At 39.5% G+C, this 72,089-nt stretch overlaps 2 protein-coding genes across 2 annotated transcripts; both read right to left on the reverse strand.

Moving 5' to 3' along the window:
- Positions 1–21,918: 21,918 nt before the first annotated feature.
- Positions 21,919–22,947, reverse strand: LOC308697729 (trace amine-associated receptor 13c-like; the record flags this gene model as incomplete). Its single annotated transcript, XM_081377216.1, has 1 exon — positions 21,919–22,947. The coding sequence occupies exon 1, from the start codon at positions 22,906–22,908 to the stop codon at positions 21,919–21,921; it is 990 nt and encodes a 329-aa protein (XP_081233342.1). The 5' UTR covers positions 22,909–22,947.
- Positions 22,948–45,464: 22,517 nt separating this feature from the next.
- Positions 45,465–47,751, reverse strand: LOC308696734 (E3 SUMO-protein ligase ZBED1; the record flags this gene model as incomplete). Its single annotated transcript, XM_081375624.1, has 2 exons — positions 45,465–46,355; positions 47,335–47,751. The coding sequence occupies 2 exons, from the start codon at positions 47,749–47,751 to the stop codon at positions 45,465–45,467; spliced, it is 1,308 nt and encodes a 435-aa protein (XP_081231750.1).
- Positions 47,752–72,089: the final 24,338 nt, after the last annotated feature.

Genomic DNA, 72,089 nt, shown 5'->3' on the forward strand with positions numbered 1-72,089 from the left:
AACAATCAAAAAGCCATTCTTTTATAAAATCCTCATTCTTTGTGCAAGGTTGCTCAGAATGACAGGGCCTGATCACTCCTAATAGGGCCGTTAGGGGTGGGGCTTTGTCTTTCTCAGGTGTGAAACACTAAATATTCATGGTGGTTTATGCCTACCTAGCATACAGCTTTCTTACACAAAACATGTCTTACAAATTTTAAATCAATATATTGTCTTATCTGAATGAGCAGTCAGGATGATTTTCACATAGTTTTGAAGCAAATATTCTAGGCTACGTGATACAACTTTCAAAAGTCTTGTGAAGAAATAATCAGTTTGGGTTTCATGACCTTATTTCAGTGACATTTCAGTGTTTTTTTCACAAACCACGCATAAATGCCATTATCTCAATGTTTGTGTTGTGCTGAATACAGTTTGTGCTGAATACAGTGTAATCAGACTTTAGCCATGAAAATGTCACAAGTAACAGAAATAAGCACAAATGTTAGAGCATGTCAGAACACCTCCAGGGCCCAGAAAACACCTCAGACCCCAGAGGGTTAATATATTTTTTCCATGAATGTGTATTAAATTATTCCCAATAGTACATTCTCAATACATACCCAATAGTACATTACCAATAGTAATTCCTTAGCTTTTCTCTTGGTTGCGCTGCTTCCAGTAGTGTATATTTATGTTTTTTTATCCAATCATATTTCAGCCATCATGTCAAAGAAATCTGCCTTGAGGCCTTCAGAATCAATAGTGCGGGCACCTGTTGCTTAAAATGAATGGCAATGAAACTGTTGCTTTAACCAATCAGATAATCAGTCAGATTTAAACAGCCAATCAGATTTCGATTTGACTGCATTGGGGCCATCTAGCAGGCGTACTATAGCGTCTGCATTTTCACGTCCTTTGATTGTATGGTCAGAGCACATACTATTCCTGTAGATTCCTTCCTGCTCAGCTACTGTTCGGACGCTCTTGCTTACTGCTCCGCGCTTTGCTCTATCGCTTTTACATTTTATCTCCTATATTTTTATATTTTATTTATTTTATATTTTAACTTCAGCAAATCAGAACAGTGCTCAGACGTCAAAGTTTGGATTACTACAAAAACGCAGAATTCTTTTACCCAACCAGCTTACATTCCGGGGAAAGGAAAACACAACTGCCTACACTCATAAGGATAAGAGAGAAAATGCCTCTTCTGGTTCAAGAATCTACTTGCTGCACTAACTGCCACAGACTTTTACAAAGGATTGCAGTTCTTGAAACAAAGTTACTTACGGGACCACCAAACCAGACGGAGCACACAACAGAGCTTCGTCATGGATACCCTCAGCATACCGGTGAGTCCCATGAAACCAGTGCTCCTCGACAGGTAGAGAAACAAGCCGATCGACTTACAAATCGATGGCACAAACAGGGAGCGAGACCCAAAGGCACTCGAGACATCAGATTGTCACGAGCATCACATATTACCGCAGTAGCATCCTCTACCCCAGATATAGCTCTGACAAGGATTGCAAACACTGGTCTCCTACCACCGCCTATTCATCTTGAGAACAGATTTGAAGTACTAATGAATGTAAATGAGGAATCCCCAAATGTGATGAATGTGATCGAACACAGACTGAATGGGCCAGTAGCTAACACTGATGCTAACTGGCGCTCAAGGTCGAGCAGACAGCGGCACTCAGCTCAGAGTGCAGCCAAGCCCAGGACTCTGATAGTGGGGGACTCCATAATCAGAAACATTAGCGGCAGGGATACAACTACGTGCTGCCTTCCACAAGCAACAACTTCTGATATAAACAGGGAACTTCAGAACATTCTGATGAAACATAAGACTGCAAATCGACTCATCATTCATGTGGGGAAGAATGATATTCATAAAGAGCAGTCAGAACTCCTTAAGAAGGATTTCCATGAACTTTTTGAAACACTTAAAAGACTGAAAGTTCAAACATTCATCAGTGGACCACTCCCAGCAAGAGGAACAAACAGGTTTTCACAGTTGCTTGGGCTAAATACATGGCTGCAAAAAACCTGCAATATAAAAGGAGTAAACTTCGTTGTCAATTTCAATCTTTTCTGGAGTCAGAGACAACTTTTTCATCGGGATGGCCATCACCCAAACAAACTTGGTTCAAGAGTGTTAAAGGACAATTTCTACTTCTCCCTCAATCATCCTTCTGCAGTGTGTGTCAATCTGAACGACACACACACACCTGGAAACAGTATGAATGACCACGGGACTTCACTTCAGCAGCAAAATGGACATGCGGTTGACATATCACACAAGGACAATGATAACACCACTCCGCCACAACAACCTCTGCTCACGGACCCAATCTCAGCTGAGCCCTGCCCACAGAGCTCACCACAGACAGACATATTAGAACTGCTCCAAGATGCAGCACCCAAGGACGACTTCCTGGAAAACAGCCAGGGAAGCCAGGACAGCATATCACAGCCTCCGATAACACCAGAGCAACAGGACCTTTCAACCAGACACGTTATCCCTCTCTCCAGCATCCCCACTTCTGTGTTTCTCACAGAAAATGGAAGAACTGGTGCATGCTGGAACCAAACTATCCCACTCTTTTGCTGCAAGCCCCCAGATACCAACCAAAAAACGGCATGCACCGCTACCACCAAAGCCTGCGGGCCCAGCTCGCCCTCCCCCTCCTGTGAGAGCTCTTCGGCCTCTGCCACAACGCCAGGGGCCACACCCTCCTCCATCTGCTCGAGGTGAACCAAAAACAACTGATACCAGCTCTCGGTGATATGTGTCGGGTCCCCGCTATGATAACAGTAACTTTCTCAAATGTTTACAGAACAAGCGGGAACCCAGTGTGCCTGTATCTTCCTCTATTGCTGTTCTATTACAAGATAGAAAGTCTAAGTCTACAGCAAACCCAACTAATCTGGTGCCTATTACATGTCAAACTAATATTGCTGTGGGGAAAAGTAAGACTGTTAAGTTAGCACTTTTAAACATTCGCTCATTTAAAAATAAATCACTTCTAGTCAACGACTTAATAACCACAAACAACCTGGATTTTATGCTTCTAAATGAAACCTGGCTAGAAGACAGCTGCAGTGCAACAATCCTCAATGAAGCAGCCCCTCCTAACTTTACTTTTATGAGTGTCTGCAGAGCTGTTAAGAGAGGTGGGGGTCTAGCTGCTCTTTTTAAAGATATCTATCAATGTAAGCAAATATCATTTGGGAATTACCCGTCTTTCGAATATCTGGGTACTGTGTTAAAAGGTGCTCCACGCATTTTACTTATCATTATTTACAGGCCTCCAAAATACTCTCCAGCCTTTGCTGAGGACTTTACAGAACTGTTATCAACAATTACCTCAGAGTTTGACTGTTTTGCCATTGCTGGAGATTTTAACATCCACATAGATAGTGCAGAAAACAATATGGCAAAAGAAATCAAAACTGTTTTAAAAACTTTTGATCTGACTCAGCATGTACATGGACCCACACACAATCGTGGACACACTCTAGATTTACTCATCAGTAAGGGTCTAAACATTTCATCGATTGTTATTAACCCTCTGAGGTCGACAAACGCGCCGGCGCGTTTTGCCGGATTTTCTCCACATTGTAGAACTATAAACTTAAATTACTCCGTCATTTATGGTCATACAGAAAAAAGAAATATAAAAAAAGAATGTGATATTTCTACTCTTGTATGTGTCCACTTACAATCAAATCAAAACATTGTACTTTTGTAAAATAAAGAAAATAAACAGGGTGTGCGTTCTGCCTCTCCGTCGCGGTGAACTTTTTTTTCTTGAGCACGTCTATAAACTGAAACAAAACTCAGCGAATACTTGTCACACATTTATGAGCCATATACCTTTATAAACATTTAAGTGTGTACTTTTAAATAATCGGATTCAAAACGAAAACAAATATTCTCTGTTTAAGTAATTTGTATAAAACCAACAAGATGTCCAGCTTCTCAAACGCTTGCTCATTACAGTTAATTAGGCCACGCCTACTCGCGCAAAAGATATTCACATGCAAATCTCCACATGGAACGCGAATGCGCTCATTACCTCAACAACAAAACACTTCACTTTTCGTCGAGTTTGAAAGACGTGCCTGAGCTTACATTGGATTTACATCAGAAGAAGAAGAACGCGATTTGAAGACAAGAAAGATGTAAGGTAAGAAATTCTTACATATTAGTTTGCTATTGTTGCATAAATTTCACATTGCAGTTGAACTGTTGCTAGATATATGGGGAATATTATAATATTTAGACCCGTGTTTACTGTGTTTGTGGATATCTGCTCAAACATAGATATGTTTATGGTAACCATAATGTTTTATATTTGAGCGCGATCGCGTTTGAATGTATCATATTTTGCAAGCGATCGCGTTTGAATGTATCATATTTTGGATGAAAGCAAAACGCACCAAACGGCTTCATGTTTTTAGTATTATCTCATTTCATATCATCATAATGGATGGAAACATTTGAAGTAACATGATAATCAATATATTTTTCTCTAGCTTAGTTGTTACTGAAATCTTTTGGAAGATTTATAGGCTGCTATTTGTTATTATTATTTTATCCGCACTGTGCATATACCTTATGCCTACAAGGCACAACAAACCTGGTGTTCATTATATTATATATCGTTGGAAACGTGTGTGTGTGTGTGTGTATTCTGTGAATTTTAAAAAGGAATTTTAAAAAGCAATTTTAACCAGAAAAATCTAATATTTATTTCCAAAATCGTGCAGGCCTTTCTCTTGATATCAGTATGTTCACTTTTTTTTTCAGGGCCCAGATGCCACTGAGGACTTCAACATTCACATGAGTCTCAGTACGTGAACATGGTAAAGTGAAAATCTTGGAAATGAAAGGTATGTACAATGTTTTTAGGAATGGCACAAAGGTCTCTGTCTTTGAAGTGCTTTTTTGGCATTTGTTGTGTATCTTTGGATTATGTTGTGTTGTAAATAAATCCAAACAATTTAAAAGCCATTCTTTTTTAAATCTCCTCATTTACAGTATTGTGCAAGGTTGCTCAGAATGATAGGGGCCTGATAGCTCCTAATAGGGCCGTTAGGGGAGGGTCTTTGTCTTTCTCAGGTGAGAAAAGCTTACATATTAATGAGCTCCCGCATAAAGCTTTTTCACACAAAACACGTCGTAAAATTTTTAAATCAATATATTGTCTTATCTGAATGAGCAGTCAGGGTGATTTTCACATAGTTTTGCAGCAAATATTCTAGGCTACGTCATACAATTTTCAAAAGTCTTGTGAAGAAATAATCAGTATGGGTTTCATGGCCTTATTTCAGTGAGAATTTTTTTTTGTATTTTCAAAAACCATGCATAAATGTCATTATCTCAAAACTACAAACTTTTACATACATGCTGCTGATATATTATTGTAGCAGAGTTTGTGCTGAATACAGTGTAATTAGACTTTAGCCATGAAAATGTCACAAGTAACAGAAATAACCAGAAATGTCAGAGCATGTCAGAACACCTCCAGGGCCCAGAAAACAGCTCAGACCTCAGAGGGTTAAGGATGTAGCACTGTCTGATCATTTCTGTATTTTCTTTGATATATTGATCTCTCCTGCCACTGAAGCTAGATCTGTGTCTGTCAAGAAGAGATGCTTAAATGAGAACACTAGTGTACTATTTATGAAGGCTATATCCTTAACACCAAGCATATCTGCAGACTTGATTTTCTCCTTGATTCTTTTAACTCAAAAGTTAAAAGTGTAATTGATGATATTGCTCCTGTGAAAGTCAGGAAGAAGAGTGGCAGACAAAAAGTACCTTGGAGAAACTCAACAGCAGTGCAAAATATGAAAAGACAAGGCAGAAAAGTAGAGCGCATGTGGCGGAAGACAAAACTTGTAGTCCATTATAACATCTACAAAGACATCCTTCATGCTTTCAATATGGAACTAGGCAAAGCTAGACAGACTTTCTTCTCAAATATTATAAACAGCAATTTAAACAACACACGCACTCTTTTTGCTATTGTAGAGAGACTGACAAACCCCCCAAGCCAGATTCCCAGTGAAATGCTCTCAGACAACAAGTGCAGTGAGTTTGCTTTCTTCTTCTCTGAGAAAATCAATAATATCAGAAAGGTGATCAGCACATCCTTGAGTTGCACTGAGGTCAGACAGATCAGACCACCTGAGAAAGTAGTTACTATGTCTGATTTTAAAATTGATGGCAAAATTTTGGAAGAAACCGTACAGTAGAGGGCTGCATTGGGATTGAGTCCCGCCGGGTCCCGCGGGACCCAACGCAAATCTCGCGGGAGCGGGCGGTTTGAACTTTGCTGCGGGCGGGAATGGGCGGCTAAAAAAAACACTGCGGGATCGGGATGTAGCCTAGCGACATGATGGAGATGTCAATAATGGCACTTTTCCACTACACAGTAGGCTACCAGCTAGGCTCGGATCGACTCGACTCGACTCGCCTCCCCTTTGTTTGGTTTTCCACTGTGTAAAAGTTGTAACTGTACCTGCTTCCAGGTACTTTTTTTCGTACCACCTCCGGCGAGGTTCTGAGCGAGCTGAGGCGATACTAAAATGTGACGTGAAAACACGGCAGACTGCTGATCAGAGAGAATCATCACTATTCACTGCGGCATCATTGTACGCGCCAGACGGAGTATCCTGAATAAAAAACAGCAAAAACAAAAACAAAACCATCCAAAAACAGCATACACTCGATTTCCTCCATTGTCCTGTGTGTAAGTGTCCAGAATAGCCTACATGCCGGCCAGGGAAACGAAACAAACAACCCCATGAATCTCTTTAATAATAGCAATACAAATAGGCCTACATGTTTTTTCCTGCGGGACAGGAGAAGACACAAAATCAATGCATCTCTATTATTGTGCGGGAATAAATTCTCAGAGTTTTGCGGGTGCGGGCGGGAGTGGACATACATATTGCGGGAGCGGGCGGGAGTGTAACACATACGTTGCGGGAGCGGGCGGTAATGGTCAGAAATTCGGCGGGCGCGGGCGGGATGAAGAAAACAGTCCCACGCAGGGCTCTACCGTACAGCACTTTAAAACATCAACCTGCGCCCTTGACACACTTCCCACATCTTTTTTCAAAAGTGTGTTAAACAGTTTAGAAGTTTTCAAAACTCCCTGAAAACTGCAGTTGTCAAGCCCCTCCTGAAAAAGAGCAATCTGGATAAGACCATATAAAGCAACTATAGACCGATCTCAAATCTTCCTTTCATAGGCAAGATCATTGAAAAAGTTGTCTTCAATCAGCTGAACAAATTCTTATGCTCGAATGGATACTTTGACAATTTTCAATCTGGTTTCCGACCACACCACAGCACAGAGACAGCGCTCATAAAGATAATAAACAATATTCGCTTAAATACTGATTCAGGCAAATTATCAGTGCTGGTACTACTCGACCTCAGTGCTGCATTTGACACTGTCGATCACAACATACTTCTTGACAGGCTGGAAAACTGGGTGGGGCTTTCTGGGATAGTCCTAAAATGGTTCAGGTCATACTTAGATGGAAGAGGTTATTATGTGAGTATAGGAGACCATAAGTCTGAGTGGAGTCCCTCAAGGCTCAATTCTTGCGCCACTCCTGTTCAACCTGTATATGCTCCCAATGAGCCAAATAATGAGAAAAAACCAAATTGCTTACCACAGCTATGCAGACGACACACAGCTCTACTTAGCCCTATCGCCTAATGATTACAGCCCCATTGACTCCCTGTGCCAATGCATCGATGAAGTCAACAGTTGGACGTGCCAAAACTTTCTTCAGTTAAACAAAGACAAAACTGAAGTCATTGCGTTTGGAAACAAAGGTGAAGTTCTCAAAGTGAACGCATACCTTCACTCTAGGGGTCAAACAACTAAACATCAAAACAGGAATCTTGGTGTGACACTAGAGTCAGACCTTAGTTTCAGTAGTCATGTCAAAGCAATAACTAAATCAGCATACTATCATCTGAAAAATATTGCAAGAATTAGATGCTTTGTTTCCAGACAAGACTTAGAGAAACTTGTGCATGCTTTCATCACCAGCAGGGTGGATTATTGTAATGGACTCCTCACTGGCCTTCCCAAAAAGACCATAAGACAGTTGCAGCTCATACAGAACGCTGAGCAGAACCAGAACATATGAACATATCACACCAGTCCTCAGGTCTTTACACTGGCTCCCAGTTAGATTTAGGATTGATTTTAAAGTATTATTACTGGTATATAAATCATTCAATGGCCTAGGACCTCAATATATTGCAGATATGCTCACTGAATATAAACCCAACAGATCACTCAGATCACTAGGATCATATCAGCTAGAAATACCAAGGGTTCACTCTAAGCATGGCGAGTCCGCTTTTAGCTATTATGCTGGAACCAGCTTCCAGAGGAGATCAGATGTGCTCCTACAGTAGTCACATTCAAATCTAGACTCAAAACACTTCTGTTTAGCTGTGCATTTACTGAATGAGCACTGTGCCAATGTTCGTCCGACTGTTTGTACTGTACTGTATTGTATCTTATTTTTCTAAACTTAAATTATTCTTATTTCTTTTTATTATTTTAATTTCTTCTATGTAAAGCACTTTGAATTGCCATTGTGTATGAAATGTGCTATATAAATAAACTTGCCTTGCCTTGCCTAATAGTTTTTCAACCCACAAATTAATGTTTCTTTCCCTCCTCGACCCCCAGCAGTTTCAAACGTACCGGAAACATCTGTTATTTAGCCTTATCCATCTTAACGCAGAGTCACAGAGCTCTATTTAATCTGTCCCAGTAGGGTTGCCAACCATTCTGTATAATACGGAATCGTCCCGTATTTAAGGCATCAATGAAGTGTCTCGAATGAAAGTCATACGGAATGCAGTTTCTCCCGTATTCTCAGGCATAAGCTCTAGATTAAGAATAATCATTCCTTTGAGACATAACCGCAGACATAACCATTCGCAGAAGGCTTTAAGACCCAGCAGATTCCTCTGCCGACTGGTCACTCCCGCTTCACAGCCAGCCGACTGATGCTAACGGCAAAGTCATTCTTTCACTCACTATCTGCGATTTGATTCCGGCTAATCAGTTTGGGCGACTGCACATGCAGTCTAACTGAGGGAAGACGTGATCAAAAAGGGAAGTCGTCTTTCACTGGTGTAAGTTAATGTTAAATAGAGAAAAACATTTTTTATTTAAAATAACTTGTAGCGTATTCTTGGACGCGTTATTGAAACACAAAATAACCAATAAAGTCTCAAGCACCAAAAACAGCCCATAGTACGAATCCTCTTAAGTTCTCTTTATCTGAAAAATAAGCATTTTCATTTATTCATAGCCTACATCGTTGCAACAACATCTAGGACTAGTTCAAGTGCCATTGTTTAAATGTTTTTTTGGCTGAAATTTCAAAGACGTTTATTGTGCTTTTAAATATTAAGCTATGCCATCTATGCATCTTTTTTTTAATTTTTTTTTTTTAGTTTAGTTTATAGTTTTGAATAGAGGTTGATGATATTTACAGTAATATCCGTTGGTGTAGCTATATTTTGAAAATGGGATTTAACCATATAGGGCTTTTAAAATGAAGATTACAAAAGAAAAGTTTATTAAGAATGAGAATATTGAAGGATATTGAGATATCTTTAATACTTTTGCAGTTACAGGCTCACAAACTTTGGAAAAATACTATTTATGGCACTCAGGAATGTTCAATTGTGTTGATAGAAAAAAAAACGAGATTTTTTTTAGTTTCAACATTATTTGTTCTTCAGAAAATGTGCAATCATTGAAAATGTGTACCAATTTACTCATGGAGCCACGTTAACATCCCTATATCTCTGAAAAATCAACCATATTGGGCCTTAAAAATTAAGAAAAGAAAAGAAAAGTTTGTTAAAGCTACACTGTGTAGGATTTACTCCCATCTAGCAGTAAAATTGTATATGACTACCAACTGAATATTACTTTCTAGCCCCTCCCATTCCGAGGGCGTTTTAACTCGGTGGCCGTATTATTTCAAATCTGCCGGCAGTCGCGAGTAATCTCCCCCTCACATTCGTCACGGTGCCAACTGAGTGTAAAAACGCGAAAGGCGAAGCTGGAATTTCCCGGTATGTCCCTCTTTGTCTAATGTATTTTCAAGATGGATGCGCAACATGGCTTCCGCCATTTGAGCGACTCGCTAATATGTATTATAAATGGCAGATTCTACGCTTATGAGAATACTTGATTAGTTGGTAGAAGTAATTACACATTAATGAACACATAATTTTGAAAGAACAAAGTGTTTTTTGCTAAGAATCAACTTAAATTACACAGTGTAGCTTTAAGAATTAGAATCTAAAAGGATATTAAGATATCTTTAAAGGAGTGGTTAGTCTAATTAGTCACTCTAATTAGTCATTACACCTCCTGTTAAAGGGTTAGTTCACCCAAAAATGTAAATTCTGTCATTAATTACTCGCCCTCATATCGTTCCAAACCTGTAAGATTTTCGTTCATCTTCGGAACATAAATAAAGATCTTTTTGATGAGTCTGAGAGATTTTTGTCCCTCCATTGACAGCTACGCAACTATCACTTTTAAGCCCCAGAAAGGTAAAAGACATCATTAAAGTAATCCATGTGACTCCAGTGGTTCAACCTCAATGTTATTTAGTATTGAGCTACATGAGTATATTCTATCCCTTAACCCCCTGGGGTCGGCTATCGCGCCGGCGCGATAGGCTTGTTTTTTTCCTTATGAGTGCAAAAAAAAAATATATATATATATATATTAATTTTTATCTTATATGCTTGTGTTATACATCAATCGATCCTGTTTAGTGTGTATTTTTTTTGTGTATGCTCATAATAAAAACAAAGTGTTGTGCTTTTCGCCAAATAAAGAAAAATAAACATGATGCGAGTTCTGCCTACTCTCCGTCAGTGAAGTCCATTCTGAAACGCGTCCGAAAATGAACTGTAACTCAGCGAATACTCAGTCAAACAGACATACAGACACACAGGCATGAAGCTTGAATTCTCTTCTTTTAAATGAAGTCATTTTTATAAAAATATTCACAGTTTATATAATATGTATGTAAAGAGAGAGATGTCAGTCGTAATCATCTCAGCTAATTAAGTTGTAATGTGACTCCGCCTACGGAGACCGCGCTATACAAACGCAAATGTGAGGCGATGCATACAAACCTGTGAAACGCCCACATCAGCTGGATAAGGCCGGTGACACACTGGATGTGTGGCGTAAGCGTCTCAGCTGCGTGGCGTGTCCGTTTTTATTTCGGCTCCCATGTTAACAGTTTAGAGTTTGCACACTGCCTGTGTGAGACGCGCGTCTCAGGCGTGGCACGAGCCGCGTGGGAAACGCGTGCATAACGCGTGCATGCTAGAAATAGAACCGATGCCTATTTTTCACGCGACACGCAAGCGTCTTGGAAGCGTTTCCATGCAAAATTGAATAGGAAAATCTGTTTATATGTCATTTTGACACGAATACATATTAATAAATGTCCTTTTGATGTTTAAAAGTGTCTAGGTTTTGACATAAATGCAAATATAAATGTAATTTTACAAAATATGATCGATTTTCAAATACTGCTGTATTGAATGAACAGCTTTTAGTAAACTCTATTGCTATACTGAGATGAGGAATATATACTGTATGTGTTTTGTCAAAAATAAAGTCATCAACTAGATAATGAATCCTTTACTTTGAAATACGTATGATAAAATGTATACTTTGAAATGTATAGTTTTGAAAGACGTTGACTAGTTTTGAATAGATTATAAAGTATGTATGTGTATGCATATATATATATATGTATATATATATATATATATATATATATGTGTGTGTGTGTGTGTGTGTGTGTGTGTGTGTGTGTGTGTATATATGAAGAGTTCAGATGCAAAAGCCTCTAAATGCCATCTGAAATTTTCTCCTAGAATGATCATTTTTATGAAGCTTGTATATTTAAGTTAGCTATAGGTGACACACCTGAGTGAATGGCTCATTAAGTATGCAGGGACATTGTCTCATCAGGTGTGAACTACTAAATATGCATGATGCTGTTGGAGCGTTTACGCCCCATCCGCATATTGGCTTTACAAACTAAAAGTGTTTCACAAAACTTAAATCAATGTATCGTTTTATGTGAATGATTAGGCAGGATGATTTTCACATCATTTTGAAGAAAAAACTCTAGGCGACGACATCCATTATTCAGAAGTCTTATTGACACATATTTAGTATGTGTTTTGTGGCCTTATTTCAGAAACTTTCATTTTTAGTTTTTTCGATAACCATGCATAAACATTATTCTCTCAAAAATGAAAACATGTACATACATGTGGCTCACATATTATGGTAGTCCTGTTTGTGCTATATAGAGTGAATTTACACCTTTGCCATTTAATATGTTTATAAGCAACTGAAAAAAGCACAAATGTCAGGGCATGTCAGAACATCTCAAGGACCCCAAAAACACCCCAGACCCCAGAGGGTTAACCATAATATACCACCTTATTTACAAAATATTAAACTCAAACGCACGTTCACGAGAGCACCTATATGCATACGTGTTGTGTTAATGTGAGAGCAGACGACAAGAGCGTGAACGCAACAATTATGATTTTTTGCACAAAGCACTCACGTCGGTTCATAAAATGATTAGTTAATTTTGTGTTGACTGCGCATACGCAACATCCTATAAGTTCTGTACTGGAAACAGAAATGATTAGTTCATCTCTTGAGTCTTCAGGTTCGGGTCCGAGTCTTTCGTTCTTCCCGTCAGTCCCATAGAGGCTATGCTGTCAGTACCGAAAGAGAAATGATTAGTTCACCTCTCGAGTCTTCGGGTCTGATTCTTTTGACGTGATGTGACGGTGCTGGACACATAAATAAGTTAATAATTCCCAAACTTTCTTATAAACAAGGACTTAATCAGTTTTTTAACAGTAACGTGCTGCGTCTTTGGTCTCAAATTATAGCTTTTTAATTTCTTTCAATTTATAATTTTATAATTTATGTTATGATGGTTCTTTTCCAAATGAATGTGGTACTAAATGCTGGGAACTGAAACGAAATAGAAAGTAAAGGTGATATAACAGATGTTATCATTGTATTTGTGGTAGGACACTTAAAACTGCTGAAGTAGATACAAGGGGGAAAAACAGTGATATTAGTTTGTTGTTTTGTTACTAGGGCGCAGCCATTTTGAACTTCAATGGTCCGTGACGTCACTGGCATGGTAGACTACCTTGACAGCTCCAGCAAAATGGCATCTCAAGAGCATGTTCAAAAATTGTGATCTGTCCAACAAGCGAATATAACACCTTCGATGCCATCAAGGACCGAATAACCTGTTTGCCAAATTACTGTGGCATAAATGTGACCACGGCGGGTCCTGTAAACAAGTTCCACTCATTTACATTTACATTTATTCATTTAGCAGACGCTTTTATCCAAAGCGACTTACAAATGAGAACAATAGAAGCAATTAAACTAACAGTAGGACAACAATATGTAAGTGCTATGACCCTTCGCAGTTCAATCTAACGCAGTACTTATATATATATATATATATATATATAATTATTTATTTTTTATTTTTTATAGATAGAATAGAGGAGAAAGTGTTAGTATTACTGGATCAGGTGCAGCCGAAAAAGATACGTCTTCAGCAGTTTCTTAAAAATGGCTATGGACTATGAGTTAGGCAGATCATTCCACCACAGGGAACAGTCACTCAGCCCTTAGTTGTTATCTTGATGTTCACCTTCACCGTAGATCACCTTGCTAAATTAATCCGACATCGAGGATGCTGTCCAATATAAGCAATATCCATCGACGACACCCGCAAGATACTTGTTAGTGTGATTTCAGCCGCTTTCAAACTGTGTATGAGAGACTCGGCGGCGCTCCTTGCCAGTTTAAATTTGACGAGCGCAAACGCCTAAACGCAATGCACAGACAGCCAGCTGTCACACCGCGTGCACTAAACTAAATTCTCTTTATCGTTTTATTGCATTTAAAGTGTCAAAAACACAAGGTTCAAATAAACAGTTGGTTTTGTCTTAATGTAAACATCTGTAAGAAATTGTGTATGTGTATCAGTATATTCTATCCCTGCATTACTGTAGTTCTTAAAGTGACAGCAGTCTATATAAGAATCAGTATACGTTTCATTCATACAGTGAAGAATATGCAGTTTTATTATTTCATTTGATGATTCAATTTCTTACTCAAATGCTGTTTTTAGTGTTAACTTGTACAGTTCCCTGTCCATACTGTTAAAATTAGTCAGTTGAGTCAGAGTAGCCTGACATAACGTTAGTAGCCCACAGTGGTACCATGCCAATGACGTCATCGAACACGGCTGCGCTCTGATAACAACAAATGTAAATTTCAGTATTAGGGAAAAACTTCATATAGACTATGTTTTGTTTTTAATATTATTTTTGAATTAATTTGTTTACAATTTTAATAACCAACGTTATCGAATTATATTTTGTTCATTTCAGTTCCCCTTTAAACTTTATCTATGATGGGAAAAATCACTTTGATAAAGATATATATTATATATATATAAAGTCTAATAACAAAACACAGTTACATGACATACTAACAGACTGCATAGCCTGAAGACCCAGATAAATGAATTAATCGTTTCTTTCTCATAATTTGGCCTCTTACTAGCATTTCAATTTTTTTCTTATTCTAAATGTGATCAACATTTGATGTGTTTGGTGAATTTGGCTATTGACATGTAACATTTTAAATACATTCTGCTGAAATGAACGAAATGACTTGAAAAAAAGATTCGTTCATTTTAATGAACGAGATTCAAATATCCGAGTCAGTAAAATTATCCGAACTTCCCACTACTACTGTAGAGTAGCTTTCGGCAGTCTGTAAAAATATACCTCAGATTTCTTGTCAAATCTAGTTGTACAAATAAATCGAAAAGCTCTTTCCCATTTTTGATGTGTTTTGGGTGTTTTTCACGGCAGTCATTCTGCCACTCAGTGGGCGTAACCGCAGTCACTCGACAGTGACGTCACGCGCATACCCTCTATACTGAACATCATTAAACTCACCATTCCAAGAAAACTGTGAAGTCTGGGATGTTCTCGAATGATTTCTTTAATAGTTTTTGTTCCTGAGGACCAATTCCACGCGCTGCAGTTTGTTGAGGTGGTGTGTGTCTCATGAACTCCTCAACTTGGCTGTGAGGACTTCTTGCTTTCTTTTGCCACTCAATCATTGTCAGTCATCAGACAACTCAGACTCTACTGAAATTAAAACATACTGTATTAAAATAAGGGAAGACAGCTAAAAAAACAAACAAACATAAGTAATTAACTGTACCTGGATCTGTAGTAGTCCCAGCACTGCACATTTGGTCTCTCTAATCATTATACAACTTACCAGCCTGTTAGTAGAGGGACTCCAAGACCGGTGCCAGATAAGGAAGACATCCAAAATGTGTACTATTTGTCACGGTTCGCGGGTTTGCTTGTTCATTCTGTGTGTACTGCTCTGATCTGATTGCCTATCAGCGTCAGCTGTGCTGACGAGCGATCAGATCAGTCGCAGGTGTGTCTCGTTTATGAGTCCTATATGTAGTGCTGTGTTTGTCAGGTTCAGTGTCAGATCGTTGTTTGCTGGTACTCTGTCTCCTTCATGTTCTGTGCAGTTCCTTGTCCAGTTTCTCACGGATATCCTGCGTCTCTCTGTCAGCCATTGTTCTGCCTGTTGAGGATTCGTTCTTCGCTTCAGTCACCCTCGTCTGTCCAGGAATTGAGGTTCAGCCCACTGCAGTCCTGCGCTGCCAAGGACCTACTGCCGACCAGAGTTTTCACCAGCTGTCCTTTTTATTCATATTGCTGTTTACAATAAACCCCATTTATTATTTGCAACTGGATCCTGTGATTTTGTGACCTGACACTATTGTACACTGTCCAGGACCAGAGCTGAGAACCATTGTCATTCAGTAGCGTAAAACTTTCATTTACTCCTTCCTGTGTTAGAATGAAGCAGAAAAAAAATATATTTTCAGAAAAGTAAATTAGCCCTAAAACCCTTTTATATATCACTTATTTCAATAGTTTACTCACCTTGAAAGGTTTCAATTAAATGGTAGAAGAGAAACTGTTGTAGTCTGCTTCACATATTAACCCATTTGTCTAAAACAAAAGTATAACACATTTAGTACCCATTTAGAACATTTAGTTCTTTATCACATTCCAAGATGGCGCCGGTGTTGGCTGGCCGTCTGTTGTCCTCTTCAACTTTTCCGTTGGCATGTGTTATTCTTCTACTTATTTCCTTTATCATCACAAATTGTAACTCCATCCTGTTGTATGACCGCCAAACACTGCTTAACATTCGTAGTGTGGTTATGGACTCTGCTAAAGGTGATGTTAATGGATATAGAGCGTTCCCATCGCCATTTGCGACCAACCTCCCTGTACACCTGTATGGTGTCCTACGGACTTACCTAAAAGAAAGCGCCGGAGGAGGCACGGCAAACGGGGAGGCTTCGCTGTTCGCCAGAAAGCTGTGTTGGCTCGGGAGAACGACGGTGCACGGCGCCAATTCTACTCGTTGGGAGGCCAGGTCCATGGACGCGATGCAGGAAGGTGCTTTCCTGAGGCTCAGCTCCAGCAGCCACGCGCGATTATCCCTGTTATTATTTCCACGCATCGTCTTGGGACGAATCATCGTATCCACCGTGGCGGAGTTAATCTCCGTGACCTCCGACCACTGTGCCGAGCAACGCAAGCGGTAAGTGACTCTGTACTGAAGATGGCCCTTGTCAACACACGGTCCCTGGTAAATAAAACTTTCATTTTAAACGACCTTTTTACTGCACAAGCTCTGGACTTCCTTTGTGTTACTGAGACATGGGTTAAACCTGGCGAATCAAGCTCGCTTACTGAACTATTACCACAGGATTGTAACTTTTTAAATACCCCGCGCTCGTCTGGCCGCGGTGGGGGGCTAGCGACTGTTTTCAAAAACACTTTTCCGTGTCGATCCTTATCTACAGGTTCATATAGCAGCTTTGAGGTGCAACTTTTTCAAATACTACTAGCAAACCCTGTCACTGTGGCTTTGTTATATCGACCTCCAAAACATAACTCTGAATTTATTAATGAATTTGCTGCATTTGTGGGGGATCTTGTTATTGCTCATGATAAAATATTGCTGATTGGTGATTTCAATATTCATGTCTGTTGTACATCTACTTTATCCAGGGAGTTTTTAAATCTTATTGAGTCTTTTGACCTTGTTCAGTGGGTCTCTGGCCCTACGCATCAACAGGGTCATACTTTGGACTTGATATTAACTCATGGACTATCTGTTTCAGATATCACAATTAGTAATGCAAACTTTTCTGATCATATGCCTGTATTTTTCTCTGTTCCATACTCTGGTCAAACTCTAAAAAATCAGCCCATGGGCGCATGTCTCGTACCTTTACTACACGCTCCAGTGAGGAGTTCACTGTAGCATTTCATGAGGTGTGGAATTCTTCTGAAACAGAATCTACTCTACATAACTTGGATGCGGACGAAACATCTCATCTACTTGCGCTTCTATCTTGAACAGTATTGCTCCATTAAAGCTTAAATTTCGTAAATCAGTGCCAATTCCCTGGCTTAATGTATCAGTGCGTTCTCTCAGACAGGCCTGTCGACAGGCCGAGCGCAAGTGGAAAAAGGACAAATTACAGGTCTCATATGAAATTATGAGAAATTCACTTTCTTCATTTCAGAGGGCAGCCAAAGCTGCTAAGTGTAAATATCTTTCTGATCTGATTATGAAAAATAGGCATAACTCTCGTGTCCTCTTTTCCACTATTGACTCTGTGCTAAATCCACCTGTTAATCTTTTCCCTGAGCCTTCTGTCTCCCTTTGTGAAAGTTTTGGAAACTTTTTCACAAATAAGGTTTTGGCTATTAGATCTCAAATGACTCAGACTGGATATACTATGTCAGAGATTCCGTTATACTCCTCCACATGGTCTGTGTTTGAGCCACTCAGCTTGCACTCCTGTAAGGCAATTGTGGATTGCCTTAAGCCCACTTCATGCCCACATGATATTGTTCCTTCGCATTTCCTCAAACACACTATTGTTGCATTTGGTCCAGGTCTATTATCTGTCATTAATAAATGCTTATATACGGGCACTGTTCCAGTCTGCCTTAAACATGCTGCGATCACACCATATATTAAAAAAACAAATCTTGATCCTTCATCTCTTTCCAGTTTTCGACCTATTTCAAATCCTCCTTTTATATCAAAGATCATGGAGAAAGTTGTATTGGCTCAATTACAATCTTTCATGTTAAATAGTTCTATCAATGAAGTTTTTCAATCAGGTTTTAAAGCATTACATAGCACTGAATCTGCTCTTTTAAGAGTCTTAAATGATATATATCTCACCACTGACTCAGGCAAACAAATGGCTTTGGTCCTGTTAGATCTAAGTGCTGCTTTTGATTTAGTCGACCACAACATCCTTCTGTCACGCTTGGAGTCTTGTGTAGGATTTCGTGGTTCTGTTTTACAATGGTTTCACTCTTACCTGTCAGATAGATGTTTTACTGTTCATTTGGGACAATACTCATCCACTAACAAACATCTTGGTTGTGGTGTTCCTCAGGGATCAATCCTTGGGCCTGTGTTGTTTTCTCTGTATCTGCTCCCCGTGGCCGCTATTTTAAAAAAACATGGTGTCTCTTTTTATCTATATGCCGACGATACACAGCTCTACCTGCCCTTGCAACGCAATAATAAATATACTCTTCAGCCACTGTTAGATTGTCTAAACGAACTTAAGTCATGGCTTTCAAGCAATTTTTTAAACTTAAATGAAAATAAATCTGAGTTTATTATTTTCGGCCCCAAGGAAAACTGTGTTTTTGATTTTGATCTGGGCTTTCTCTCCCCTTATAACACAAAGTGTGCCAGAAATTTGGGCTTCCTTTTTGACTCCAGTTTAAAGTTTGATAAACAGATTTCAGCTGTTGTCAAGTCATGCTTTTACCAACTTCGCCTTCTCAGTAAAGTAAAGCCGATTTTATCTAGGAGAAATTTGGAAACAGCTATTCATGCATTTGTTACATCTAGGCTTGATTACTGTAATTCTCTGTATTATGGTATTTCTCAGGCTTCCATCTCTCGTCTACAGTTGGTTCAAAATGCAGCCGCTAGACTACTTGAAGGGAAGCGAAAGTATGACCACATAACACCCATCTTATTGTCGTTGCACTGGCTTCCAGTAAAGTATAGGATTGAGTTTAAAATTGTATTATTTGTTTATAAAACTTTGAATAATTTGGCTCCTCAATATTTAACGGATCTTTTGACCCCATACACTCCATCCAGAAACCTGAGATCCTCTGACCTTGGCCATCTTACAGTCCCTAAAGTTAAACTTAAAAAACGTGGTGAGCGTGCTTTTGCAGCTGCTGGGCCGAAGCTCTGGAACAGCCTTCCTCCTTCTATTAGGCATGCTCCATCTATCTGTAGTTTTAAATCTCAGCTCAAGACTCATTTATTCACCTTGGCTTTTAACACTCTGTAGTTTGTCTTCCTGGATTTTTCTTTTATTCTATTGAGTGCCTTTTTGTCTTGTCTGGTATTAATGTATGTGGTTTTATTTTTGTGTCTCTTTTATTCCTTGTAAAGCACTTTGGTCAACTTCGGTTGTGTTTTAAATGTGCTCTATAAATAAATGATTGATTGATTGATTGATTTATTGATTGATTGATAGTACAACACATTTAAATAAAAGGCAAAAACTTAATAAGAAAAAAAAAATACTATAATTGGATGCTTCAGCTACTCCTGTATTAATACAGTTGCATGCATATGCATGACTATTCATATAACAACATTCATTATGAATATAGCCTACCACATTTCTGCCAAAATACCATAGTTGCAGTTTGTGTTACTACAGTAAATCAAGGTAATCCGTGTATTGGAAAACATAACAAACTTTCTTTTACTAATCGTGAACTAATCGTTTATTTGTTGCACAATGTTTCTCATGTTTTCCGCTTCAATGTTGTTTGGAATATCTGCACTTTTTCATCTTTCTTTCATCTCGGAGATTTCAGTGCACCGCTGGGCCGAGCTGATAAATGGTCCGTGCACTACGGTTCAAATGAGTAGAGCTCTATTGTTCCGCATTTAGTGACAATTGTAGTCGCACCTGTACGAAAAAAGTATGTTACCAGTCTGGAGCACTGCTTCAGCTTTGACTGACCATCACTTAAGTCCCTTTAGTACATTTGCTATAACAAATACCGTAAAACAGTCATAATGCTAGATAGTGATTTCAGATTAGGCCTAACGTTACTTAGTTTATTGTAGTAGGTAACTTACTGGTAGTACATCTCTAAACGGTTTCACTAGTATAATGTTTTAATTAATTACTTTATTACTGCTAGCGAGGATTAATAGCTAGGATTAAATTCCAATCGATCTCACTTCCCGGAGATCATTAAAACGGACTAAAGGGAACTTCGTTTTTAAAAAAAATATATTTTATAATTATATTCAACGTCTCAGTACACAATATTTAATGTTATATATACATAAAAACGATATGACTTACCTTTCATAATCAGGATGCAGCAGCAGCTTCTGTGTTGACTGTCTGTCACTGGACCGTTAAAATTTGAACGGTCGCTGCAGAAACCGTAGGCTATTTAACCCAACAGTCGGGTTATTTTTAGAAATTACCCAACAGTTTTATAAATGATCCAATATTTTTGGAAAATAACCCAACACATTGACCCAATATGTGCAACCCATCGGTTGGGTTAAACAAATAACCCAATGTTTTTTACTATACACACCCAGGAAAGAATGTAAGTGCATGCTGGGTGACATGAATGTGCATGGCCTGCCAGCCCATTCACCCCTTGTTCTTTTATTTCCAATGGGTAACTGGAAAAGAAAAAAGGGGGGTCGCAGGGAAGGGCAAGATTGTACAAACTATATCCCCTGAACCTAACCACCTCTAAACACAACCCTCACAGAAAACTTCATCCATTTTTACATTTTCAAAAAACATAATTTAGTATAATTTATAACATGTTTTCTTCATGGGGACCATAACAATATTTTTTCCACAAGGTCAGACATTTCTGATATTACTATCTTTGTGGGGATGTTTGGGTTTCCAGGACACACACACACACACACACACACACACACACACACACACACACACACACGCCTTGGTGGAAGAGTGGGGTAACATCTCACAGTAAGAAAAGGCCAGTCTGCTGCAGTCCATGAGGATGATCTGTGGGACTTACAGCAGCTCCTGGCTACACCAGATATGACTGCTTATTTTCATATTGTTCAGGGACTCATTGTTCCATTTCTTTTCATCAAATGTCTGCGGAACTTGTTTAGTTTATGTTGTTAAATCTTTTTATGTTCATACCAATATTTATACATTAAGACATTTTCTGGGAAAAAAAGCAGTTGAAAGTTTGACCGAGTTTAGTTCTGTATGACTGTCCCTTTTTTTCATTATGTTTTTGATAACACAGATGCAACATGACTGATGAAAGTGATTAGGCATTTACCATTTATTACAGTACACTGAGGATTTATGCTGCTTGCTCAGTTTATTTAATGAGCTAATTTACGGTAATACAATTTATGAACATTGTGTCGATTTATATCAATGTGTGTGGAAAGAAGTTTAACTAATTTTTAAAATTGAACATCAAATGCAGAAAACATCCTCTCTGAAATAAGCTACATACTAAGATACATGTAGTGTAAATTATAAATATAAATCCTACAAAGATAATCATATCCTTTATGAGTGACAGCTTTACCAGTTTAATTACAATTGATGCTATGTAAAAATATCGACCAGAGAGGATGCTGGCTGAAATATTTTCAGAGTTAAGATGTGTTTAGCTGTCTTTTTAAACCAGGGATAAAATAAAGCATAGATCAGTGGATTCAGACCTGAGTTTGTGTACACAGCCCATTCTAAACTAACAGTTAAGATTGTGGGAGAGTTTACTGATATAGAACAGATATAGTATGGAACAAAGCAAAGCATATAAATTATCACAATGATTCCTAATGTCAGAGCAGCTTTATTCTCAGATTTCCTCCTCGATGAACCTTCCGTTACACATTTACCACCCATCAGAGAGTTTATAACTTTCACTTGCTGATGTACTACATAGAAAATCCTCAAATATAAAGATATGATAAGGGTACATGGAAAAATAAAAGACATGAACATATCAGTGACTATATAGGCAAATCCTACTGGAACAAAACACTCTCCATAACACATGTCTGTTCTGTATACATATCCATAATAAATTACAACTGTAACATTATAAGTTAAAAAACAAAGCCAGCTCAGACAGATGCCTATTAAAGTTTTAGTCGTGGTTATTTTCTGTGGGTACAGTAAAGGGTGACACACAGCCACATAACGATCAACAGCAATTAAAGCTAAATTAGTGAAAGATGCTGAGAAGAGCGATCCAAAGATTATCGAAAACAGTTCACAGAAAATGTATCCAAAGTACCAACACCTCTCAATCTGCCTAGAGCCCTCTACGGGTATCACAATAAGTCCAATAAGCATGTCGGCCACAGCCAGAGAGAGAATAATCAGGTTTGTTGGAGTGTGAAGCTTTTTGAAGTGAGAGATGGAGATGATCACCAGCAGGTTCAGAAACACAGTCCATGCTGACATCAATGATACAAACACATACATAATAATGTATTCATGTCTAGAGAATTCAAAGGTCTTGATACATGATGAGTTGATGGCAGGAAAGCAGTAAAGAGTCTCATGATCCTCTGTCTCATAGGCCATGAGTGAGTCTCCTGCTGTTAGGAGTTTGTTCTGCTCTCTTTCTTGTCATATAATTTATACAGTGTCTGGATCAGACGGTCCACCCATCTACTGCCCACTGATGATGTAACATTCAGATGTTTTTTTTTTTTTTTTACATTAGCTTTGAAATGCAATTAATTTCTTAAGTCCAGATTAGAATTCTCTTACACTGGTCAAAAGTTAATGCTTTTTTTTTTTTTTTTTTTTTGCATCATTTCTTCGCTGTCTTGGTATTGTTTAGTATTTCCACATGAAAGCAAAGCACAGGTGGAACTGAACTGAACACAGGTGTGGTGGATTTTGCTTTAATCAGTAATCAGCCACTGTAGATCACCCTTCCTTTGAGCGGCTCCTGGAACTCATCTGAGGGGTCCCTTGGTGAGGTTAAGATGATTTCTGTGAATTAGGAATGGGGTCCAGAAATAGAGGGGTTATCTCATCCATTGGAACTCAAGAATGCTTGAGCTGTCCATAACCCTCGCAGTTTACCCTGTAAAATAACTATTGCAATGTAATAGGTGGGCAATAACTGTCCCCTATACAGAACACATTATCAAAAATTGTGAAATAATTTTTATACTATACAGTAAAAAAGCTATTGAATTGAACATATGTGTAATAAAAAGGTTTCAGTTTAGTTTTGTCAGCATCCTGCCTCTTGTTGTTTGTCTCCGGGCCTCTAGAGGTCACCTGTGTTCTCCTCTGCTTTAGTTATTCCTTGTTAGCGTTATCCAGGTCACCTGTGCCTTGTTTCCTCTAGAGTATTTAAGATGTGTTTTTTCCCCTAGCTCCTCACTCGGTTTTTGAGTCCTGGCTATGTGTCTCCTTGCTGTGACTCTTGAGTCCTTTCAAGTCATCTAAGCTATCCCAAGTAAGCTATTCTGAGTTATCTGATTGTGTTTTTCTCCCCTCGTGGAGTTATTTTATTTCTCTCCTGTTATCTTTTATTTTGGATGATCTGTTTTTTAATACCTCTTTGTGAGAAGAACTTTTGTTGGATTTTTTTGGACTTGCAAAGTATTTTTTTTAATAAATCAACTTTGCCTGGAGTTTTGCCTTGAGTGTTTCGTTTGGGTCCAACATTACCTCCTCTGTGGCTAAGTGGTAGAACACTCACTCTCCACACCTGAGACCCGAGTTCGAGCCCAGCTTGTGACAGAAAAACCGAGACAGACATGGACTCAGAAACACTCGGTTCCAAGGACCTTTTGGCGGTGATCGCTCAACATGAGGCATCTTTCCAGCGCCATGAAGCTGTTCTCAGCCGACAAGAAGAGCTGATGGCCAGTCATTCTCAACTCCTGGCTGATATGATGAGTTCCATCCGCCAGCTCTTCGAACGCCTCCCTGTTCCTTCACCTTCCTCTGGATCACCCCCGAGTGGCGACAGGACTTCTCCAGTAGCAGAGCCCAGACTACCACCTCCCAAGCCCTTTGCTGGAGATCCAAGTTCCTGTCAGGGTTTCCTCACCCAGTGCTCCCTCACCTTTGAGCTTCAACCCTCAAGTTTTCCCACAGACCGTTCCAAAATTGCTTACATCATTACCCTTCTTTCGGACAAGGCGCTCTCCTGGGCCTCTGCGGTGTGGCAATCCCAGAATGCCTGTTGTGACTCCTACATGGAATTTGTGAATGAGTTCAAGCGGGTGTTTGATCATCCTGTCAGTGGTCGGGAAGCTTCCAAGTGCCTACTCTCTCTCCGTCAGGGTTCCCGCAGCACGGCAGATTTTGCCATTGAATTTCGGACCATAGCAGCAAGGAGTGGATGGAATGATGAAGCACTGAAGGTCTGTTTTCAGGGAGGGTTGTCTGAGCCCCTTCAAGATGAGTTAGCCACCCGAGAACCAGCTTCAGATCTTGAGTCCCTCATAGCATTGGCCATCTGCCTGGACAATCGTCTTAGAGAGCGGAGAGCGGCTCGCCGCCAGGTCTCTCACTCCCAAGTTCCTCTGAGCAGCTCTGTTTCTCCAGTTGGTGTTCCTTCGTCCAGAGCTTCCCCGCCCCTTGAACAACTCCAGGATTCCCCAGAGGATATGCAGTTAGGCCGTTCCAGGCTTTCTCCCAACGAAAGGGAACGTCGCATGAGGGAGCGTCAATGCCTCTACTGCGGGGTTTCTGGCCACTTCCGCTCCACCTGCCCCGAGCTTTCGGGAAACGCCTGTCCCCGCCCGGCTACAGGAGGGCTGTGATGGGGAAAATTAGAGCTCCTCCTACTAACGCTGTCCTAGCTATTCCAGCCACTCTGTCCTGGGAGGGCCACCAGCATCAGGTCCAGGCTATGATCGATTCTGGCTCCGCAGGTGATTTCCTGGATCTAACCTTGGCTAAGGAACTTGAGATCCCTACCCAACTACTTCCTCAACCCCAGGCAGTTACAGCCTTGGATGGCAGACCTCTGGAACCAGGCAAAGTTACAGAGGCTACTCAGTCCCTGCGACTTACCATCTTTCAACACCAGCAGGAGGAGACCTTCTATCTCATTGACTCCCCCGAGTATCCTATTATCCTGGGTCACCCTTGGCTGTGCAGACATAATCCCCAGATCGACTGGCCTACTGGTACCATTCTAAGTTGGGGTTCCACTTGTCAACTCACCTGCATGCTTCAGAGTCCCTCAGCCCCTAGTACAGAGTTTCAAGAGTCGGTCGACCTCTCCCGTGTCCCCAATGTTTACCATCGGTTCAAGGCAGTGTTCAGCAAGTCCCGGGCTACTTCCTTACCACCTCACCGCACTTACAACTGTGCTATTGATCTACTCCCCGGTTCCTGCCCTCCTAGGGGTCGGGTCTTCTCCTTATCCTCCCCTGAACACTCAGCTATGGATACCTACATTAAGGAGTCCTTGGCAGCCGGCATCATCCGTGCCTCTACTTCCCCAGCTGGGGCGGGCTTCTTTTTTGTAGAAAAGAAAGACGGGGGTCTTAGGCCTTGTATTGATTACCGGGGTCTCAACAAGATCACGGTTCGGAATCGATATCCCCTTCCTCTTATGGCCACTGCTTTTGAGTTGCTTCAAGGTGCTTCCATTTTTACTAAACTGGATCTCCGCAATGCTTACCATCTTGTGCGGATCCGGCAAGGAGACGAATGGAAGACCGCCTTCAACACCCCCACGGGTCACTATGAATATCTGGTGATGCCGTTCGGGCTCACAAATGCCCCCGCAGTATTCCAGGCCCTGATTAATGATGTTCTCCGGGACATGCTTAATCTGTTTGTCTTCGTATACCTGGACGATATCCTCATCTTCTCAAAGCCACTGAAGGAGCATGAGGGGCATGTTAGCAGGGTTCTCCAGAGACTCCTTGACAACCATCTCTACGTAAAACCTGAGAAGTGTGAATTTCATGTTTCCCAGACTCAGTTTCTCGGATTTGTCGTCACTCCTGGCCACCTGGAGATGGACCCCAAGAAAGTCAAAGCAGTCCACAACTTGCCCACCCCTGCCACAGTCAAGGAGGTTCAACGTTTCATTGGCTTTTCTAACTTTTATAGAAAGTTCGTTAATGATTTCAGCTCTGTGGTAGCCCCCTTGACGGCGCTTACCAAGGGAGGAGGGACCAAGATTCACTGGGGTCCAGAGGCAGCAGGGGCCTTTGAGGATCTCAAGCGCCACTTCACTTCCGCTCCAATCCTGGTTATCCCTGACCCAGAAAGACCTTTCGTGGTGGAGGTGGACGCCTCTGAGGTGGGGGTGGGAGCCGTCCTGTCACAGAGGGGTGAGGATGGAAATTTACACCCTTGTGCCTTCATGTCTCGCTGCCTGTCTGACGCTGAGCGCAACTACCACGTGGGGGATCGAGAGTTGCTTGCAGTAAAACTGGCCTTGGAAGAGTGGCGCCACTGGCTTGAGGGGGCTCAGCATCCTTTCCAGGTTTTCACAGACCACAAGAACCTGGAATATCTCCAGCAGGCAAAGCGGTTGAACCCTCGGCAAGCGCGATGGTTCCTGTTTTTTAATCGATTCCAGTTTCTCCTGTCTTACAGACCTGGCACCAAGAATGTCAAGCCAGATGCCCTATCTCGAGCCTACTCTCCCGAAATACAAGAGAAGCCCTTGGCATCGATTATTCCGAGTTCTAGGATTGTCGCACCTCTTCAGTGGGAACTAGAAAGAGTGGTACGAGAGGCCCTTGTCCTTGAGCCCGACCCAGGCGGTGGTCCTGCCGGACGCCTGTACGTTCCTCTCTCTGTTCGAGCCCGGGTCTTGCAGTGGGGTCATGAGTCGCCCTTGACATGCCATCCAGGTAGTGCTCGCACACTGGACGTCCTCCAGCGGCGGTTTTGGTGGCCGTCCATCAAGAAGGATGTTCAGGTCTATGTTGAAGCCTGCCCTGTGTGCAACCAGGGAAAGTCAACACATCAGCGACACCAGGGACTGCTCCATCCCTTACCTGTTCCTTGCAGGCCGTGGTCACACCTTTCTCTGGACTTTGTTACAGGACTCCCTCCATCCCAGGGCAACACAGTCATCCTAGTGGTTGTAGACCGGTTCTCTAAGGCCGCTCGGTTTATTCCCCTCCCCAAGCTGCCTTCAGCCAAGGAGACTGCTGAGCTCCTCATGAACCATGTCTTCCGGATATTTGGGATTCCCCTGGACATCGTCTCCGATCGAGGTCCCCAATTCTCGTCCCGGTTCTGGGGGGCCTTCTGCAGGCTTATTGGGGCCACCGCCAGCCTATCGTCTGGGTTCCATCCAGAGTCTAATGGCCAGACGGAAAGGATTAATCAGGATCTGGAAACCACCTTGCGCTGTATGGCGGCCAGTAATCCCACGTCTTGGGCCACCTATATCGTTTGGGCTGAATATGCCCACAACACCCTCCAGTCCTCAGCCACTGGATTGTCCCCTTTTGAATGCCAGTTTGGATACACCCCTCCATTATTTCCAGAGGAAGAGGTGCAAGTTGGTGTTCCCTCGGCCCAGCGCTTTGTCCTACGCTGTAGGCGGACATGGAAGAAGGCCAGACATACCCTCCTTCGGACCTCCCAGAGATACCAAAGCCAGGCTAATCGCCGCCGCCGGATGGCCCCTAATTTCCGAGCTGGTCAAAGAGTTTGGTTGGCCACCAAGAACCTGCCCCTCCGGGTTGAATCCAAGAAGCTTTCCCAGAAATACATTGGCCCTTTTCGCATAGCAAGGAAAGTTAACCCTGTTTCTTATCGTTTGTTTCTCCCTCGCTCCCTTAGAATTAACCCCACTTTTCATGTTTCGTTACTTAAACCTGTTTTGTCTTCTCCTTTTGCCCCCCCACGCAGACCCCCTCCACCTCCCAGGATCATTGACGGCCAGCCAGCCTACACAGTGCGCCGGATACTGGACTCCCGGAGGGTCCAGAACTCTCTGCAGTATCTGGTGGACTGGGAGGGCTACGGGCCAGAGGAGCGCTCCTGGGTTCCAGCGAAGGACATCCTGGACCCTAGTTTGATTCGAGAGTTTCGCACCCGTAGGCCAGGGTGTTCTGGAAGGAACGTCAGGAGCCGTTCCTAGAGGAGGGGGTCCTGTCAGCATCCTGCCTCTTGTTGTTTGTCTCCGGGCCTCTAGAGGTCACCTGTGTTCTCCTCTGCTTTAGTTCTTCCTTGTTAGCGTTATCCAGGTCACCTGTGCCTTGTTTCCTCTAGAGTATTTAAGATGTGTTTTTTCCCCTTGCTCCTCACTCGGTTTTTGAGTCCTGGCTATGTGTCTCCTTGCTGTGACTCTTGAGTCCTTTCAAGTCATCTAAGCTATCCCAAGAAAGCTATTCTGAGTTATCTGATTGTGTTTTTCTCCCCTCGTGGAGTTATTTTATTTCTCTCCTGTTATCTTTTATTTTGGATGATCTGTTTTTTAATACCTCTTTGTGAGAAGAACTTTTGTTGGATTTTTTTGGACTTGCAAAGTATTTTTTTTAATAAATCAACTTTGCCTGGAGTTTTGCCTTGAGTGTTTCGTTTGGGTCCAACATTACCTCCTCTGTGGCTAAGTGGTAGAACACTCACTCTCCACACCTGCGACCCGAGTTCGAGCCCAGCTTGTGACAAGTTTAGTTTAATTTAGAGTTTGACAAGGCAGGATATTGGGGAACAAAACCCTGAAATGTATCAAACAAAACATTCTCAAGACAACCTTATGTACCTAATTTAAAATATAAAATAAAAAATAAAACAAAATAACAGGTGAAGTAAAACAGATGCACGGAAAAACCTGAAATACATTAGGCTTCATACAAAAAAACCTACAGATAGTAACCAACCAGAATGCCTATTACCACCGCGGCAAAAATAAACTAGTCGCATTTCAAAGTCATTCACGAAATGACCGCCAGGTGGCGCAAAGGGATATTGTGCACAGAGTCCTGCACGGGTCTGATTTTGTAAATCCGCACCCGCCCGTACCCGCAGTGCTTCAAACCGCATCCAACCCGTTATCCGTCAACAGCACTAATTAAAATCCGCACCCGACCTGCTTAAAATAGAACCGACACCCGACCCGCACCCGAAATAAAATCAGTTTAGCCAATCACATTATAGACACAATTACAAAAATGTTTATTGCCAGGTCATACAGAAGTTATAACGACAATTAACACAATAGTCCAGTCATTTTATGAAAAAAGGTTGAACAAATTGCAACAGAAGTAAACTCAACTGAGTTTGTATCCTCAATATGTCCTGAGTAAGGAAAAAAAAGTCCCGAAGAATCCCATTAGGGGAAAGTTTCGAAAAAGACCCAAATATATCCTATTCATACGCCTATTCATTCTTTTTCTTATGTGAATAGGGTAAAAATTTTAACTTTTAGATATCACCATGAAAATTACTGAGTTGATTACTTATATCAAGACAAACAAAAAATGTATTACAAGTTTTTTGAAATTGTTTGTTAACATGGACAAACGGTGCATAATCTAATTACATATGTGCTAATTTGCATAAATACCACAACAGGTCTAAACATTGGGTATAGCCAGGGGAACATGTCTTGTTGAATCTTGTTGACACATAGCAGTAAAATACTTAAGGCGAGACACGGCAGGCAAAAACATCGTTTTTTTTTCACTGGTCAATTTTCAGATTTTGGGTTATTTGTCTTCAATATGATGTATTCTTTCAGACTTGTGCTGAAAAAAAGTCCAAAATACACATTTAGGTCTTTATTTTACTACACTTTGTCTGTTTGAGTGTGCAGATTTCGCCTAAATTCATCAAAAGTTGGCGTTCTAAATCATCCCACTGCTCCGCGATCGCTCTCTGTACCCCTTCATCTCGTATACCGTTGGAAAGCTCTCTCTCTTCTTTTCAATGCTGTCGGATCCAAATATGGTAATTTCCTGTCTATCAGCAACAAATCATGAAAGTAAAACAGGTGATTTAACTCGAAATGCGCAATCTCATTGGCTGATGCCAATTTCTGACAACGTGATTCGTCTAGAATCGTCACGTGACGCGCTTTGACATTTCTGCGGTAGTTCAAAATGTCGAAAGATATGCGTGTAAAATTATCTCAGAGAAGTCGAAAGCAGTTGTCATTAGCTAGAAGACACAAGGGATTACCAACAAAGACAAAAGATGATGAAATGCCATATGGGTCTTCACATTTTTTTTCATGAGAGCCGCACTGATAGGACAAGTCAGTAGGAGAGCCGTACGTCGTCCTTTCAGTTTCGGTTCTCAATCGACCAAGTGTTTACATGTTCTCTCGATAAACCACCTCTTTCAATCTGATCGAAATTATTTGTAATATAGCTGACACTTTGAGTTTGTAATGGGTTATTTTATAGCCCTACTTATTTTTAATGTTTTTAAGAAATATCTGTAGTGAGTGGCTGCATGATATCGCCATATTTTTTACAGCCATGCGAGCCACAAATTAAAGCTTGGCCGCACGAGGCCCGCGAGCCGCGCAATGAGTAACCATAGTGCGTCGATGCGTTACGAACAAGCTCTAACATTTTGAACACATCTAAACGTAAGTCAAAAAGACAAATTACATTTCAAAGCACTTAAAAACACCCACAAGCCAAATCCTGAAAACAGTCCCCTCAGTCAGCTGATGGTGAAACTAACCAACCAGGCTCCCTTCAGCACTGGTTCAAAACAACTCAACAGAACAAAACTAATTATGAATCATTCAAAATATCAATATTTAGAACATTGGAGAAAGCAAACAAAGTAGACTAAATTGTTATTTGACAGAGTATCTGCACACTGTCAGAGAAGAAGAGACAGATCCTGACTAAATGATACCGTGATACCGGTATTTAGTTTTTCCATTCCACCTGTGTGATGGACTGTTGATGTGTTGTTTTGGATGTTATGATCAGTGATGGATGAAGCAATAATGAGTTTTGGATGTTAAACAGTGTGATACATGGATTTTACTCGGACCTAAAGCATATTTTGTCTGTAATTCATGGCTTTCAATAGAAATTAGTGGAATTTTGCCATAAAAATCTTTAAAGGCCGTTTTCTCAAAATGAGTTTTTTCTCACACTCCTAGTGACGATTTTCCGCTTCTGTAGCACCTACATACACCAAACTTTACAGTCGTATTCCTAACTATATTGTGAAGATTTGTTCAGAGGGATTTGTTGATATATCATTCTTGGCCTGATTTATATGACATTTTATGCCTAAAAATAGGGCGGAAATCAATTTTTTAAGGCTATTGCCAGTATTTTTTGATTTACAGGGTAACAAAAGGGGATATTCATAATCCCCTCTGAACATGTCTTTTCATTGAATATATCAACAAAATGCAAAAGTAATTTTGAACCTTGTTTTTTTCAATGGTCAGATTCATCACTTCAAAATATATGCAAATTAGCGCATATTTAATTAGATATAGCCTCATTAGCATATTTAAAAATAAAATTACAAAAAACTTGCAATACATTTTTTTCTCCTATTCATGCGAGTAATCAACTGGTAAAGTTTGATGGTGATCTCTGTAAGTTAACAATTTTACCCTATTCACCTGTAGTGTCTCGCCTTAATGTTAAGGTCTGAATGGAACCCATTTAGGCTACCCATGAGCTTTAATACATAGAGGCAGGAAGAAGTACTTTAGAAACCAGCCTTTATTAATTTTTAAGAGATGGGGTTTGGGGCTGGGTCTGTGGGACTGTTTCTGGGGGACGAGTCTGAGGGAAGAACAGGAGACAATGGTAAGGAGAATGCAGAAGACAAAAGGTAGGTAAAATAAAAAGTGAATCCCCAGAAACAGTCCCACGGACCCAGCCCCAAACCCCATTCAATAATAATGAATAAAGGCTGGTTTAAAGCACTTCTTCCTGCCTCTATGTATTAAAGCTCATGGGTAGCCTAAATGGGTTCCATTCAGACCTTAATATTAAGTATTGTACTGTTATGTGTCAACAAGATTCAACAAGACATTTTCACCTGGCTAGACCCAATGTTTAGATCTGTTGTGGTATTTATGCAAATTAGCACATCTGTAATTAGATTATGCACCGTTTGTCCATGTTAACAAACAATTTCAAAAAACTTGTAATACATTTTTTGTTTGTCTTGATGTAAGTAATCAACTCAGTAATTTTCATGATGATATCTAAAGGTTAAAATTTTTACCCTATTCACGTGAGAGAAAGAATGAATAGGCGTATGAATAGGATATATTTGGGTCTTTTTCGAAACTTTCCCCTAATGGGATTCTTCGGGACTTTTTTTTCCTTACTCAGGACATATTGAGGATACAAAATCAGTTGAGTTTGCTTCTGTTGCAATTTGTTCAAGGTTGACTCCCATTTTGGCTTAAAATGACTGGACTACAAGGACAACTTCAGCCGAAGCTGTAAAAAGGCCGGTACATGAAGAACATGTCTAACGTTACCACAAAACTGAGTAGCCTAACAGACGCGGCTACAACACTATATCTGCCACGCAATTTCGTCTAGCCTACATCTGACAATTTTGGGTTGAAACACGCCCTGCACTCCACACATACTGAACAACAGTGTTAAATTTGAAAAATACTGTTCGATAGAACTGCTTTGTTACCACAGTTATCTGTGCTTCCACATTTGCGGCTATCCAACACGGAAATGCATGCAGCAAAACCTTTCACAATATTGTTTTCTTCAGATAACTCCAAATTTCTCCCACACACTGGACTTGACTTTTGATGACGTATTGTCGACAACTTTACAATCTCCACTAGCTATTCTTTTCTTCAACTCCTCAGCATCCATCTCGACGACTGTAAGCAGATCGCGCGCGCGGTTATGAGGGATTTTTAAAAGTGAAAGTAGCCTAGGTAACGTTATAGATCCTGGGAGGGCGTGCTGCGTCGGCACAAATAAACTGATGTGGATTTTAAATTATTTTATCAACTTGAAATACAGGAATATTTTTGTAGATGTGTTCCCAAAAATATGCATATATTTTTACGTTTGCATGTGATTGTTTTAAACCCATGTTTAAACCCGTGTTTAGACCCGTGTTTCCCCCGTGTCCGACCCGACCCGCACCCGTATCCGACACAGTTGGATATTTTTCACCCGTTTGAGCAAAATTTGCGGTAAGCAAATGCTGCATTTTTTTCAATTGCCGTAAGTGGGGTTAATGTCAATTAACAGTAAGGATGAAATACTACAACTATGGTAAACAGAATGGAACATTTTATAAGGCCAGAAAAATAGAATAACAAGTTAAAAATAGAGATGATAACAATATAACCTGTATTTCATATTGTAGGCCTAGACGTCGGTGGGCGACAAGCCTATTCCCCGGGGAGCAGTGCGATAAAAAACACACACACACACACACAAAAACCCCACAAAAACAAATTTAATACCAAAAATAACAAACAAAAGTAAATTATGTGCAATGAAGCTGAATATTTGTACTATTCTATTGAGGAATGAGACGAATGAAGAGCGCTTCTCGCTCGTGTGAGCGAACACACATTGGAGCGTTTGGGAATTTCGCAACGAGTAGAGTCATGGCCGAGTGAAAGAACTTACGTTTCGATCATTTAGATGACACGGGTTCAAATCCCGAACCAACTTGAACAACTGTAATTTTTATATTAGCCTATTTATGCATTTTATAGCCTATTATTGATGCAGAGAGATTTGTCTAGTTCTAAAACTCTGTTACGCCATAGTTTTTTGCTTATATTTATAAAATAAAATTACCATGCATTTCCATTTTACACTAAGGAACAAATATTATACAATGAATTTACTTCTGTAGCCTATAATAATTCCAATCGTAATTTCAAAAGCAGTTCTGTAAAAAAAAAAATATATATATATATATATATATATATATATGCTAATTCAATAGACCATATAAAATATATAAAATAAAGATATGCAACAGACACGTTTAAACAACAAACAATAAAATCAGAGCCAGTATTCTGTTGCATTCATGGTTCCAGTGGCTGTAATGCATGCACGGCTTTTCAAAATGTCACAAAGCGTTTTGAGATTGTTTTGCATGAAATGTTGAAGTAGTAATCGATTGTCGAGTTCACGCGCGTGATCATAGGTAAACCTATGCTACACTAAACCTATGCGCGTGAACTCGACAATCGATTACTATGGACTTCGACCGAAAACAGGATGTAAATACAGGTATGTGCGCTGGCTGAAATAACATCATTTTTATTCATATCTTTCACATCTACTGCAGTCAGATTCACCCGTGTTCACTCTGAAGGAATCACTCACATTGGCTGTGCACTTGTAATGACACATCAAGGATGTTAAGAGGCTAAAAGCAGGTTTAAAACTTGCCCCATTGAAGTCAACAGGGTGCAAATTTTAAAAAGAGGATAACATGGTGTAGGCAACACCGATTTTTGTCGTTGTTCTCTGTATTGACAGCACTCCAAATTTACAAAAAAATTGACCGGAGTTCTCCTTTAAGTGTTTTGGCACACCACGACGAGTGGCGCTAGGCATTGTTCTAAAGTCAGGTTTTATTCTGGCATGTTGAATTAGTGTTCGGCAAACGCGGCGGCGCATTCATTTGGATTTATTTTTCTCTTAACAGCTAAAATAACTTAATAGGTTACTCTGTAGTTTTTCGGTCAGATAAGAGTAGAGTAACCTACATCGTTCAAAACTGTAAACTTTTATTCATATTAGGCTAACGACAAAAGTTTGTCGGTCGTCTCTGTCTTCGGGAACTGCGCGTCACAAAAATGAACCGAAAGCCACTTGCCTCAGCTCAGTCACGATAAGAAATCGTCTATGTCTAAAGCCTGATTATGAAATCCATATGAAACCGAGAGATACAGAGGATCTACTCAAACATGTTTAGCTATCATATGAGCGCTTCCCAATGAGGAAAGGACAAGGAAAGGGTGAAAATCTCACTCTAATTAAATGTAGGCTAAATCGCCCTGAATTAAATTGTAAAAACAGATCAAATAAATGTATTTGTCAATGTTGCGATATTGTTTCATTTAAGTTCAGAATTATTCTATAAATGTTATTTAGTTTAACAGCAGCACGAAGCACTGTGGTTCGAGATTTATTTGAATAAAAAAATAAAAACTTTATTCACAAATCGCACCCTGGTTGTAAGGATTCAAAGATCCTTGTGGAATTTAATATTGAGTTGAACATTTTGTTCATGACAACAAATGAACATGCGTTTGAAGATTGTATTTAGTTTTGCTTGGAAAAAGCTGGCCCAAACTGAAGTACCGTTTTAATTCTTCAATTATTGAAATAGGCCTAATTAAATATTTAGTTACTACATAGCCTAAATTATTTAATTCCTTCATTATCAACACCTGAATAGCCTATTGCTAATGTCTAGAATAGCGTGAATTAGGTGATTAATTCATTTAAGTGTGAATTGCAAACTCTTTGTTTTGTTTTGCAAACTCAGATAGCCTGTGGGGGGGGTTGGAGAAGGCAGTATTGTGGCTTTATCGTGGGGGTGCAGGACAAGAGGTCTGTCATATGGAGAGTGTCGGATAGCCAGCCTGATGAGCAGGCAAAGGCAACATTCTTTTAAGGATAAATATCAAAATCTCCAAAAGTCCATATGTAGGCCCTATATCTTATTAAATTATAAATATTGTAAGTTTTATTGATTGTATTTAAAGGTGCCCTAGAATGTGAAATTGAATTTATCTTAGCATAGTTAAATAACAAGAGTTCAGTACATGGACATGACATACAGTGAGTCTCACTTCTCTTTCTTATTCACCCCTGAAAAACAGGCGAATCTCCACATAACACCGACTGTGACGCAACAGTCGGGATCATTAATATGTACGCCTCCAAAAATTTGCATATGCCAGCCCATGCTCAGTGCCAGGCGGAACTGCACAGCCGAATCATCGGAAGTTCTGCAGGTGAAGAAACAAGCAGGAGGAGGATCATAGGGAAAATGGCAGATCTATCTATAATCTATCTATCTATAATCGGATACCACTACAGTTTAATTCGAAGTTGTTAGTTGCTCTGCCCATTTCACCACGGACTGTTTTTCTAACCTGGAACAATATCAAGCAGCCATGCTTTTCTCGGCGTCTCAAACGGACGAAAGGGGCAATTTCAACTAACGTTATATTCCCGCAAGCGGTAAGTAGTGATTTTATTAATGATAATTTACACTGTGTTATCTAGATCCAGCGCGATATTGTTTTTTCCTCGAGAGACATCGTGGCTTGCAAACGAGCGAACGAAGCATGGCAGTTGCTCAGTGCTTGGATGTACAAATGAACACAAAAATATTTTTTTTAGCTCCTTCATCCGAGCCTCTGGAGAACCAGTGGGTTATGTGAATTTCTGATGTGTAATTGTTCAAGTTCAGACAGATAATCTTTCTCTTAAAAAAGTATAACACTGTTTATGCATCAGTAAATCGCGTTGCAGTGATAAGATCTTCATTCACGCGATCAACAGCTGTCATCTGCTCAATGGTCATCACTGCAACCTTTTATTGATGGGAATAGATCTAAATACTTAAAAAACTTCTCATGATTCGTTAATCCCGATCAGTGGTGGAAAGAGTACTAACAAATTGTACTTAAGTAAAAGTATTGCTGCTTAAGTAATAATTTACTTGAGTACAAGTAGAAGTACTGAAAAATAATATGACTCAAGTAAGAGTAAATAAGTAGTTTGCTTAAAAACTACTCAAGTAACTACATTACAAAGTACTTTAGTATTATTTTTCTATTTTTACCCAAAATGGGGAGATGATAGCGATATGGAGTGCTAAACACTCTCATGTCAATTCTGTTTCATTCATACTGGAAGCCCAGTACACACTGATTCATACCTCGTGGAGAAAGTCCACAAGTGAGATTCATAGAAGAGATTCACTTATGACGTTTCTGCCAATATGGATATAATAACATGCAAATAGAGATGAAACTGAAGACAAACACATGATAGCGATAATATATCTGTGTTCATCAAGCTATCTCAGGTATTTTCATAAGAATGATGTATGTCTTTAAAGGGATGGTTCACCCAAAAAGGAAAATTAGCCCCAGATTTATTCACCCTCAAGTCATCCTAGGTGTATATGACATTCTTCTTTCAGACGAACACAATCAGAGTTATATTAAAAAATGTCCTCTTCCAAGCTTTATAATGGCAGTGAATGGCTGGAGAAAATTTGAAGCCCAAAAAAGTAGTTATTTTAGATTATAAAGTTATAAATATGGGTATTTTTCGAAAACCCATGGCTTCGCTTCCGAAGGCCTTTATTAACCCACGGGAGCCGTGTGGAGTATTTTTTTTTTTTTATCATGAATGGATGCACTTTTTGGGGTTTTAAATTTTTTCCAGCCATTCACTCCCATTATAAAGCTTAGAGGAGCCAGGACATTTAGGCAAGGCAAGGCAAGTTTATTTATATAGCACATTTCATACACAATGGCAATTCAAAGTGCTTTACATAGAAGAAATTAAAATAATAAAAAGAAATAAGAATAATTAAAACAGTTTAGAAAAATAAAAAAATAAAACAGTACAGTACAAACAGTCGGACGAACATTGGCACAGTGCTCATTCATTAAATGCATAGCTAAACAGAAGTGTTTTGAGTCTGGATTTGAAAGTGACTATTGTAGGAGCACGTCTGATCTCCTCTGGAAGCTGGTTCCAGCATAATAGCTAAAAGCGGACTCGCCATGCTTAGAGTGAACCCTTGGTATTTCTAGCTGATATGATCCTAGTGATCTGAGTGATCTGTTGGGTTTATATTCAGTGAGCATATCTGCAATATATTGAGGTCCTAGGCCATTGAATGATTTATATACCAGTAATAATACTTTAAATCAATCCTAAATCTAACTGGGAGCCAGTGTAAAGACCTGAGGACTGGTGTGATATGTTCATATTTTCTGGTTCTGCTCAGAATCCTGGCTGCAGCGTTCTGTATGAGCTGCAACTGTCTTATGGTCTTTTTGGGAAGGCCAGTGAGGAGTCCATTACAATAATCCACCCTGCTGGTGATGAAAGCATGAACAAGTTTCTCTAAGTCTTGTCTGGAAACAAAGCATCTAATTCTTGCAATATTTTTCAGATGATAGTATGCTGATTTAGTCATTGCTTTGACATGACTACTGAAACTAAGGTCTGACTCTAGTGTCACACCAAGATTCCTGACTTGATGTTTAGTTGTTTGACCCCAAGAGTGAAGGTATGCGTTCACCTTGAGAACTTCATCTTTGTTTACAAACGCAATGACTTCAGTTTTGTCTTTGTTTAACTGAAGAAAGTTTTGACACATCCAACTGTTGACTTCATCAATGCATTGGCACAGGGAGTCAATGGGGCTGTAATCGTTAGGCGATAGGGCTAAGTAGATCTGTGTGTCGTCTGCATAGCTGTGGTAAGCAATTTGGTTCTTTCTCATTATTTGGCTCATTGGGAGCATATACAGGTTGAACAGGAGTGGCGCAAGAATTGAGCCTTGAGGGACTCCGCATGTCATGGATGTCCACTCAGACTTATGGTCTCCTATACTCACATAATAACCTCTCCCATCTAAGTATGACCTGAACCATTTTAGGACTATCCCAGAAAGCCCCACCCAGTTTTCCAGCCTGTCAAGAAGTATGTTATGATCGACAGTGTCAAATGCAGCTCTGAGGTCGAGTAGTACCAGCACCGATAATTTGCCTGAATCAGTATTTAAGCGAATATCGTTTATTATCTTTATGAGCGCTGTCTCTGTGCTGTGGTGCGGTCGGAAACCAGATTGAAAATTGTCAAAGTATCCATTCGAGCATAAGAATTTGTTCAGCTGATTGAAGACAACTTTTTCAATGATCTTGCCTATGAAAGGAAGATTTGAGAACGGCCTATAGTTGCTTAATATGGTCTTATCCAGATTGCTCTTTTTCAGGAGGGGCTTGACAAGTTTGGAAAACTCCCAGAGAGAAGTGAAGCATTTACCACTTCTAGAAGATCTGCTTCTAAACTGTTTAACACACTTTTGAAAAATGAATGTGTCAAGAGCGCAGGTTGATGTTTTAACCCTCTGAGGTCTAGGGTGTTTTTGGGGTCCTTGAGATGTTCTGACATGCCCTGACATTTGTGCTTTTTTCAGTTGCTTATAAACATATCAATGGCAAAAAAAAAAATACACTCTATTTAGCACAAACAGGACTACCATAATATGTGAGCCACATGTATGTACATGTTTTCATTTTTGAGAGAATAATGTTTATGCATGGTTATTGAAAAAACTAAAAATGAAAGTTTCTGATATAAGGCCACAAAACACATACTAAATATGTGGCAATAAGAATTTTGACTAATGGATGTCCTCGCCTAGAGTTTTTTCTTCAAAATTATGTGAAAATCATCCTGCCTAATCATTCACATAAAACGATACATTGATTTTAGTTTTGTGAAACACTTTTAGTTTGGAAAGCCAATATGCGGATGGGGCGTAAACGATCATGCTTATTTAGTGGTTCACACCTGATGAGACAATGTCCCTGCATACTTAATGAGCCATTCATTCAGGTGTGTCACCTACAGCTAACTTAAATATACAAGCTTGATAAAAATGATCATTCTAGAAGAAAATTTCAGATGGCATTTAGAGGCTTTTGCATCTGAACTCTTCATATATACACACACACACACACACACACACACATATATATATATATATATATATATATATATATATATATATATATATATATATATACATACATACATACACACATATATATATATATGCATACACACACACACACTCACACATACACACATATATATATATATATATATATACACTACCAAATTGGTTCACAGTTGGAAGCATCGCAATTTTTTTTTATTTTTCCACAAATTGTGCTTGCAAATTGTATAATATCCAAGGTAAACATGTCTAGTAATTGTGCAGTTAATACTCATACTGTATTTTCAGTTTTGGAATATTTATCCTCTCCCCAAATTTGAACAAACGTGAACTTACTAGTATTCCTCAGCTCGCTCCTCGATATACCCGCACTTCTGAGATACATTTTCCATTATTATTATTCCTCACAGCGCTGCGAAACAGTGTAAACATGTAATGATCTGATAAACTTGTGTGTTTTCTCGAGCTGATACGGGGGGCGTTCACAGGATTGCGCTTGGATTGCCTCAGCCATTTGCGTTTGAATAGCGCACGCTCTCCGTGGGCGGAGTCACATTACATTTGAATTAGCTCTAATGAGGTCGACTGGAATCGCTCTCTTTTAATACAGATTTCACAAGATGAGAATATTTGTTTTTTATATAAATTACTTCATTTAAAAGAAGATAATTCAAGCTTCATGCCTGTGTGTCTGTATGCCTGTTTGACTGAGTATTCGCTTAGTTATTGTTCATTTTCGGACGCGTTTCAGAATGGACTACACTGACAGAGAGAAGGCAGAACTCGCTTCGTGTTTATTTTTCTTTATTTGGCAAAAAACACAACACTTTGTTTTTATTGTGAGTATACACAAAAATAATACACATTTAACAGAATCGATTGATGTATGAAACTCCTATGGAAAATCAAAGTCAACAGAGTATTTATGAGTTTCTTTTACACTGGTAAAAAAAAAGCGAGCTGGTATCGCCGGCGATACCGTCGACCTCAGAGGGTTAAGGTGCTGTACGGTTTCTTCCAAAATTTTGCCATCAATTTCTTTGAAGTCAGACATAGTAACTACTTTCTCAGGTGGTCTGATCTGTTTGACCCCAGGGCAACTCAAGGATGTGCTGATCACCTTTCTGATATTATTGATTTTCTCAGAGAAGAAAGAAGCAAACTCACTGCACTTGTTGTCTGAGAGCATTTCACTGGGAATCTGGCTTGGGGGGTTTGTCAGTCTCTCTACAGTAGCAAAAAGAGTGCGTGTGTTGTTTAAATTACTGTTTATAATATTTGAGAAGAAAGTCTGTCTAGCTTTGCCTAGTTCCATATTAAAAGCATGGATGCAGTCTTTGTAGATGTTATAATGGACTACAAGTTTTGTCTTCCGCCACATGCGCTCTACTTTTCTGCATTGTCTTTTCATATTTTGCACTGCTGTTGAGTTTCTCCAAGGTGCTTTTTGTCTGCCACTCTTCTTCCTGACTTTAACAGGAGCAATATCATCAATTACACTTTTAACTTTTGAGTTAAAAGAATCAAGGAGAAAATCAAGTCTGCAGATATGCTTGGTGTTAAGGATATAGCCTTCATAAATAGTACACTAGTGTTCTCATTTAAGCATCTCTTCTTGACAGACACAGATCTAGCTTCAGTGGCAGGAGAGATCAATATATCAAAGAAAATACAGAAATGATCAGACATCGCTACATCCTTAATAACAATCGATGAAATGTTTAGACCCTTACTGATAAGTAGATCTAGAGTGTGTCCACGATTGTGTGTGGGTCCATGTATATGCTGAGTCAGATCAAAAGTTTTTAAAACACTTTTGATTTCTTTTGCCATATTGTTCTCTGCACTATCTATGTGGATGTTAAAATCTCCAGCAATGGCAAAACAGTCAAACTCTGAGGTAATTGTTGATAACAGTTCTGTAAAGTCCTCAGCAAAGGCTGGAGAGTATTTTGGAGGCCTGTAAATAATAAGTAAAATGCGTGGAGCACCTTTTAACACAATACCCAGATATTCGGAAGACAAGTAATTCCCAAATTATATTTGCTTACATTGATAGATATCTTTAAAAAGAGCAGCTAGACCCCCACCTCTCTTAACAGCTCTGCAGACACTCATGAAAGTAAAGTTAGGAGGGGCTGCTTCATTGAGGACTGTTGCACTGCAGCTGTCTTCTAGCCAGGTTTCATTCAGAAGCATAAAATCCAGATTGTTTGTGGTTATTAAGTCGTTGACTAGAAGTGATTTATTTTTAAGTGAGCAGATGTTAAAGAGTGCTAACTTAACAGACTTACTTTTACCCCACAGCAATATTAGTTTGACGTGTAATAGGCACCAGATTAGTTAGGTTTGCTGTACGGCTATTGAGGGCCTTAGACTTTCTTTCTTGTAATAGAACAGCAATAGAGAAAGATACAGGCACACTGGGTTCCCGCTTGTTCTGTAAACATTTGAGAAAATTACTGTTATCATAGCGGGGACCCGACACATATCACTGAGAGCTGGTATCAGTTGTTTTTGGTTCACCTCGAGCAGATGGAGGAGGGTGTGGGCCCTGGCGTTGTGGCAGAGGCCGAAGAGCTCTCACAGGAGGAGGGGGAGGGTGAGCTGGGCCCGCAGGCTTTGGTGGTTGCGGTGCCTGTCGTTTTTTGGTTGGTATCTTGGGGCTTGCAGCAAAAGAGTGGGATAGTCTGGTTCCAGCATGCACCAGTTCTTCCATTTTCTGTGAGAAGCACAGAAGTGGCGATGCTGGAGAGAGGGAAAAAGTGTCTGGTGAAAGGGGCTGTTGCTCTGGTGTTATCGGAGGCTGTGATATGCTGTCCTGGCTTCCCTGGCTGTTTTCCAGGAAGTCGTCCTTGGGTGCTGCATCTTCAAGCAGTTCTGATATGTCTGTCTGTGGTGAGCTCTGTGGGCAGGGCTCAGCTGAGATTGTGTCTGTGAGCAGAGGTTGTTGTGGCGGAGTGGTGTTATCATGTCTATTTTGCTGCTGAAGTGAAGTCCCGTGGTCATTCATACTGTGTCCAGGTGTGTGTGTGCCGTTCTGATTAAGTGGATTGGCACAAAATGCAGAAGGATGATTGAGGGAGAAGTAGATATTGTCCTTTAGCATTCTTGAACCAAGTTTGTTTGGGTGGTGGCCATCTTAATGAAACAGTTGGCTCTGACTCCAGAAAAGATTGAAGTTGTCAATGAAGTTCACTCCTTTTTTATTGCAGGTTTACCCTAAATCATGGGCTAATTTTCATTTTTGGGTGAACTAACCCATTAATGCAATGCTAATCAACATAGCCTGTATTATAGAATTTAATAAAATAATATATTCTCCTACATGAAACCACAGAAGTGATTTCAAGTAATTTTGATTTCGAAGCAAAACATCATATTAAACTCATAAACTGTAGTTTTTGACGGTATGTTAAGCAAACATACTAGCTTTCCCTGTTGTCAAGAGCAAATGTTTTATTACTAATCTTTAAAAGTAAGTCCAGGTAAGATCATTTGAATCATTTGAATCATTTCATAATTGAAAGCAAAGAAGGTTAAGTGAAAGGTCTGATAAAAAAGAGAGAGATGTAGTAGGCTATAAATAAAAAAGTGCCAGTAAAAAATAAAAAATAAGTGGGGTATAACATGTAAAATTAAATGCTCTTTTTTTTCCCGTTCTACCGAAAATGTGCTGGGAGCCGACTATTGCTACTTAGGTAAAATTGGTTTTATATTCTATATTCGCACATTCACGGACTTCCGCGTTCAATAACTCGTGAACTAAACGTTGTTGCTACAGAAAACACCTATCACATATAACTACAGATAAGACACCAGAAGCTACAACATAATTTTCCTCAAAACGATCTTTCCTTCGCACTAGACAAAATACATTGATCTCTTTGCGCAGGCTGCTAAGAAGGGACCATAAAGTGCAAACCCGAAGGAAAGCTCGTTTTGAGGAAGATTTAAATATTAAAACAATGTTATTTGTGTAGTAGCAATATTCAGCTCACGAGATATTGAACGCGGAACTCCGCGAATATGCAAATATAAAAACAACTTTACCCAAGTTGCAGACTTGATCATGTAGGACCTCAGTAGCCTACCACATACGTGGACAGCACCATGAACATAGTCAAGTAAAAAACAAAACAAAAAAAAACAGTTGCCAACCAGGGTAAAAATAGTTTCAGGTTTGATATTTGCTGCGTATTCACCTAGACTGCTTTAGTGTACTTTTGTGTAGGCTACTGTACAAACAGTACGCAAATATGTTTTATGTAAAAGTTACAGTAATTCACCAAAGGGATTTTTTTCATGTTCCAAAGGTAGTGCTTTCCTATTGACCAGACTGACTTACTACAGGTGGAATTTTGACAATATCTCCTTTACTGTACGTACAATAAACAAATACGTTTAAGAAAAAATTACAGTAATTCACCTAAAGTATTTTTTCCTGTTCCAAAGGGTGTAGTGCTTTCCTAGTGACCACACTGACTTACTACAGGTGAAATTTTGACAATACCTCCCTTACTGTAAGTATAGTACAAACATATTATTATTAAAAAAATACTGTAATTTCTCCTTTTTTCATGTTCCAATGGTTATAGTCTGTTCCTAGTGATCACTCAATTAACTTTGATAAATGTATTACGTAAAAGTATGTATTAAAACTGCTGTTCCTTGTAGATATTATAGATGTAGATAATGCAGATATTTTAGGTTAATCATATTTTCAACGTTATAAATAAGCAACACCCTTATTGTAATGATTCAAGTTAAGTTTTTGTTATGAAGTCCTGAAGAAGTGGATTCTGGAACACACTGCTGCTTCAATGTATATCTAATGAGTGATTATAATCAAGGTATTAATCAATAGTTTTCCTTCTATATATCAAATGAGTTGAATGACTTCTCTAGGCTTATGAGATTTTACTTGGCTATAGAAATTACCAGTGTGATTATCGAAAATGTTATTTCATGTAGGGCTGTGACGGTATGGGATATTTTCTTACCGCGGTGATGAAGCAACAAAAATCGCGATTTGGCGGTTAACCGACAACCCCCCCCCCCCACAACAAAAAAAATCCCATGCGCCCGCGTCACACACTCAAGAACGCATGCAGCTTGTAATGGAAATGAATACAATGGAAATGAATAATTATAACGCAGTATTCTTTATTAACAAATAAACAAATTACAAAATAACATTTATATTAAATGGTAAATATTAATAATTAACTATTGATTAGGCTAAAGTTAAAAAAATTCTTAATAATTATAAAGCAGTATTCTATTATAAACTAATACACAAATTAACATTTATATTCAATTGTAGCTAAACATTAATAATTAACTATAAATAGGCTAAACATAAACAACCTTTTTTAAAGTGCAAAATAACAAAACAAAAAGTGAACAAGTGTTTGGCTGTTGGGCCGCTTAAGTAAATCGTGCTGCTGCTTTTATTTTTCCGTCTTCATGTTGCGTGACAGGAAAACCAACATGTTAACCTTGTCAGGTTTCAGCGAGGATCTTAACGGGGTGACGATGTTGCCAGCCGCACTGAATACACGCTCCGATGGAGTGCTCGTAGCGCATATAGTCATATATTTTCTGGCAACTTTTGACAGAAGAGGGAATCGAGCCTGATTATCCCGCCACCAGGCAAGCGGATCAGAGTGCAGATCGAGGGCTTCCTCCTGCAAATACCTTGCGACTTCAGTGTCTGCACGGATTCTTTTTGGAACCGGACTGGAGGATTGTGCTTTTCTCTTTCCAAGCAGGTCCGCAAGATTTTTTATTTTTTTTGGAGGAGAAGATGGCGCACTTTCTCCTTCTCCCTCTCCAGCCGCAGCGACACTCATTGCAGCTTCTCCGTCCCTGATATCACGCCGCTCTTCGGGCATTGCCAGCATCTCCTCCAGGAGCGCATCTTTAACGTCATCTCCAGGGTTGATGTCCTTGTGTCTTGGGTCAATGAATGAGGCCTTTGACAATAGTTGCTGTGTTGCAGGTGCACTATATTTGTCTTTCAAGACTCCAACCATTTTTTTTTTCAGGTTGCGCGTCAACTCCGTATCTTCATCGGTTGGGAGCAAAATATCCTCAGTTAATAACTGTAGGACTGGTTTAACAGAGGGCGCTGTAACTGTCTTCTCGGAAGACAGCGCATCTGTAAAATCCGCAACCTTCTTCAGCGCTGCATTAACGGATTCGAGGACTTCGATGTCCTGCCACATTGGTATTAAATGTTGGCTGCGCCGGTCATCCATCAAAACCCTCCTAATGGCTGGTACTTGCTCAAGAACGCGCGCAACCATTTTCTGCTTAGTGCCCCACCTGGTAGGACAATCCTGTGAAAACATTTAAAACACAGTTGTAATCCCTAATTAGGCTATGTTTTTTGTCCTGTGCAATAAAATATATTTATTTATACACCGTGCCACGGTCTCCTTTTCGCAACCAGTGCAATGTTCACATCAATCTGTATTTTATAGCCTATATGATGCTATTTTTCTTATTTTCCATTTCTTTATTTTTTATTTAATGTGTAGTCTATTTTTGCCATATGTTGTGTTTTATCTTACGGAGCCCCACACATTACATGCAGGAAAAACTAGGCTAAATCGTAGGCTACGTTTAGCATGTCGAAAGAACAAAATAGTTTTTGCAAATCGAGGGAACGAAATAGTAAATTGTGCGCGTTATTTATAAATCGAGAGAATGAATTAGTAGCCTAAATCGTGCGCACAATTTAGCCTACTTTTTTTCTTGCATGTGAAGGGTTACATATCTGGAGCTGCTATAGCCTACAAGCGAATTTCTCCAGCTCGGGATCAATAAAATCTTATCTTGATAATGAAAATGGGCAGCAGAAATTCAGAGCATTGATTGGCGTTTCCATAAGTTTTGCCCAGTTATTTACAGCATTTTATATTACGTTATTTCGTTTTGTATTCGCTTTGAAAAAATATAATTATTACATCATAAACATATTAACAATAATATGAAATAACATTTATTTATAGGCTATAACTTTTTTTCGATATTGTTTCGTATTCGCTTTGAAAAATTATATTAGGCTACATCATAAACATATTAACAATAATATGAAATAACATTTATTTATAGGCTATAACTTTTTTTCCATATCTTTTGAGTTTAATAGGAATTATAGAACAGGTTTTATCATCGTTTGCAACCCTTTATTTTGTAGAATAAATTGTTCAAAGTTTCAACAAGTTGCGTTTGGACGAGTGCGTTTATATCCACGGACTGTTACCTGAAAAGCAACGTCTAAAGAAATAAGAATCGAATTTTAGCACAACTTACCAGAACTAAGCAGTGTTGGGGCAGGTTGTGCTCGACTTGCTCTCTCTGGAGCTTTTTCTTCTTCTGCCAGCTCTGGGAGAAAGCGGTCACCAAATTTCTGAAGACACCCATGGCTCGGGCAGTGCGGTCCTTTTCTGACTTCATTGCATTTGTGACGGCTAAATGTAGATTATGGCCAAAGCAATTAAGCCATGTCCAGCCAAGTTTTCGGACCGCAGCCATATTTGCCCCATTGTCTGTGGTAATACAGACCAGTTTCCTCTCGTCCAGGGAGCACTCTTGGAAGGAGGACCTGAGGGCTTCCGCCAGGTTCTCACTCGTGTGGCTTTCTGGCGTGAACACAGTCTCCAGGCACTTCGATTTTAGTTCCCAGTTTGCGCTGAGATAGTGTATGGTCAGGCTCATGTATGGCATCATGTTTACGCTTGACCACATATCAGTTGTCACTGAGAAATGATCAACGTCTTTTAAGTCCTGTATTATGCCGTCCTTCACTGACAGATACTTTTCAGGGATCGCTGTTTGAGAAAAGTACTTTCGGTCAGGAAGTACATATTGCTTATCAAATGTCTATAGCATGGCTTTGAACGCTGGCTTCTCAACGGTACGGAATGGCACCATTTCTTCAACCAAATAACGAGTCACGCTATCAGTAAGTGCTTGCCACTGATTACTGCCTCTTTGGTACTTCGCACCTCTCGCAAAGGCCTCGGAGACTCCCAACTGTCGCTGCTGGCCTGAGGTTGTAGCTAAGGTTGGTGTACTGCTCCCAAGTCCGGCAAACGCCACAGGATGGTTAATTCTAAGATGCGATCTTAAATTAGTTGTATTTCCTCGCGAGACGGATACTTTTGTGTGACAAATACGGCATACTGCCTTGTCCAAATTCATCGGCTGTCCCTTGTCATCTGCCTCAAAGCCAAAGTGTGCCCAAATAGGCGACACAGTATTTGGTTTAGACATTAAATTCGTGGCCATTTTTTTGAATAATGTCACTCATTCGGCTAGCGCTGTCAACGGTTATTGCCTATACCATATGAAGTGATAGCTACTTGCAATTAAAATCTAACTACAACTGTTTACGTTATGCTATTGTATTTTATGCCTGTGTTTGTATGTATTTAATTTAACATTTTCTGTAAACATCACAAGTACTGAAACCTAGCAGTTAATTAATAATCAGAAACACACACACACACACACACAAAAAATCCCCCATATGTTTAATGGACTGTTCCTCCCTTGCGCAGGAAGCGTTTTTTTTTTCTCCAGAAGCCCTAGAACATAGGACTCACGAAAAAAAAAAAAGTAAATTATAAGCAAAGATTAATGTGTTTATAGTTCAAATCACACACCATATGCAGTCCTGTAACTTTCAGAAAAAAAAAGAAAAAAAATCATGTGCGGTGATGACCTCACACCGCGGTAGGCATCTCATTAATGCGATATTGCGGTGATGCGGTTATCGTCACACCCCTAATTTCATGTATCCTTTAAATGTCTGTATTTGATATCTGAGGTGTAATGTAAGGGTCTGGCCATGCCAGGAATGCAGTAACAGTGCTTGCTCATTTAGCCTGGCTTCCAGAGATGAAATATGGACTTCTTTAACAGGTGTCACTACATCCATCTGCTTGTCTAGGCTACCCTGATAGCAATGGTCTCAGGAGTCATTGAAACCAGTTGAGAGACCATTTCTTAGTTAAAGTCTTTACTTTACAGTTAGATTTAAAGTATCCTCTGCTTGAGAGAAAGAACATGTTATATTAATGTTTTGAGAAGACTCTCCTCCTCACCAAATCCAATCTTGAAGAAACTGTGTCTGTGTGTGTTAGTATTCTTGGTTACAGGTTAAGGAACAAGTGGAAATATAGCTGCAAGCAGCGATACGGGGCCAAGCCCCTGAAGCAGCAGCAAGAGCAGGAAGAGTAAATCAGCAGAAATTGAAGAAAAAAGAGCTGGTTTAGAAGTATAGGTGAAAATGAACTCAAAATGAACAGAAGTTCAGATGAGAATGAACATAGAATGAACAAGACATACATTAATCCAAGAGGAAGAAAGATTAGTACAACGTTGAATAATAAAGGAATCGACATGACACAACATTACACACAATTTTTTAAAATCATGCCACGTGGGGCTCAAACCCATTATCTCTGGGTCAGATAGCTGTCACTCATATCATTGTGCCACTGGGAAGTTGTGTTTTTGGCAAGATGAAGAAGGTCCAATAGTTCAAGTGAGAAGCAATTCAAAATGAATAATTTTTGTATAAATTTGCTGCATGTTGTATTTATCGAGTTCGTTCACATATAGGCACCATGTCTGGAACAGAAGCAACTTTTCCACCACTTAAAGCCACAATACCACTTGCGATCTGGGAATGTGCCACACAGCATTCAAACCCACAACCGGAATGGTTCATGGTTCATGTTAACCAATTAGCATGCTAAGCTAACTACCATAAGGCAACAAATACAGGTCAAATTTGGAGAAAAATATATCAGGAACGGTAGCAAAAATCAAAAATCTGTTCAGTCACTTCTGTGTGGCTCGGCCCAAAGATCATCTGAGCCAATTTTCGTAAAAATTGAACAAAATTTGAATGAGGAGTAGCACAAAAAATTTAACACTGTACTTTTCAAAATGGCCACTACTGTAATGGGCAGAGTCTTAATGTAAGATATTGATTGTGATTACCATAATGAGTGGAATCAGGTGTACTAAGTTTCATTTTACATCTATTTACATTCACATCTACATCAAAGGGTTCAAAAGCTATAACCCTTTTAAAGTGGAATTTTTGAATTGGTGGTGGCGCTATAGAGTTGGTCCTACAGACTCAAAAATTGGTCCAATTACTATTCATTACAATCACTACAAGTGTGGAAGGTCACGACGTGCCTAAATTCAGGGTCCGAATGTCAGCCGCATAATTGATGGAGATATGCTTCAGTCTATCTATGTGTAGAAAAAGTGTGATTATTTATTAGCCAATCAGAATCATTCAACCTGAAGCAATGACAAAGCTTAGACCTTGGTGAAGGGTATAATTGCTGTGATTTTTGTAAATGTAAGGGGAAGCGGCTTACTTTTGATCACTGGAGTAATCACTCCTTGTGATTCTTGAAGCTGACTTCTGCCTGATGAAACTGCAAACTATCTTTAGTAAAATTTCCTTTAATTTATTATAATTCTGACTCTTGTCTTAAATTGACTGCACTTCTAACGCCTGGTCTTAATAAATCATATCTGGTCCCTGGGTCTTTAACTGTAAGTCCCAAAATACAGATATACAGTGGTAATCCATATTGAAACAAGGACAATAAAGCAGAAGTTTCAGCAGATATTCTTTAATGATGTTCCACTGTTTAAGGTACACAGTGAGCACAACCATTGGACATCTTTTCCAGGTAGCTTGTCTGGTGATAGTCCAATGCAGCATACATTGGGTACCATCTTTGGCACTGTTCACATTGGTAAACATGACAAGGATTAATTATGTAACAAACCACTAACAGTTATAGTTATGTGTGTTAACCAATTACATAATGCAATGAATAAATATTAAATAACATGTTCAATTGCTTAAATATTTTTGTTTACCCAAAGTAGTCCTGACTGAAAACATTTGAAAAAATTGTATTCAAACACACACATTTGTTTTACTTAAACTTTTACATCACTTCACTAAACGAAAATATAGTAAAGTAAAAAGTACTTGACAAAACAATCAGTTAAAGGGTTAATGATAATATAAGAACAACTTAAACCAAGAGAGGATCAACAACAGCAAAATTTTGAAGAGGTGAAATTGAAATATTACTCTAACCACAAGGAATTAATTACAACTTTTATGTATAATCCCAGTGGTATTCCATGAACAATTATAAAGATAATAGAAATAAAACAGTGCACTGTATAGTATCTTGAATGCCTCCATGATCTTGCTGTTCATTATCTGTCAGATTTGCTGCACCAATGCATACAGGTTCAGTCATTACTGTTAATAATAATGTAGCCCCTATTAATGTACTACAACCTTAAACAAAAACAAAAAAAATTACAGTATTATATTATTATGTAAAACAGTATTATTAGGTATTGTCAAAATTTCACCTGTAGTAAGTCAGTTTGGTCATTAGGAAAGCACTACAGCCTTTGGGACATGAAAAAATACTTTAGGGGAATAACAGTAATTTTTTCATAAACATATTTGATTATTGTACGTACAGTAAGGGAGGTATTGTCAAAATTTCACCTGTAGAAAGTCAGTCTGGTCATTAGGAAAGCACTACAACCTTTGGAACATGAAAAAATACTTTAGGTGAATTACAGTAATTTTTTCATAAACTTATTTGATTATTGTACGTACAGTAAGGGAGTTATAGTCAAAATTTCACCTGTAGTAAGTCAGTCTGGTCATTAGGAAAGTACTACAACCTTTGGGATATATATAAAAAAAAACACTATAGGTGATTTACAGTTTATTTCATAAACATATGTAATAAACATGTAATAATATGCTCATTACATAAACATATTTGATAATTGTACAGTAAGGGAGGTATTGTCAAAATTTCACCTGTAGTAAGTCAGTGTGGTCACTAGGAAAGCACTACACCCTTTGGAACACGAAAAAATACTTAGGGTGAATTACAGTAATTTTTAAAAAAACATTTGTCAACTGTACGTACAGTAAGGGACTTTTTGTCAAAATTTCACCTGTAGTAAGTCAGTCTGGTCCGTAGGAAAGCACTACAGCCTTTGGAACACGAAAAAATACTTAGGGCGAATTACAGTAATTAAAAAAAAAACATATTTGTCAACTGTAGGTACAGTAAGGGACTTTTTGTCAAAATTTCACCTGTAGTAAGTCAGTGCTTTCACTAGGAAAGTACTACAACCTTTGGGATATAAAAAAAAAAACACTATAGGTGATTTACAGTTTATTTCATAAACATATGTAATAATCATATGTAATAGTATGCTCAGTACATAAACATGTTTGATAATTGTACAGTAAGGGAGGTATTGTCAAAATTTCACCTGTAGTAAGTCAGTCTGGTCCGTAGGAAAGCACTACAGCCTTTGGAACACGAAAAAATACTTAGAGTGAATTACAGTAATTTTTAAAAAAACATATTTGTCAACTGTACGTACAGTAAGGGACTTTTTGTCAAAATTTCACCTGTAGTAAGTCAGTGTGGTCACTAGGAACATGCTACAACCTTCGGATAGCAAAAAATCCCTATGGTGAATTAATGTAATTTTATTTAAAAAATATTTATGTACATTATGTACAGTGAGGCAGGTTTCCTAAATACAATCATTATAATGCACTTTTTATTGTTGCTAAAGTACAATCAATAGCATTAGAACACATAATGTGAGAGAGATTTGCTGGTACATCTGTACTTTGCAAAAATGTAGTTGTCTGTTTGCACACAATGAAAAAAAAATAGGACGGTCCCTTTTTAGACGGTCCCTATCTTTTTTACCACACACATGGAATGTTCAGTGAACAGTCGCAACTTTGTATGCCATTAAAACAATTTTTGCCCATTTTGATCGATTGTGAAGAGTGTTGTAGTTCACCATCTTTGTCCTAAAGATCATTTTTGAATGAGGTACAGAGCAGAATTTAAGTTATTAATCCATGAAAATGTTAATCCGGCTTCGCTCTGTGTGAAGGCACGCGTACTTCTCCATTTCAAATGTAGTTTACCGACTGAAATACGACATGTCGCAATCTGTGACGAACATGGACGAACAGGCGAGAGCCAATGAGCGTTTGATATCACTGCCGTAAAACATGTCGTAACGCTTCTTGGGGGCGCAATTTTTGAATTTGAATTCATCACGAGCGCGGGATTTGACAGTTACAGACTGCGCTGCTGTGAACGCCTGTGAAATGGAGATGAAGATAACTCACTGGATAAAGGGCTGAATTTGGATCTCTTTCTTGCAAACGTATGGATTCTAAAGATTTGGATTATATCAAGTATAATAAAATTGATGTCTTTTGTGAATTTATGTTGGGTTTTGGTGTATTATTGTTCTATTGGAGAAAACGCATTTTGTGTGTCACTGTAAATAAACTAAATATTAAAATGGTTAAACGATTAAATAAGGTATTTTTAAGGTTTTAAAGTGTATTCTTGTTTAACTGCATGTAGACTAATCGTTTTTGTGCTGTTAATACGTAAACATTTTACATTTTAGTGCTGTAAATAGGCTACGTCAGTATTATACGTTTCTGTGTGTATAAAACGTAAGTAAATGTACGTATGGTAGAATTACACTTTACGTAAAAATACACACGTATTCTCATGAGATCACGTTGAACATTCTCAGTAAGTAAAGTGAAACTGTACTGTAAAAGGAAGCCTTTTTATTTCCATGGAATTACTGGGATTTTACCCAATAATCTGTAATAGCTACAGTTACGTAGCTATTAGATTATAGGGTAAGATCCCAGTAATTCCATGGAAATAAAAAGGCTTCCTTTTACAGTACAGTTTCACTTTACTTACTGAGTAAATTGTCATGTTTTCCTTGGTAACGTTGCAGGACATACGAGGTAAAAAATTGTGACTGTATGGAAAAGGGAATGATCAGGTTATATGGTACAATTCCGGTAATACCATGGAAATAAACAAGGCTTCATTTTACAGTACAGTTGCACTTTACTTACTGAGTAAATTGTAAAAACATCTGCAAGAACATACTCAGTATTTAAGATGTGCCATGACATTAGGGAAAACTGTTCCTGCGGGGTAGTTACCAGGTAAGTGTAAGGTAAATTATTTGATAAACCCTCTATAAATGGGTGTAGCAATGAACAACAACTACGTAAGACAAGGTAATTTATTGGAAACTACCGTCTTAATTTCAAGATAGTAATAAATAAACATGGACTGTTACCAACATAACCCTAGGATAACTACAAATCTAACTTGAATTGATGGGTAATACTGGAAGTGTTTCTAAAAATTGGCTGCCTACATTCTGAGGAAGTACACAATTAAATCTGAGTTATTACCAACCTAAACAGGTAACAAGTACACAGTACTTTGTTGAGTTGATATTTAACAGTGGTGTTTTTTTCCCTGGTAGTTTCTCTGTAATTGCATACTAATCACCTTAAATAATTACACACTAAAATACTATAATTTACCATATGCTTACCAGGTAAATACTTAGTAATTAGTTTGTAGTTTCTCTGCATTTACATACTTGTTACCTGTGGTAATTACCAATAACCAACTATAACTTACCATATATTTACCCGGTAAATACCTAGTAATTAGTTTGTAGTTTCTCTGCATTTACATTCTTGTTACCTGTGGTAATTACCAATAACCAACTATAACTTACCATATATTTACCAGGTAAATACCTAGTAATTAGGGGACTGTAAAAGGAAGGGTTACCAACTTTTGTATGTTCCATTTCCGACAAACGCCTGGTGAGCTGTTCCAGGGGACTTCTACCACTCCTGACGTGTTTCTTTAGTTGTTGTAAGTGGTTTTCAAATGGAAAACAGGAAATGTCATTTAAGGAACTGTTGAAATGGCTGACATCTTCATGAAGATGAACTAGTCCATGTACATTGTAGACAGGAAACGTCTTGCCATACAATTTAGGACAGCATGTGACAAAGTGTTTGATAAGTTCATGAGCATATTGGAGATAGCCATTTCGAGTTCGGTCATCTGACTCTAGCATTATAGACATGGCAATCATCAAGGACAAGAAATGTTTGTATCGTTCAGGGGACAAGACAGATTTTAAGACCACAGGTCCAGTGTAGAGCAAAAACTGACGCAACTCAGTGGCTTTCCACCTATCTACCTCAAGTAAACCCTGTGGTTGCCTGGCAAATTCACTTGGCAACTTCCCTCTAAAAGCAATTAGACTTTGAGAAATTGCATGTTTTTGTCTCAATGATAGACGACAGAGTTTTGGGCCACGAGTCATGTATATTAAAAGGCGTCGAACCACTCCTAAGATGACCATATGCATATAATCCAAGACAAAAGAGGAAACACAAGGAATTCCAGCATCAATGAATGGACTGAAAGCTCTCTGGTGATCCCTATACTCAACTCGAGAAAAACAGTCATCAGTGCGCGAAGGGCAATCCTGATCAGCAAAAACTATCCTTCTCTCAACAGAAGTTCCTGTGATGACACATCTTTCGCAACTATTATAGGAGGTATGACCCTTAATACATTTAAGATAAGCCCTTGCTGGCGCGTCACAAATCACAGCATCAACATTAACAGTATAGGTGTGGCCTTCATAAACTATCCCACTGTCTTTCAGATGCTTGTACTCGGTAAGAAAATCTTCAACATAGTCCTCAAGTGGACTAGGCTTACTTTGGCCACAAAATATGGCAACAATAAATGGATCGAAATGGCCAGTCTTTGCCAGTATTGGCCAGAATTGGACACCACTGCTTTTGAAAAGGGCCATCAATATTTACAGTAAGGTGGACATCATTACTGTGACTCTGATTCAAATAAGGACGGATCCCCTTTTCTAGGCCGTAATATTTGTACTGCCCACCACATTTAGATTGTGATGTGTTACGTTGTGGTGTGGCAAGCAGTGTGCGACAATCAGTAGGCAATTGGTGGCCTTGCCTTCTCAAAATAATCAATAAACTATTAATTGCTCTGTGAGTCAAGTTGTGGTCTAAGGCCCACTGTCTGAGGTCATCCTTTACGCTACTGGTCACATCAGCTTCATCATGTTCAGAGTCAGTGGACCAACGGTCCCCTTCAGTGTCTGTGTGGAAATCAAAGTCGGGTGTCACATGGACATCGCAACACGTCCCAGAAACAGCGTCACCAAAGATCCTTTTATCCTCTCTGTTGTCACTGTGACCACTAAAAGAAGGCACACTGTCCGAGTTATCGCTGTCAGAATCAGCCAGAATTTGTTCCAGTTCAATTTGGCGTTTTCGCCACTGTCTCATTCTCAATGTCATCTGTAAACAGAGTGCAAGTTAGTTTTGTTTTATGTGTATTTAACTGAGCCATTTGCAAAGAGAAGGGGGATGAGTTCACAACAACACATAGGCCTACCGTGTTTAATCTGTCTATCTCCAAAAAGGACACCTCACTCCAAAAGAGGACACCACAAATAGGGTTGCCAACTTTCTGAAATGGAAATAAGGAACAGTGAGGTGGGGGGGGGGTTCCAGTTTTGGATAAGCCAGACCAATAGTGGGTGGGCCTTAAATTAAAAATATTAAATTTAAACCGTTATCCAATCTCTGTTTAACCTAATTAAAAATATTGACTAATAAAGCCTACTGTTATATTATCTGTGCATATACATAATAGATTTTAATAGCTTGATGCTTTTTAAAATTTTTGTTGCATTGTTAAAAGTTTCGGTGCATAGGACAGACCTATCCGCGATCGCTCTCCATGGTTCTGACCAAAGAAGAGCGCTTTGGAATCTCCGTTACGCATACGCATATGGGCTGCATTTTCCGATAACATTGTCTCTTAGCGCGCTACGAAGACTCTTAAGGTATAACTTAACTAAAGGTATACTACCACTAAAGGTATATCATTGCTAGGCGCCTTCAGGGCTATCATCTACTCGCGAGGCAGAGGCGCTGGCGCCCTCCTAGCAACGGCGCTGTTTTTGGTAAAACATGATTTTGACCACTTCATTAAGTTTTGTTTTGTAGAAAACTCTTTTTTAAAAGATTTTCGTTTTGTATAAATTGTATCTTAATTTTGATCAATGTTTTATCAACCAATTGCCCGTATAATGTAACATAACAAATAAATGTCTCCTTGCTAATTTAGACACATTCATAATCATTACTTTAACTGGTTCTTTGTGGCAAGCTTTATGCGTGGTCATAACGCTTATTATCCTGTAGGCTATATAGCCTATTTAAGTAATGAAATTAATATGAAGGGGCGATTTGTCCAAGAATGGCTTAAATGAACAACTACTTGTCGATTAGAAAAAATTAGTCGGAGACAGCCCTTATTCCACATATTTTCGAACCAGCAGGCCATTCTGGATTGAGCGAGCCACCCTGCGGAATATTCAGAAATGCGCTCTCCGCTCACGAGCTCACGAGCTCTGATCGGAACACACCCGAACCTCACTGTCTGCTGAACTTGCGCAGAAACATCAAAATAGACATAACCACCTTTTTTAAATTGATTTTAAAACTAAACATTTAGACTATTTTAGAACAAATTATGAGCTTATTGACGATTTTTTATAATTCTTGACAAAATTAGAATATATTACGTTTTTATTTTATTTTTAGTTTTGGGTGCGCCGAAAACTAACGCCGTGCCTGGCCCCCACGGAAGAACATTTTGAAAAATAACCCCTGAAATGGTGACTTCTGGTGAAAATTGTGGAAACTAATTGATACATTTAGATAAATATATTTCATACATATAGCATATTATTTCATACATATAGCAAATCACCTGACAGTTAAACAAACAAATAATAACTACAGCGTTACAGTATCTAACGTACACTATTATGACAAAATGTTAGGCTAATGATCACAGAACTTGTTAACTTAATCTTAATTTTGTTTTTTTACTTTATCACTCCTCGTACCTTTTAATTAGTGTGTTTGTATTGTACTTTATACAGCAAACTCATGAGAACTTCGGGTAAAGTTGTAGTCTATTAAATTAACGGAGCCATGCCCGTAAAGGGATACACCATCGCGCACGCAGTCCCTGCACGTCTTGTTGTCATGTAGGATGGGGATGGAAAGATTCAATTTAGAGCTAATGTAATGCTATCTCTGTATTACGCATCGGATCATTCTCTTGGATAGTCAACGGTATGCGCTATCAAAACATAGACCTAACACATATCGTGGACAATGTAGGCATCCAAGTTAAATTAGGGAACAAATAAGTGGCATTGCAGCCTACAGTTATCGACTGATTTCCCAATTGAAGCCTACTCACTGATAATTGCTTCCCTCATCTTCTTTTTCATGAATCACATGAAATATTATTCCTGGGTCTTTTGACGCTTACCTTCACTTTGCACTACATCAAAAGCGAGCGTTTACATAGAATTCCGCACTGCGAAATGCTTTGGATTTGCAAACATTATGTTATGTTATCATATTTGTTTTAGTTTTCCTTATGACAAAGGTGGCAGACCACAAAAATCGCGGCATTAGTCAGTTTAAAGTATTGCCATACAGAGAACCAAGCCATAGTGGCCTTGGAATGTGGGATTTTTAAAGGGCAATCACGGCCAGATCATTGGGCAACCAACGACGGCCAAAATAAAACCCCAGCAAATGTACAAAACATGTAGCGGAATGTTAGCTGCTACTTAAGCTTCGGTGCCGTGCGAAAGTTGTTTTCAAAAGTAACGTTAGGCTAACTATGGGCAATGTTTAGCTAACGCTAGCTGGTGGAGATGCACTCCCTCCCCCACAACAGGTTTAGATAGGCTAGTTTAAGACAATAACGCTAAAACAGCTAAAATTAGTAATGCATAATTTAACATAAACTTCACTAAGTTGACCGAACCTACCTTGAAAACAAGGATTTTTCAGATTTAGGCCTATCACTTGCTTGAAGTTGCTGCCGTTCACGTTTCCTGCGGTGTTTCCTGTGGAACTACCATACTGCAGGCGGGACTTCCTGTTTCATATATATATGCGGACCAATTCCGGACGTCATCACGACGTGCAAACTACTTCTGCTTTAGACCTAGGCTACTAATGAATCACGTTGAAAAACAATGTTAATATTTAACATTAAAAAATGCATTCACGAAGCTAAGCATGTCAATGATTAATGCCTCAGTCAATCAAACATTTCCCTACATTCATTGTTCATGTCCATTTCCTGCACCTGTCTTAGACGTCCACATGGCGTCAAAGTCTGCACCTTCAGGGAACCAAAATCTGACTTCCAAACATGACGTAGAAAAGACCTCATTTGGAGGTAACTTTGCAAACCTAGATCATGTCCATTTCCTGCACCTGTCTTAGACGTCCACATGGCGTCACAGTCTGCACTTTCAGGGAACCAAAATCTGACTTCCAAACATGACGTAGAAAAGACCTCATTTGGAGGTAACTTTGCAAACCTAGATCATGTCCATTTCCTGCACCTGTCTTAGACGTCCACATGGCGTCACAGTCTGCACCTTCAGGGAACCAAAATCTGACTTCCAAACATGACGTAGAAAAGACCTCATTTGGAGGTAACTTTGCAAACCTAGATCATGTCCATTTCCTGCACCTGTCTTAGACGTCCACATGGCGTCACAGTCTGCACCTTCAGGGAACCAAAATCTGACTTCCAAACATGACGTAGAAAAGACCTCATTTGGAGGTAACTTTGCAAACCTAGATCATGTCCATTTCCTGCACCTGTCTTAGACGTCCACATGGCGTCACAGTCTGCACCTTCAGGGAACCAAAATCTGACTTCCAAACATGACGTAGAAAAGACCTCATTTGGAGGTAACTTTGCAAACCTAGATCATGTCCATTTCCTGCACCTGTCTTAGACGTCCACATGGCGTCACAGTCTGCACCTTCAGGGAACCAAAATCTGACTTCCAAACATGACGTAGAAAAGACCTCATTTGGAGGTAACTTTGCAAACCTAGATCATGTCCATTTCCTGCACCTGTCTTAGACGTCCACATGGCGTCACAGTCTGCACCTTCAGGGAACCAAAATCTGACTTCCAAACATGACGTAGAAAAGACCTCATTTGGAGGTAACTTTGCAAACCTAGATCATGTCCATTTCCTGCACCTGTCTTAGACGTCCACATGGCGTCACAGTCTGCACCTTCAGGGAACCAAAATCTGACTTCCAAACATGACGTAGAAAAGACCTCATTTGGAGGTAACTTTGCAAACCTAGATCATGTCCATTTCCTGCACCTGTCTTAGACGTCCACATGGCGTCACAGTCTGCACCTTCAGGGAACCAAAATCTGACTTCCAAACATGACGTAGAAAAGACCTCATTTGGAGGTAACTTTGCAAACCTAGATCATGTCCATTTCCTGCACCTGTCTTAGACGTCCACATGGCGTCACAGTCTGCACTTTCAGGGAACCAAAATCTGACTTCCAAACATGACGTAGAAAAGACCTCATTTGGAGGTAACTTTGCAAACCTAGATCATGTCCATTTCCTGCACCTGTCTTAGACGTCCACATGGCGTCACAGTCTGCACCTTCAGGGAACCAAAATCTGACTTCCAAACATGACGTAGAAAAGACCTCATTTGGAGGTAACTTTGCAAACCTAGATCATGTCCATTTCCTGCACCTGTCTTAGACGTCCACATGGCGTCACAGTCTGCACCTTCAGGGAACCAAAATCTGACTTCCAAACATGACGTAGAAAAGACCTCATTTGGAGGTAACTTTGCAAACCTAGATCATGTCCATTTCCTGCACCTGTCTTAGACGTCCACATAACATCTAGAAAATTACCTATTCCGGCTTTCAAATATTGAACATTATATTGACGTCCAGGTGGGGTCATGGTTAGATGTCCAAATAGCAGACCTAGATTGCACGTTGCATAAAGGTCAAAAATTGGTCTTGGACCGACTGACGCAATATAGATATGATCTGCCTGTCCAATAGACGTCTGATGTTTAGTGGGCACCTTCAGCCGTCTTCTACCGACAGTCTGACATTGTCATCGCTTAAAGAAAAATGCCTTTTTTTTTAATTTGAAATTTGAGCTGCATCTCTTGCACAAGCTGGCAATGTTCTTGCATCCAAAGTTGAAAAGCCTGAAGCTGCTGGCAGACCATGGTGACATTATGGGAGTTCATAACGAAGCACGGCGTCTTGTGAAAGGTAAGCTATTCACTGACAAACTAATAAGCTACTTGATTATTTCAATGGTGGAATGTAACAAAGTACAAATACTTATTTAAAAAAAAAAAGAAAAAAACATTTTATGATCAGTTTTTCCACCTGCCAAAACAGGAATTGAAAAAAATCTCCATGTTCATGATACGAGCTCCAGTCCAGTTTACGCGGCTCTCGCATCCGTGTCGTGATCATCTGTTGTCTGCTATATTTACTTCTTATTTTTATTAAATCCAGGCAATTGGTTGATGAAATATTGATTAAAATTAAGATACAATTTAATACAAAACGAAATGAACTTTAAAGAAAGGCTTTGTGATTTCTATTTCTATTTAGGCTAATGTTAACTTCAAATAGGGGTGTGTCGCGATTTATATTTTTAATATAGGGTGTTTTACAGCCTTATATTTATTAGAATAGACATTAAGAGAATAAATTGTAATGCAAGTATAATACTTAAAGTATTTAAAATCAGGTACTTTTTACTTAAGTAGGGATTTCATTGTGGTACTTCTACTTCCAACATTGCTTGTCTTTAATAATTTACAATTATTGTATTGTTGTTTTTTTTTTTTAAATAAATACATTTATGTGTCTATTTCTTTTAAATAGAGCTCGAGGAGAAACGTGAAGATCTGCTACCAGGCCGCAAAATGTCGGCGGGCCCAGCTGCGAAGAGAGTTCGTTCAACAGTTGATTGTTTGTCAGACGTAGAGGACTCCAGCGATGACACTGTGCTGCCCGAGGACGAGGTCTCTGCATACATCGAGTTCAAGCCACCCAAGGGGGATCCTTTCGATGTTTTGTTGTGGTGGAAGGAGCATGCGAAAACATTTCCCAACCTGTCAATGATTGCGCGGAATGTTCTCTCCGTCCCAGCATCGAGCGCTGCAAGTGAGAGAGACTTTTCCACAGCTGGATTTGTAATTCAAGAACGGAGAACGCAGCTTAAACCTGGGACTGTGGACGATATCCTTTTCCAGCACAGTAACCTTAAGGGAAAGTAAATGCATAGGCATAGGCCTATATAGGTTTGTGAGCGACAGGCTCAGCAGGTTTTTTTTGTCTTGTTCTTTTTTTTCTTTCATTAATAGATCTTTGCGTACAGGCTATTTTATTAGGTTCCATAGCCTATTTAGGTGCCGATTGTGTACTTGAATGGCGCAAAACAAAGCGCACTTTAGTTTAGCCTGTTTCATTAGGCTGTTGCGATGTTGAGAGGTGCGAGTCTGCGAGATAAAAAATAAAAGCACTTTAATTGGAATGATTTTAGCGTGTGTGATTTATCGCGGGCACGGGTCGGGTAACGGGCCAAATATTAACGGGTCTGGGCGGGTGCGGATTTAATTTTGATATTATCACGGGTGACGGGTCGGATCTGGTGCTGAACTTTGCGGGTACGGGCGGGGGCGGGTCTCCAAAAATGGACCCGTGCAGGACTCTGCTGCAGGGTATAAGAGTTCTCAACTATATAGACGACTGGTTGATACTAGCTCAGTCTCAGGAAATGGCAGCATGGCATTGAGATGCAGATGAAGCAACCACAACACACTCCATAGTTTCAATGTTATGTGTACAAATAAAGCCTTACATGTTTGTGTTTGATCTGTTCATTAAATAAATTCCTTGTTCCCATTAAAGTGTGACAGTAAAATATAATATAAGCTTATATGATTCAATAAGATTTAATGTAGGTCTACTCTCTCTCTACACACACACGCACACACACATAATGAATAAGGACATCGTCTAATAGGATCATCTGTTATTAAATGTGCTTATGACACTTGGCAGTGATAGTGCTTATGTAACTATAGAAATGACAGAAAGGTGATAAAGTTTTTAATTATTTTTATTAAGAAATAAAAGTTGTTTCACAGTTTTGGGGCTGAGTCTATTTCTCCTCTTAGACAGTACTTCCCCAGCCTTAGATAACACTCTTTAACATGGTACAGAGGAGGCCGGGGTACAAAGAAACTGTAATGCCAATGTATATAGGTGGGGGTAGTAGACATGTTTCTGCATTCTCCAGTATTCAAGTGTGTAATCAAACAACAAAAAAGAATAGCCTAAGTAGTGAAAAATAAATGTTGGTTATTTAAATGTAATATATTGATTAACTTTGGCCCTCCTTCCCTCCCGCGACATTCAGCAACTGAGAGATGACGTTCTGACAATTTTTTTGTTTTTATGCTAGATAGGCCTATCCCCCATTTAGCATTTTATATTTTGAGGTTAATTTTTAATTAGTCAGATGTTAAATAATTATTTTCACAGTGTCTGGTTTGTGTTTCCCTGGGTAACCACTAGAGGTCCTCTTTCCCCACGGTGTCATTCACTCAAAACTACATTTCCCATCATCCTGTTCTGTCACTCATTGATCATTGCACACAGCTGTTTCCCGTCACCTTGTTAGTATCTGTGTGTATATATACCGTTTATTTCAGTGTTTGTCACAGAGTCCTTGTTACATGTCATGTCACTTCCGAAGTTCTGGTTTGCTGGTTTCTTGTTGATTGCTGGATTGATTATTTGGAGTTTGACCCTTGCCTGGACTAGTGATGGCCAGATCGAGGCCTCGTGAAGCAATGAAACAGTTGAACCAAATGTGTCATATTGTTTCGAGGCTTCGAATCAATCCGACACCCGTCTCAACGGTGACATCTAGTGGTCACTTGCGGGTGTTGATCTGAAACAACCTTGACAAGCCATTAAAAAAAATGTGTTGTTTTTTTATTATTATAATTTTCTAATATGTGAAGCTTGTAACCTATAGGCTCCTCACTGTGCATAGTTATTTTGGTCATGAAAAATGAATATTAATAAAAGAAATCAAGCCACAATGTCTCACTTTTTTTGAGATTTTTATTCAAAAATATTAATTTCTCTGCTGTGGAAGGACTTAGCCTACTTCTTTTTTTACAGATAATTTCTCCAGCCTTTGAAAAAATCCTCTCACAAGGGACACTTGTTGCTGGCATACAAAGATATTTTTTAGCAAGGACATACAAATGAGGAAAGATTACTGCTCTCTCTTTAGTTAGTTAGTGGATCATGAGTTCTGGGCAAATACGCATCGTTGATGTATTTTTTCACTTCCACTGTGGCATCAGCTGTAGCATTGTGTATCATCTTGGTTTGATGGATGCGAGTAGGTAATGCATACCTTGCATAGATGGCCCAACAGTGTCAGTAGCAGGCCTAGGTACAGGGGGAATGCCACCCTCTGCACCCTGCAAAATGGCAGGATGAGTGCTCCTCAAATGGCGCATCATGGATGATGTATTGTTGCAGTAGGCTAGATACCGATCACAATACACACATCTCACAATGTATTTATATATGTATCTGTATTCTATCTATATATGTATCTATCTATTAATCTAGCTGTCTATATATATTTATATCTATGTATCTATTAATGTGTCACTATATGTATACTCTGTCTGTCTCTAGCCTATCAGTCAATGTGTTGTGTAAATTTAAATGTAAGCCTAAATTGCCTATAACTAATCAAATCGCACTATGTCACTATATCACCAAAAATCCGCTACCTCAAAGTCAAACTCCTCTCACAAAAACCCACGAGGTCAAAATGCGTTTATTTCACTTTTATACAGATGTGCGATGTGTGGTCTGTTCCCGACCATTCCAATCAAACGCTGATTCGGCGGACCACACCTGATGAAACACTTAGTGAAACACTTCGAGGCTTCGTTTGGTCATAGTCACGTGACATGGGTGTTTCGAATCACGCTTCAGATCAGTGTTTCGACACATCTGCGCTTCGGGATCTCGCAAAGCTTCGGAACGACTGTTTCGCGTCAGCCATCCTTAGCCTGGACTGGTTTTGTGAGTACAGATTACCCTAATAAAATACTGCAAATGGATCTTACTGTTTCCCGTGTGTATCATGACAATTATTATTTTTTTAAATATTGTTTATCCTTATTATTATTTAATGGGGCTATCAGTAAATTAGCCTAATTATAATCAACACCTGCAAATGTACACTTTGGTGGTAGATCCTTTTCCTAGTTAGCACCAAAACTTTGGAACAGTCTTCCTACCATTGTCCGGGAAGCAGACACACTCTGTCAGTTCAAAGCCAGATTAAAGACACATCTCTTTGACCTAGCATACACATAATACATTATAGACTTCTATAGTTCAATGTTAGGCTGCATAGATTAGGTCAGACGGAACCGGGAACACTTCCCATAAATCCTGATGTACTCGTTACATCATAAGAAGAATGGCATCTACGCTAATTTTAGTGTCTGTGTTTATCCCGAGGTTTTCCCGCAGCCTGCCGGATCCAGGCCGTATCCAGATCTGATGAAGGACCTTCGCCTGGACCCGATGACAACGCAGTGCTGAAGAGCCAACTAGTCTCTCCCTATGGAGGATCCCTCTACCACTCTACAGACAAGGCGTTGTCGGGAAAATTCGTTTTGCGTTCCTACCCCGAAGTGATAAAATAAAATAAAATTCTGTATCAAAATTTTATAAGGCACCATTACCTTGTTTAGGCTTGGTCTGTAGGGAATTCCAAACCTGCACACATATATTCAAACGCACATAACTATAGAACCAATTCTTAATGCGCATGTGACCGCCATCAGCGTTTCTCACAGGTTCGCGTTTAAAGTCTGTGTAGAGAGAATGGTGTCGTCTTAGCGGCCCCTAATTTAATAACAAATGATCATTGCGATGGAATCGAATCAATGAACAATAACTTTAGCTGGAAAATAACTTTATTAAAGAATCGCTATAAAACCAAAACAATCTCTGTTACCTTAAATTATACGTTTATCTCTGTAAAGCTGCTTTGAAATGATCTACATTGTTAAAAGCGCTATATAAATGAGGATGACTTGACTTGACTTTGAAGAGTAAAAATTACAGAGGGTTACGTTAATTCAACTTTATTAACTGCATATATGTGACCAGTCAAGGAAAGTAGGGACACAAGTCGGTTCTGGGGCATTTTGAGTTATTCACATATTCTGAAAGTGTAGTATTCAAGCTTTCCAACGATGTGTAACACATGGAAATCTGATAATATTTGGAGAAGTTGTGGCCATTTGAAGGTAGGCACTCAAAAAAACTGAAATGGTAGAAATCTGCTTCTAAAGATTGGCAAGTTCTCACCTCTCTGTCCTGCTGGGAGTGACAATAGAGGCTCATTTACATCTCATTTAGATAAGGCATACCCCCCTGTAAAGCTCCCCCGTCTCCCCCTCCCCCCTAAATGTACCAATTTTACAAATTCTCTAAATAAAACATCTCCAGTTAACTGGCAGAGCATTCATTTTGTTCGTTTTTTAAATAAGATACTAGCGCTGTAATGTGTTTTTTTTTAAATCAAGTGACGTGCTCGTTGCCGCGGCGATCAGTGGCGCAGATACAGTGTTTACTCGTGTGGCTCGCGCACACACTGCATTGTCTTCACTTGACGCGCGCTTCTATCCGTTGCTTTGCGGATACGCTCTATTCGTTCTGTTGAAATAACAAAATAATTCAAACGTTTGCGTGTCCCTGCTTGATATACAACCACTGATGAACATAATCGTTTTGATGAGAGAAAAAAAACTATACGAAAAAAAAAAAACCTATACAAGGGCGGATTCGAACTATCAACCTTTGACACGACTGGCGAACACTCTACCACTGTACCATTCATACACACGTTAATACATAGTCGGATTTAAACCCCATGTAAGCTACTATTTAAATCGATTGCTGGACATCATTATGTTATTGGCGTCCATCTTCATTGAATTTTGAAATCAGATAGAGCCGGCCAGAGCGCTGCATAATAAGTAGCCACGCCGGCTTATTCAGTATGGAAATACACACCGACAATGACACGCCCCTACTGCGTGCTAGAATCTCCGAAAAACAAGCCGATTTCAACATCAAAATGTACGCTTTTAAATATACCATTACTGCTATCTCAAACATGGAGAGGCTTCTTCGTGATCTCAACTAACAGATTCTGCAAAAAAAACGAAAATCACCAATTTTGAAAAAAAACGCTTCTTTCTCATTTTGCTCGAAAGTTGTGCTGCCGACTTGTGTCCCTGGTTTCCGTGACGGGTCACATATGGTTTATCAAATTGCACTTCCAAAAGTCATGCATTTGTGAAAAAAAGAAAAAAACTAAATAAATGAAAATACAAATTTCTTTTAAGTATAATAAACAAAACATAAAAAGCAAAGATCAGAACATTTAATGAACAAAACCGGTTTTGTACATGGCAGACAGTAGTCGAAAGCCGGACGATAATGTTCGGTAAACGGAGTCAGTCCAGGAAACATCCACAAGTCCAGAGGAGCAAAGAAACGAATGAGACTAAATAGCAGACAAATGAAACGAAAAACTAAACAGTGCAAGCGAGGCTACATTAATCACATTAGAAACTGAAGTTGTAGGTTGTGTTTGAATAATTACATATCTTATTTAGCTGAGGTGAATTAAACGCAATACTCGCGTATCCTTGCTCGATGAAGAACGAGACAACACCATGATGAGCCCAACGGGCGGATGAAGTTTAAAAGGCTGATTTTCGCGCTTCAGGGCAGTGACGAGTACATTATGTAGTCCAGTGGTTGTCAAGACACCATTGGCACAACCTTAAGCAATGGCCTTGAACGGTGGTTTAATGTCAACATTGTGACAACGCTGTATCAACCTTCACCACACAACGTATTTATAGCAACCTTTTGGGCATGTTGATAACTTTTTTAGAAGGTGTTTGCTGGCGTTGTTCTGTGTTTGCTGGGTTACTAGGTCAAGAAAATATGATCATATAACACAAATCTTATCATATCTACACTGGTTACCTATTAAGTTCTGTATAAATTACAAAGTATTGCTACTGACCTATAGGCCCTAAATGATTAATCTCTTGTATATTTTACTAATCTTCTATCACCTTACAATCCTCCACGTTATATAAGGTCAGAAAACTCTGGACTTCTGGTAGTACCTAGAATATCTAAGTCCACTAAAGGAGGAAGAGTGTTTTCACATTTGGCTCCTAAACTATGGAATAGCCTTCCTGATAATGTTCAGGGCTCAGACTCAATCTCCCAGTTTAAATCTAGATTTAAGATGTATCTCTTTAGCCTAGCATTCATATAATGTATCTCCTAACCATATACAGGTGCTGGTCATAAAATTAGAATATCATCAAAAAGTTGATTTATTTCAAGAATTCAACTTAACAGGTGAAACTAATATATTATATAGACTCATTACAAATCCTGCTGGAAAATGAAGGAAGCATGAAGTGCTCTGGAAATGTCCTGGTAGACGGCTGCGTTGACTCTGGATTTAATAAAGCACAGTGGACCAAAGTCCTCTTTTCTGATGAGAGCAAATTTTGCATCTCATTTGGAAACCAAGGTCCCAGAGTCTGGAGGAAGAATGGAGAGGCACACAATCCAAGATGCTCGAAGTCCAGTGTGAAGTTTCCACAGTCTGTGTTGGTTTGGGGAGCCATGTCATCGGCTGGTGTGGTCCACTGTGCTGTCCACTCAACGCAGCCGTCTACCAGGACATTTCCAGAGAACTTCATGCTTCCTTCAACTCCCACAAAGACTTCAGATGAAGCAAACTCTGAATCAACATGCACCAATGCAATTTTATTTCATTTGTTAACAAACAAGTTATTTGTTTATTACTTCAATGAGCTAATTGTTTCTGCCTTAAATTATTACACTGTTTAAATGAATACATTTTTAGCTAACTATGATTTATACATGTGCATTTTTTTAAATGCATAACTTAAACAGTTACCTTTGATAACAAATCACTCAAAATTGTAATGTGGACTCTTCTGTAAAGCTGCTTTGAAACGATGTGTATTGTGAAAAGCGCTATACAAAACAATGTGAATTGAATTGAATTTTAGAGGTCTCCAAGATGTCGAATTTAGATTGTGGGTTAATCTCATTGGATCAGGAGAAAGCATTTTGCTTTTGCCAAAATGTTATAAATCATATTAAAATTCTTTCCAGTGGCTTTGAGAGTATTCTTAAAGTGAACAGTAGTTTATGTGCTCCTTTTAACAGTAGTTTATGTGCTCCTCCTCACAGAGGTGTTAGGCAGGGGTGCTTATTGTCTGATATGCTCTACTCTTTAGCAATAGAGCCACTTTTACAACAAATAAGGTTCAAACTTCATTGTATATGTTTGCCAACCTGTAAAAATAATCGTATATTGTCAGCTTATGTAGATGATGTTATTGTCTTGATTAGCAGGCAAAGTGACATACACTTGTGGTGTTAAAGGTTTAACTTCTGCAAGTGTAAACTGTGGTAAAAGTGAAACATTATTATTAGGTAAATGGACTGGTAACGGACTGAGCAACCCTTAACGTACAGGGAGATATCCTGAGGCATGGAGGGCCACCAGAATCATTGACGTAGGAGCGAGAGGGTACGCCTGCTACCTGGGTGTCCAGAGCCCGGAGAGGTGTGAGCGGAGTCCAGAAGGGCTAAACAGAGAGGAGGTGGTATGTAGAGGAGCCCCTCTGGACCTCCCGGCGGAGCAGGATTGGTAAGATTTTCCTTGGGAGATTTGCTCATTGATTTTCCTTGTAATAGGACTGACGATCATGGCTGGAGGGAGAATGGGTTCCAGGTGGGTTTCTTCAGGAGAAGGATGATGAAGACGAGAGAGTGCATCAGCTTTACAGTTCTTGATGCCTGGGCGATATGTGACAGTGAAATTGAAGCGGGTGAAGAACAACGTCCAACGAGCCTGGCGAGGATTGAGTCTTTTATCCTCTCTGAGATATTCTAAGTTGCGGTGGTCGGTGATTACTTCAAACTGATGGTTTGCTCCCTCCAGCCAATGTCTCCATTCCTCTAAGGCGAGCTTAATGAGCATTTCTCTATTACCAATGTCGTAGTTCTGCTCCGCCGGGGATAGCTTCTTAGAATAGAAGTCGCATGGATGAAGTTTAGGAGAATCACCCTGCCGCTGGATAGGACCGCTCTGACCCCAGTAGAGGAGGCATCTACCTCGACGATGAAGGGGAGATCTGGATTCGGATGAGCCAGGATCGGAGCGGTCTGAAAAGCTTCTTTGAGCTGCTGAAAGGATTTGGAGGCTTCTGGGGTGAAGGACAGAGACTTAGGCCGGCCTTTGAGGGTGGAAGTCAGAGGTGAGCTGATGCGGCTGTAATTATTGATGAATCTTCTGTAGAAGTTGGCGAATCCTAGGAAACGTTGAAGTTCTTTTACTGAAGTGGGTTGAAGCCAGTTCCGGATGGTGTCCACCTTCCTCTGGTCCATCTGGATACCGTGTTGGTCGATGACATATCCCAGGAAATTGAACAGAGGTGGTGTGGAACTCGCACTCCTCCAATTTGAGATAAAGTTGGTGAGCTCGAAGTTTCTCAAGGACCTGTATGATGTGGTGTTGATGTTCAGAGAAGTTCGGGAATAAATGAGGATGCCAAAGGGCATAACCCGGTATTTGTAGTGTCCAGAGGGTGTGATGAAGGCCGTCTTCCATTCATCACCTCGACGGATGCGGATCAGATTGTAGGCACTACGCAGGTCCAACTTTGAAAAGATATGTGCTTCTCTGAGTTGTTCTAGAGCGGCCAGGACCAGAGGAAGGGGATAACTTTGGTAATGTGGCTCCAGGTAGCAGGTCAATAGCACAGTCCCATGGCCGATGAGGTGCAATACACACCAGTGATGCGCGGGTCAATGTATAAACAACCTGCACCCGACCAACGTTTTTAACTAACCCGCCCGCAACTCGGACCGCAAAAAAAGAAAAAGAAAATATTGTACCCGACTTCCTGACCTGCATTTTTTAAAAGTAGTTAATGCTCATCGTTGCGTCATTGGAAAAAAAAAAGAATATATTCTAATTTTGTCAAGAATTATAAAAAATCGTCAATAAGCTCATAATTTGTACTAAAATAGTCTAAATGTTTAGTTTTAACAACAATTTTAAAAAGTTGGCTATGTCTATTTTGATTTTTTGTGCAAGTTCAGCAGACAGTGAGGTTCAGGTTTGTTCCGATCAGAGCTCGTGAGCGGAGAGCGCATTTCTGAATATTCCGCTCCGCTCGTTCATTCCGCAGGGTCGCTCGCTCAACCCAGAATGGCCTGCTGCCTGGCTCAAAAATATGTGGAATAGGGCTGCCTCCGACTCAATTTTTTTAGTCGAGTAGTAGTTGTTCATTTAAGCCATTCATGGACAAATCGCAAGGAGACATTTAATTGTTTAGTAATAAAACTGGTGTTTTCTGTGTCGCTGCAAAGATGAAGTTGACAATTCGGACTCGCCATAAACGCCAGAGAGAAATGCACATTTCATTTGGATTACATAATCAGAGAGTATCCTATTTATTTTGGTTTGAATATTTTCGTTTAAAAGTAGACATTTCAAGCTTTCTGTAATATATAGCCTATATTTCTCAAATCTGTAAGGCACAAGCTGAGTTTCGGCGCCCTCCAGTTCACATGCAATGCAAGTGATCGTGCCGGCTCCTTATTACATTGTCTGCTATATATTTGCTTCTTATTCATTAAATACAGGCAATTGATTGATAAAACATTGATCAAAATTAAGATTTATACAAAACGAAAATCTTTTAAAATGAGTTTTCTATAAAACAAAACTTAATGAAGTCGTCAAAATCATGTTTTACCAAAAACAGCGCCGTTGCTAGGTGGGCGCCAGCGCCTCTGCCTTTCAGTGCCTCTGTCTCGCGAGTGGATGATAGCCCTGAAGACGCCTAGTAATGACATACCTTTAGTGGTAGTACACCGTTAGTTAAGTTATACCTTAAGAGTCTTCTTAGCGCCCTAAGAGACAGCGTTATCAGGAAA

This window comes from Scardinius erythrophthalmus, assembly GCF_964197995.2.
Source record: "Scardinius erythrophthalmus genome assembly, chromosome: 1".
In the NCBI taxonomy this organism is placed as follows: Eukaryota; Metazoa; Chordata; class Actinopteri; order Cypriniformes; family Leuciscidae; genus Scardinius; species Scardinius erythrophthalmus.